This window comes from Zeugodacus cucurbitae, chromosome 4 (assembly GCF_028554725.1).
Source record: "Zeugodacus cucurbitae isolate PBARC_wt_2022May chromosome 4, idZeuCucr1.2, whole genome shotgun sequence".
NCBI lineage: Eukaryota > Metazoa > Arthropoda > Insecta > Diptera > Tephritidae > Zeugodacus > Zeugodacus cucurbitae.
Genome location: NC_071669.1, coordinates 30,323,691 through 30,395,779, shown reverse-complemented (window position 1 = coordinate 30,395,779; position 72,089 = coordinate 30,323,691). Strand labels below are relative to the sequence as shown.

Below are 72,089 nucleotides of genomic sequence, written 5' to 3'. Positions count from 1 at the left end.
TTTGTAAAAAAATCTCAGTGCAGCTTCTTTCTACCATTTCTTATGTAAATTTCGGACGCTTCTCGTTAGTGAGTTAACGCACTTTTAGTCATTTTCAACCTAACCTTCGTATGGGAGGTGGGTGTGGTTATTATCCGATTTCTTTTATTTGGACTGTATAAGGAAACGGCTAAAAGAAACGACTGCAGAAAGTTTGGTTTATATAGCTTTATTGGTTTGCAAGATATATACAAAAAACCTATTTGGGGGCGGGGTCACGCCCACTTTTCCAAAAAAATTACATTCAAATGTGCCCCTCCCTAATGCGATCCTATGTTCCAGATTTAATTTTCATAACTATATGTATGGCTTAGTTATTGCTCTTTATGTGTTTTTGGTTATCTCTTCACCCTGATCACTTTGGTAATAATCTTATATCTAACTCGTTTAGTTTTAGGACTTACAAACAACCGTTATGTGGATAAAACTATAATACTCTCTTAGCAACTTTTTTGCGAAAGTACAAAAAGTAAGCTTCATATGAAAATATATTCTAACAAATGATTTTTGTTATAGGTTTGATATTATCAACTAACTCATCTGTCTCCAGTGGCATAATCCTTGTTCTGCTTCTCGATTTGGTTTCGCAGTTTTGTGTTTGCATGTACGCACCAGATGTGCGTTACAGCTCGATTTGTCTTCCAAAAACCATATGTATGTGATTGGCGTTGCAACCGTTTAGCCGGTTATAGCCGAATCGACGATAGTGCGCCATCTCTCTCTCTCCTTCGCAGTTCGGCGCCAGTTGGAGATCCCAAGTGTAACCAGGTCGCTCTCCACCTGGTCTCTCCAACGGAGTGGAGGCCTTCCCCTTCCTCGGCTTCCTCCGGCGGGTACTGCATCGAACACTTTCAGGGCTGGAGTATTTTCGTCCATTCGGACAACATGACCTAGCCAGCGTAGCCGCTGTCTTTTTATTCGCTGAACTATGTCAATGTCGTCGTATAACTCGTACAGCTCATCGTTCCATCGTCTGCGGTATTCGCCGTTGCCAATGTTCTTAGGACCATAAATCTTGCGCAAAATTTTCCTCTCGAAAACTCCTAGTGTCGTCTCATCTGATGTTGACATCGTCCAAGCTTCTGCACCGTAGATCAGGACGGGAATGATAAGCGACTTGTAGAGCTTGATTTTGGTTCGTCGAGAGAGGACTTTACTGTTCAATTGCCTACTCAGTCCAAAGTAGCACCTGTTGGCAAGAGTTATTCTGCGCTGGATTTCGAGGCTGACATTGTTCGTGTTGTTGATGCTGGTTCCCAGGTATACGAAATTATCTACGACCTCGAAGTTATGACTGTCAACAGTGACGTGGGAGCCAAGACGCGAATGCGCCGACTGTTTGCTTGATGACACGAGATATTTCGTCTTGTCCTTATTCACCTCCAGACCCATTCGCTTCGCCTCCTTATCCATGCGGGAAAAAGCAGAACAAACGGCACGGTTGTTGCTTCCGATGATATCAATATCGTCGGCGTACGCCAGGAGCTGTACACTCTTGTAGAAGATTGTACTTTCTCGGTTTAGTTCTGCAGTTCTTATAATTTTTTCCAGCATCAGGTTAAAGAAGTCGCACGATAGTGAGTCACCTTGTCTGAAACCTCGTTTGGTATCGAACGGCTCGGAGAGGTCCTTCCCAATCATGACTGAGCTTTTGGTGTTGCTCAACGTCAACTTACACAGCCGTATTAGTTTTGCGGGGATACCAAATTCAGACATCGCGGCAAAAAGGCAGCTCCTTTTCGTGCTGTCGAAAGCTGCTTTAAAATCGACAAAAAGGTGGTGTGTGTCGATCCTCTTTTCACGGGTCTTCTCCAAGATTTGGCGCATGGTGAATATCTGGTCAGTTGTTGATTTTCCAGGTCTAAAGCCACACTGATAAGGTCCAATCAGTTTGTTGACGGTGGGCTTTAGTCTTTCACACAGTACGCTCGATAGAACCTTGTATGCGATATTTAGGAGGCTGATCCCACTGTATTTGGCGCAGATTGTGGGATCTCCCTTTTTATGGATTGGGCAGAGCACACTGAGATTCCAATCGTCAGGCATGCTTTCTTCCGACCATATTCTGCAAAGAAGCTGATGCATGCACCTTATCAGTTCTTCGCCGCCGTATTTGAATAGTTCTGCCGGTAATCTATCGGCCCCCGCTGCTTTGTTGTTCTTCAAGCGGGTAATTGCTATTCGAATTTCTTCATGATCGGGTAATGGAACATCTGTTCCATCGTCATCGATTGGGGGATCGGGTTCGCCATCTCCTGGTGTTGTACTCTCACTGCCATTCAGCAGGTCGGAGAAGTGTTCCCTCCATAATCCCAGTATGCCCTGGACATCGGTTACCAGATTACCACCTTGGTCTCTACATGAGGATGCTCCGGTCTTGAAACCTTCGTTAAGTCGCTTCATTTTTTCATAAAATTTTCGAGCATTCCCTCTGTCTGCCAGCTTCTCAAGCTCTTCGAACTCACGCATTTCGGCCTCTTTCTTTTTTTGTCTGCAGATGCGTCTCCGGGGTGAACGCCAGGACTCTGCGACGGAGTCTCTCTCCCACCACAAATCCAACACCAAATTTGCGCTCCTTTATATGGCCGCTGTAGTAGATGTCACAAGGACCCACCTTCTTCCGTCCTTGTCCCGTCCATCGCACTTCTTGGATGACGGTGATGTCAGCCTTGAGTCGTATGAGGACATCAACCAGCTGGGCAGAGGCATCTTCCCAATTAAGGGTCCGGACATTCCACGTGCATGCCCTTATATCATTATCCTTAAAACGTTTGCAGGGGTCGTCATCAAAAGGGGGGTGTCTCATCCGAGGCTTTCGTAGATTTTTCATTGGGGGGTGTTTTTATGTGGTGGGTCCCAAACCCAACGCACAACCGCATAAGCGGGCTTCGCCTTCTCACTTTAGCTCGCCTTCAAACGGATGTCTGTTGGCTACCCAGAGGATACTTGGTCTAAAACCGGAAGTCATGAGCTGCTTGGACCATGTGGAGAAGAATCGTTTCTGGCCTCTCCCAAGTGAATGACAAACAAAAACCATATGCTGCAATTATATTCCTATAAAATACATCGCAGCACCCAGTCAAACATAGTATCGATCTGTAAAAAGAAACTTTACAATAAATATAAAATAATATCAGTAACAAATTATTAATACGCACTTACATCCAATATTAAAAATATTGTTTTCAAATGAATGGCGGTCATGGCGGCGATTTTAGTACTGTTAGTTGTAGTACGTGCATCTCTCTCTCTTACACATACAAAAATTAGGGTTAATGAAGTTTGCTACTCTAACAACCGAAATTGCCATTTAACTACAAAAAGTTAGCATTATGTATGTGTTGGTAAGAACTGAAAAACTTTGCATGTGTAGTGGTGTATGAGTTAGCTCCGTCTGGTAGGTTAGTTAGGGCACGATTGTGGATCGGACATATAGTTTTTGAAATATTTATATTTAAAAGTTATATTTTTTTCTATAAGTTACATTTGGTTATTCGATATGTTTAACACAAATTTTTCAATTCTAATATTGAAAATTACATTTTAACATTCAATTAAATTCAAATTTTAAATTTATTTACAGTTTTTAAGCTAAAATTCTTCTTCTTCTTGACTGGCGTAGAATTCGCTTGCGCGGTTATAGCCGAGTCCACAACCTTTTCTCTTTTGGCAGTTTGGCGCCAATTGGTAATACCAAGTGAAGACAGGTCCTTCTCTACCTGGTCCTTCCATCGGAGTGGAGGTCTCCCTCTTCCTCGGCTTCCACCAGCGGGTACTGCATCAAAAACTTTCAGAGCTGGGGTACTTTCGTCCATTCGATCAACATGACCCAGCCAGCGTAGCCGCTGTCTTTTTATTCACTGGACTATGTCTATGTCGTCGACTTTTTGTTCGTCGAGAGAGGACTTTACTTTTCAATTGCCTACTCAGTCCATAGTAGCACCTGTTGGCAAAAGTGATTCTGCGTTGGATTTCAAGGCTGACATTATTATCTGTGTTAATGCTAGTTCCTAGGTATACGAAATTATCTACAACTTCAAAGTTATGACTGTCAAAAGTATAAACGTGCGCGCATAATTGGAATTATGTGTACATGTAAAAAACTGAAAGAAAAACTCATGGCCTTGTAAAATCTTCGTTGTCACGGACAACGAATGACCGCACATTATGAATTTTTTGTTTTCATGTCAAATAGTTGTAGCGGTTTAGCAGAAAAGGCCCAGGCACTCAACTCATATCTTCGATAAATTGTTATGCTTCGTTTCGCACAAACATCATTTGTATTACTTTCAAGAATAGCACAAGATCTTGGTATACTATTTACATATTGTGTAGAAATAAAATTGAAAGCTTCATTTCACTCATAACTTGAAAAGCAATTGATTTGAATGACAATTGATTCGAAAGACACTATAGCGTATGTACATACATACATACATATGCATGTAATTAACGCTACCGTCACACGGGAAAGAGCTTGCTTTCAAGTTGATCACACGAATTAATTAATATTCAATTAATTTAACAGAGATGCCGTCGTCAAGAAAGCCGCTTCCATTTATCGCCAAAATGGATTCACAAGTCTTTATTTTGAAACCATTCTGATACGTCGAAAGATGTTTCATAAAATTCATAAATTTTTTGTGTACAATTTCATAATTCAATATTTCTATAATTCACTTATTTCAATTTTATTCGTCATTAATTTTAAAATAATAATACTTGTGATTTCATCATTGGAGAACTCTGCACTCAGCTGATCATTTCTTGATCATCAACTTGAAACAATTCTTGCTTGCAAAAATTGAAAGCAAGATGGCTTTCAAGTTCGGAAAGTGGGAGTGTGGTAGTAAAAAAGTGTGAAGGTGTGGCAACTTGAAAGCAATTTCTTGAACGTGTAACGTCCGGGTAAAAGCAATAGATTTTGTATAATGCTTGAATTATTATATTATTATCCATATTATTATGCCGAAGCATTTTAATAGTTACATATTCACCCGCGAATTCTTCCGTGAAATGCCAGGGAGCGGTACTAGCAGTTTCAATGAAAGTTTTTATGCCATTCTTAAAGCTCCAGTTACCGATGCTTGACTTGACTCAGCTTCGAAAAATTTGGCTTGGAAAACTTAGATGCAGTTATACTTCACACAACTTCAACTTCAGCTGTTATTATTATAGTTTCTGGGTAGAGTTGCCAGATGTGCATATTTAGCTTTAAAATTAAGTTTTTTAAATTAAAATATCACCAAGATTGAAGATTTTAAAACTAGTATACAAAAAAATCTTCACTATTAGGAAATCTGTGAACACGTGAAGATTTTATGTTTGAAAGAAAACTCTTTAATAAATATATGAATATAGCTTTGAGCAGAATACCACAAAAGAAACGTGCACACGTAGTTCAGTTTTTCGATATTTGGAATTGTTACAATATGTAATAAATTGGAGCCAGCCAAGCGTATATATGATAGGTGAATAAATAATTTATTCAAATTGTATTTGAACATTTACAATAAATTCGCAAAATATTTTTTTTCTGAGCAGATCACCACAAATTCTTGCAGAGATTCGCAATAGTTATGTTTTTGTTGTAAAAATTACCCTCATATCGTACCTATTTGATTTTATTGGTTTATTGCACTTAAATTTAAACAAGTATTTGCGTTATAAATAAAATAAACGATTATTTTATTAAACACATTAAAAAATAATTGTTGTGAAAAAGGTATTTTCCTCTGAATTATCTTATTTTTTCTTTATTTGAAGATTTATAAATATTAAAGATTAGAATTTTAACATATTTAATTTTAACCGAAAACATTCAGGCAATACTGGAATAGTGTCATAATGAGAATGAAAAGAGAAGCAGTGAGAGAGGGAGGGCAGTTCAAATGTCAACGTAACTTAGAGTTCTAAATTCAACAGACTTTCAAGTCAAGTCATGCGTTCGGTAATCAAATACATGCAAGGCCCATTAAACGGATATTTTATGTGACAGTTATCAAGTCTCTCTAGGTCAAGTCAAGTATCGGTAACTGGAGCTTAAGGGCGAATTGACAAAAGTACCCGAAACTATTGTGTACGTGTGATCGTTCATCCCTTTCTTGCACATTACATTCATAATTTAACAATTTATATACACCTCTTGCACAATTCGGGCAATGATACAATCACGGATGAAAGACCCAAAACTGCGAACCAAAAGTACATCTGCACTTTCAGTAGTGTTCTTGGTACTAATACGGGTGAAAGACCCAAAACTGCGAACCAAAACCCCAGGCGCACTTTCAGTACTGCGATCCACAAAATATACCCGTTATTTTCGGTTAGTTCTACCAAAATTACAAATGAGAATTTAATAACAAAATCATTAATTATATTTCATATTTATTGTAAAGATCATGCCATTTAGGTGTTTATTATTATATTTACTTTATACATGTATTATCGTACTACACTATATACATATGTAAAACGTATTGAATAGTTGAACAATTTTTGCTATCTGACAAAGGCTGGAGGAAGAGTGGCAAATGTCAAATACCCCGAGCAGCCTGGAAGTGTAAGCTGCGCACATTATGTGAGGACTCTTTTGGACTCTTTAGATTCATTCAATTTCTGGGAGGAGGGTTTCTATAAAATATAAAGAAAAATTTGAATTTTAACAACATAAAAGTTGGTAATAATTACCTTATGTGTCAGGAATTCTAAATCTAGCAGTGTTCTAGTCTTAACATCCATACTCTTGCTGTTGTGTTTCCACTGAACTAATTTCGTTGAATCCATGTCCTTTTAAAGCGATACAACAACGTTATGATTCCTCAATACATTTTGAAAATTAATCAAAAAAGTCCTCCTAATTAAACATACAAGAAGTTTTTAATTTTCTATTATCACAATCACTTAAATTTACCCTTAAATTTCTGTGTTTTAGCTGCTAATGGCACGGCCAACTGAGTCCAAAAATACTGCATTTGCTTTGCCCTCTAGCTCATTGGCAAAACCCAGTTGACACACGCCGTGGTAATAAACGGTTTCAAAAGCACCTAAACCATGTCGTTCCAATTTTCCTGCTTGTGTTGACCAAAAGGTTTAATTGCACGTAAAAAAGTGACATTAAACTTAATATCTGGTGTGTAAATGATTTGTGTTCCATGTAGCAGCGTTTGCATCCATAGTTCTGGATTTGCTTGCAGCACATATTCCATCGCTTCGAAAGTTCTACGCTGCTACCATAAGTGACACCAATAAGTTTGCGTACCTTTAACGCGCCATATGAGCTTTGAAATATCTGTATGGAAAATTAATTTGAATTTAAGGCAAGATAATATTATTATATTCAACAATTATTTACGTATTCAATGGTTTCGCCATTGATGTTGGCCATTGTTGGCGTAGCTTCTATTGCGTGCTTCGAATTTACAGTGCAATGAAGTATTACTGTCCTCTTCAATTCTATATTTGGGCTTTAGAAAACGTTTATTTTACGTTTTACTTATTTAAAAATGCGTGTTACGTATTCAATGGTTTCGCCATTGATGTTGGCCATTGTTGGCGTAGCTTCTATTGCGTGCTTCGAATTTACAGTGCAATGAAGTATTACTGTCCTCTTCAATTCTATATTTGGGCTTTAGAAAACTTTTATTTTACGTTTTACTTATTTAAAAATGCGTGTTTCAATAATTTAAACTTTAATTAGGCTGCAGATCACTGATTTAAATAAAACACGCAAAATAATAATTCACAAGCAGCCATGATATAGCTCAAAACAAAACTTGATCAAACACGAGAGCTTTGGTTGTTTCTTTCTATCATTCAGAGTGCTGTACGAGAGAAGAGTTGAGGTAAATGTTTATGCACATTTTGCCCTTTATTGCATATGTGTGTATGTCTTACCTTTTTTTGCAACAAATTTAATTTTTATTAAAGTTTTTATTCAATAAATTCAATACGAAAATACTACGATTTATCTTCGCCCGCCATTTTCAATTTCAAATTTGTGTATAACATTTTTTATTATTTTGACAGTACCTTCAAGACGAGTAGAGTTACTTATATTATGGAATATTGGTTACCGGTAAATAAATCTTGTATTATTATTTTGGTCTCTTTTGTTCTAGCAGCAGGAAGAAAGTTACCATTTCTCCTCTTTTACGGCATGTCGGTGTGATTATCTTGCTCGCTCTCTCTCATTAATTTTGGTGCCAATGCTGCATATGTCTTTCTGCTCTAATATTATATAATAGAGCCCCCTGTAGTATTTTTTTTTAATCAATCATCTATCAGTGGAGACTGTTCGATTTATCATTATCAGGGTAACCCTTAATCACAGGTATTGGTCATTTATTCGGTCACCGTTTCGTTACTTAAATTTGGTTCATTGGTCTCCATTGGTCTTCATTCTATAGGTCACCTACTTTCCCGTTTAAAAATGAAAAATTGAAATTGTTTTATTTTTATTTTTATTTATTTATTATAATTGTATGATGTATTTACATTTATAAATTAGTATTGTATAATATTTTAAATTTTTAATATTCATTATAGATTAATTTTTAAATATTAGCATTTCAGTACAAAGTGAACTTTTTACAAACGTTTTTGCAGCTATTTATACATTGATTTTTTATACATTTATATTTATATATTGACAAAATTTACATATTTTAAAAATAAAGTTAGTATTAATTATTAATTTTTTACTTTTTACATATTTTTATATATAAATTTAGTATTAATTATTACTTTTTTATTTTTTGTAGTTGTTGTTATACAATTCAAATAAAATTCCATTACTATTACGAATGTTATTAGTATTCGAACATTCATTTGTATAATTTAATAATATTTTACATCTAAATTATGAATTAGCAAATTAATAAATTAATACTAAACGCGAACGATTTCCTTATAACTATCCTGTAAGGATCCAACGAAACTAATGAACCAATATTGTTTGATGTCAATTCCACACAATCCTATCCCATATGTACATCATAAAAAGGTTCAGCTCGTCGGAAAGAGGTTGTGCAACTGCTAATCTAAATGTCTGATGGGATTTGTTGTTTTATTGTTTACAATGCCTGAAAAATATTTGAAATAGAAATTGTTATTAACGATTAGAAAATATGAATATATTTGTATTCGTAGTACAAACCTAAGAAAAGTTGTAGCTATTGTAATCCTCCATTTGTGCAAAGTATTTGTGTTTATGGTCTGAGTAGACAATTGCAAAGTAAAGTCCTCTCTCGACGAACAAAAATCAAACTCTATAAGTCGCTCATTATTCCCGTCCTGATGTATGGCTTCGAAGCGTGGACGATGACAACATCCGATGAGACGACACTAGGAGTTTACGAGAGAAAGGTTTTGTGAAAGATTTATGGTCCCTTAAACATTGGCAACGGCGAATACCGAAGAAGATGAAATGATGAGCTGTATGTGTTGTTCGGCGACATATGCATAGTCCAGCGAATAAAAAGACAGCGGCTACGCGGGCTTGGTCATGTTGTTCGAATGGACGAAAGTGCCTCAGCTCTGAAAGTTTTCGATGCGGTACCCACTGGTGGAAGCCGAGGAAGAGGGAGACCTCCACTCCGATGGAAGTATATATATATATATATATATATATATATATATATAGACAGAGCTTAATGCTTGTCATAACTAAACAAAAAATAAACAACTTTTTAACATCAAAATAAAAATTATTCTAAATAAATATTTTGGACACAATGCAACAGATGCATTCTTGTACGTACATACATATGTACATATGTACATCTTAATACGCACTAACTCAACATGCACATATACGCATTTATATTTACCATGTTATTTTCCATTGTTTTCTGCGTTGTTGTTGTTATATACTCGTATTACACCAATTCTAAATCCATAATCCTGAAATTATTTAAAATTACTAATTTGTATTAGGAGGATGGAGTCATATGTAGAAGTTCACGTAAGTGAGGAAAGTTTCTGACTGCCATTCACTTGGGAGTGGCCAGGAACGATTCTTTTACATGTGGCTCAAGCAGCTCACAACTTCCGGTCTTAGACCAAGTATCCTCTGGGTAGCCAACAGACATCCGTCTGGAAGCGAGCTAAAGTGAGAAGGCGAATCCCGCTTATGCGGTTGTGCGTAGGGCTTGGGACCCACCACATAAAAGCGAATAACCAGTGAATAAGAAACACAGGCCTCGGATGAGAAACCCCCCTTTTGATGACGACCACGGCAAACGTATAAAGGACTATGATTTAAGGGCATGCACCCGGAATGTCCGGACCCTTAATTGGGAAGGTGCCTCTGCCCAGCTGGTTGTTGTCCTCGTAAGAGTAAAGGCTGACATCACCGAAATCCAAGAAATGCGATGGACGGGACAAGGACGGAAGAAGGTGGGTCCTTGTGACATCTACTACAGCGGCCATATAAAGGAGCGCAAATTCGGTGTGGGATTCGTGGTGGGAGAGAGACTCCGTCGTCGAGTCCTGGCATTCACTCCGGTGGATGAACGTCTAGCCACAATCCGCATCAAAGCGAGGTTCTTCCACATATCGCTGATCTGCGCCCACGCCCCGACGGAAGAGAAGGACGAAGTGATCAAAGATACCTTCTATGAGCACCTAGAACGTACCTATGAGCGCTGCCCCCGCCACGATGTCAAAATCGTGCTTGGCGATTTCAACGCTAGGGTGGGTAAAGAAGGTGTCTTTGGCACAACAGTCGGAAAATTCAGCGTCCATGACGAAACATCGCCAAACGGCCTGAGGCTGATCGACTTCGCCGGGGCCCGAAATATGGTCGTCTGTAATACTAGATTCCAGCATAAGAAAATCCATCAAGCTACTTGGCTGTCCCCGGATAGAATCACTCGCAACCAGATCGATCATGTTGTGATAGATGGACGACATGTCTCCAGTGTTTTTGATGTGCGTACGCTTCGTGGTCCCAACATCGACTCGGACCACTATCTTGTAGCAGCTAAGATACGCACCCGCCTCTGTGTTCGACATCGAGAAGCTGCAATCACAACCGACAGCCGAACGATTTTCTACTCGACTTGCACTCCTGCTCTCTGACAGCACTCATCAGCATCTCGGTATAAGGGAGCTGTGGGACGGCATATCAAACTCCTTACGCAACCGAAACCATTGGCTTTCCGAAAAGCCAAAAAAACAGCTGGTATGATGAGGATCGTCGTCTCGCAGTGGAGAGGAAACAGACTGCCTACCTCGCAATGTTGCGATCGACCGCAACACGAGCGGGATGGGAAAGATACCGAGAGCTGAAGAGGGAAGCGAGACGCATTTGCAGAAAAAGAAAGAAAGAGGAAGAAATGCGTGCGTATGAAGAGCTTGACAATCTGGCCGACAAGGGTAATGCTCGAAAATTTTACGAAAAGATCCGGCGACTAACTGAAGGTTTCAAGACCGGAGCACACTCCTTTAGGACTCCCAGCGGTGATCTAGTGGTTGATGACCAGAGTATACTGTGTTTGTGGAGGGAACACTTCTCCAGCCTGCTGAATGGCAGTGAAAGTACAACACCAGGAGATGGCGAACCCGATTCCCCAATCGACGACGATGGAACAGATGTTCCATTGCCCGACCGTGAAGAAATTAGAATAGCAATTACCCGCTTGAAGAACAACAAGGCGGCGGGGGCCGATGGATTGCCGGCCGAGCTATTCAAATACGGCGGCGAAGAGCTGATAAGGTGCATGCATCAGCTTCTTTGCGAAATATGGTCGGAAGAAAGCATGCCCGACGATTGGAATCTCAGTGTACTCTGCCCAATCCACAAAAAGGGAGACCCCACAATCTGCGCCAACTATCGTGGGATAAGCCTCCTTAACATCGCTTATAAGGTTCTATCGAGCGTACTGTGTGAAAGACTAAAGCCCACCGTCAACAAACTGATTGGACCTTATCAGTGTGGCTTTAGACCTGGAAAATCAACAACTGACCAGATATTCACCATGCGCCAAATCTTGGAGAAGACCCGTGAAAAAAGGATCGACACACACCATCTATTTGTCGACTTTAAAGCTGCTTTCGACAGCACGAAAAGGAGCTGCCTTTATGCCGCGATGTCTGAATTTGGTATCCCCGCAAAACTAATACGGCTGGGTAAGTTGACGTTGAGCAACACCAAAAGCTCCGTCAGGATCGGGAAGGACCTCTCCGAGCCGTTCGATACCAAATGAGGTTTCAGACAAGGTGACTCGCTATCGTGCGACTTCTTTAACTTGATGCTGGAGAAAATTATAAGAGCTGCAGAGCTAAATAGCGAAGGTACAATCTTCTACAAGAGTGTACAGCTACTGGCGTACGTCGATGATATCGATATCATTGGAAACAACACCCGCGCCGTTAGTTCTGCTTTTTCCCGCCTGGATAAGGAAGCGAAGCGAATGGGTCTGGTGGTGAACGAGGACAAGACGAAATATCTCCTGTCATCAAACAAACAGTCAGCGCATTCGCGTCTTGGCTCCCACGTCACTGTTGACAGTCATAACTTTGAAGTTGTAGATAATTTCGTATACCTAGGAACCAACATTAACACCGATAATAATGTCAGCCTGGAAATCCAACGCAGAATCACTCTTGCCAACAGGTGCTACTATGGACTGAGTAGGCAATTGAAAAGTAAAGTCCTCTCTCGACGAACAAAAACTAAACTCTACAAGTCCCTCATCATTCCCGTCCTACTTTATGGTGCAGAAGCGTGGACGGTGTCAACATCCGATGAGACGGCACTAGGAGTTTTCGAGAGAAAGGTTTTGCGGAAGATTTACGGTCCCTTAAACATTGGCAACGGCGAATACCGCAGAAGATGGAATGATGAGCTGTATGTGTTGTTCGACGACATAGACATAGTCCAGCGAATAAAAAGACAGCGGCTACGCTGGCTGGGTCATGTTGTTCGAATGGATGAAAGTGCCCCAGCTCTGAAAGTTTTCGATGCAGTACCCGCTGGTGGAAGCCGAGGAAGAGGGAGACCTCCACTCCGGTGGAAGGACCAGGTGGAGAAGGACCTGTCTTCACTTGGTATTACCAATTGGCGCCAAACCGCCAAAAGGAGAGATGCGTGGCGCACTGTTGTGGACTCGGCTATAACCGCGTTAGCGGTTTCTACGCCAGTTAAGAAGAAGAAGAATTTGTATTATGTATTAAAAATATATGAAACATACCTCCACCAATTTCACCGTCACCTACTTGCTCCTCCTTTGCAGTGCACACACACACTACAATGAAATGAAATTTTAATTATAAAAACAAATAACAAAAGTAACATAAATAATGCATTTATAAGATGGATAAATATCCAAAAACACTTAATATAATAAAAGAAATATTTAAAACGCACTTATATCCATTCACTTAAAATTGTATTTTGAAATGAACAGCGGCCATGGCGGTGATTTTTGAACGGTTCATTGTATCTCTCTCTTACACATACAAAAATTAGGGTTAATGAAGTTTGCTACTCTAACTACCGAGATTGCCACTTAACTACAAAATGTTAGCAATGTGTATGTATTGGTAAAAGCTGAAACAATTTGCATGTGTAGTGGTGTATGAGTTAGCTCCGTCTTGTAGGGTAATTTGCCCTTTGAGCCGTTCACAATAGTAAAATGGTTCTAAAACGAGTAAAACAAAACTTGGTAGCACTCAGCAAGCGGCGATAGAATTTTTAATGAGATATTCGCATACTCTCCTGCACGAATTCAACTAGATAACTTTGTTGTTGCTTTCACATGTAAAATTTTTGACAGGCAAGCAGCGCCCAAAGATAGCGAGCAGAGAAATGACCAATCGATGGCAGCTAATACTAAACTAAATTGTAATTTTTATTAATTAAATAAACATACATTGCCTTCTTCGTAGAGGTATTACATTTTTTTCAGCAAAGACAGAACGTCAACAACCGATCAAATGAATGAATCGCATCTTTTTTATTGTTCTATGAGTTAAATCGCTCATCACTCGAAAGGTGAAGGATATAGATATAAGACAAATCCCTCATGTGTCAAAATAGAAGTACGAACTTCATTTCTAATCAACTCTTCTTCGCACTTCGTGTTGAGTGAATATTGATCGCTTGCCAAACCGAATCAAGCATAGCATCGGTAATTGTACCGAATCACACTGTGTGCAAAGAAAAGTGAATCAGCTTGTGCAGGCCTTTAATTCATATGCTTTGAAACGATTGTTGTTTTTGTAATGTTTGTGGTTTTTACTGTGTAAGCAATTGTGAGAATATCTATGTAAGTTTCTCTGCAAGACGGATAGAGTTACTTATATTATGGTCCAGTGGTTACCAATAAAAAAAAACTTTTTTTTTATTTTCGTCTTGTTCTGTCTTTCTGTCTTGTTCTAGCAACACGTCGGTGTGATAATCTTGCTCTCTCCATCTCATTGATTTTGGTGCAAATGTTACATATGTATTTCTGCTCTAATTTTTCTATTATTTGGGAAAGCCACGCGTCACTCTGTAGTTAGCAGAGCCATCTGAAGTCGTTTGTTTGCTTCATCATTTCCATGGTCATAAAGTATGACCATTATGGTATTTTACATTATTAATAATTCTTATAGAATAATTTTTAAATATTATCATTTCAGTGCAAACTAAACTTTAATTTTTACATACATTTTTGTGGCTATCATTTATACATTGACAAAATTTATATATTTTACATATAAAGTTAGTATTAATTATTAAATTTTGCAATTTACAATTTCTCAAAAGTTTTAATATTTTAATATTTTATTATGTTATGCAATACAAATTAAAATTCGCTACTATTTCGACTGTTACTAATATTCGTACAATTATTTGTCTATAGACGCTAATTAAACAATAATTTACGTTTAAATTAAGAAATTTATTGCTATTACGGACGTTTAAAATTTATCAATTAACAATCGTAATATCTAAAATGATAAATTGTAAGTTCAGCTCAATAAGTCTTGCTTAGTCAAATCAAAAGCAAGATGAACAACTTCCGCTTCTCAATGTTGTTTTTTGAGTTCTGTTAACATGTTAACTATCCCTTGTGCAGATCCAAGGGCGTCATAGGAGATACTGTGGTTAGCACGTCGAAATCAAGTAGTGAAACTGCTACTCCAAAAGACCGATTTAATTTGTTGTACATCATCCTATGCCTGAAAAGTATGTGTAGTTGGTTAGAAATAATTACATTATTTTCGTAATTCCAATAATACATTTTGTTGTAGCATATTTTGTGTTGTATTTCTAGATGCACGATTTTGGTTATTTCTTGACACAATGGCCAAAGAAATATTAGTGCTTCTCCATCATACGGTGTATTTGAGTTCGAATTTGTATTGTACGATTTAAAGGCAATTGCCGTTGTATAAGTTGATGAGCTGCTGGTAGGATTCTTCCTACATGGGAGTAATACTTTATCTCCACTTTGTTGTTGCGAATTCTGTTGATTGTTATCACCATAAGCATGCATTACGTTGCCATTATTAGGCGTGTTTTATTTGACCAGCAAATTAAGCTATTAGCATATTTTGTAAGGAACACTTAGCCAACATAATTATGTTGCTTATGTTGTCATCGCTTTTTTCATTCACAATAGTTAGGTTTTTTCCAAAAAAAAAGTAGTTGGCAATAGCGAGAAACCCCATTTTGATAGATAAAAATGTAAACAAACCAAAATTTGAAATTCTATCGATTTGCAAAATGGCAATAAAAATTTTATCCATATTTATCTTGACCATCCCATATCTAATAATGCTTGTAGATTCCTTAAAAAGTCAGAACATTATAGAAAAGCAGTAAACGACCGAGTTTTTTTAAATAAATTATATATCAGCTGAGAGTTCGGGTTCGCATTGCCAACATAATTCATTTTTAAGCGAAATATGAAATAAACTAAATGCGTTTTATTTGTCATGATTTAGCTATTAGCTTGTGGTGGTCAAATAAAACACGCCTATTATCATTGCAATGTTGATATACACATATTAAAGCAATCTAAACTGTTTTATTATATAAAAATGGTAAATTTGCAAAATGGTAATATGCAATGTGTCTAAATCTTTTTGCTGAGTTGCTCTCACTTTTGATCGCCTTCTTGCAGTGTCAGTACCACATACTTAGTCAACATAATTATGTTGGTTTGTCATAAGCTACCCTGCAAGACAAGTACCGGAGAATTCTTCGGTGAATAGCCACGGAGCGGTACTAGCACTTTCAATGAAAGTTTCTATGCCATTCTTAAGGGCGAATTGACAAAAGTACCCGAAACTATTGTGTACGTGTGATCGTTCATCCCTTTCTTGGACATTACATTGATGATTTAGCAATTTATATATACCTCTTGCACAATTCTGTGAATGATCTTGGTACAATCAAGGATGAAAGACCCAAACCAGCGAACGAAAACTCCACGTGTACTTTCAGTACTGCGACCCACAGAACCCCAGAAACTATAGCCGCTATTTTCGGTTAGTTCTACCAAAATTTTTTCGGTTAGTTCTAAAAAATCCAAATGAGAATTTAATAACAAAATCATTAACTATATTTCATATTTATTGAAAATATCATGCCATTTAGGTGTTTATTATTATATTTACTTTCTACATATATTGTCGTACTACACTATATATTAGGGCGGGTCGATTTAAAAATCGCTCATTGCTCTGTGAAAATCGTATTTTAGGGATCAAAATAAGAAACTTTGCCGAAGGAACCATACCTCTAAAACGAATTTTGATGTCCCCCAATTTGGGTCGAACTTTTGGGTAGGGGCAAATTTTGAAAAATCCCACTTTGACCCATTTAGAGTGCTCCAATCGAGTCCAAATGTATGACCGACCCCCACTAACTTTGGACGGCCGATCCACCCCTGGGGGGTTCCCCATACAATCATTTCAAAAAATCACAATTTTTGGCCTTTACATGAAAAATCAGCTAAATGGCTTGTTTTTTCTTTATTTATTTATTTATAATAATATCTATTTTTCTCTTAAGAAATTTATTTAGTCAGAACATATGTAAATGAAAAAATTAATTTAGTGAGTTATAGAAAAGAAACTAAAAAAAATATTGTTTGAAGTCTTTTTTACTTTCAAGTCTGGGCAATTTCGCACGGCTCTCTAATGTCGTCGCCATAACAGCCTCTACATTTTCCGGTATAACCCGTTTGGAAACGGTAGCTAGCAATTTATCTATCGTTAAAGTATCATCTTTTCTGCCATCGAATGAAAACGCTAACAAATTGCTATCATCTAACCGTTTGCGAAGCACTTCTTGTCTGCATTTCTCTTTTTCTCTGCGAACTTTCGATTTATCCTTGATGAGAGGTTTCCCATGCTTATCTTTAATTTTAAAATCTTGCAAAAGAGCGGTTCCCAATGCTGATGGTACTCTGTCAGGCACACCAAATCTGTCACATACCAAAGCAAAGTTAAAACAATCGTATCTCTCTGTGTATTGTGAACTTGTGCTTCTATCCATATCTTCTTGAACAGGTGGCGGTGCGTATGTTAAATCATCGGGATCTTGGTATGTTGGCATTGATGACATAGTCGTTGCTCCTTGCTCTTCAGTTTCCATCATAAATGCATTCATTGTTAGTCTTCTCTGATTATGTCGATCGTGCATGAGCTCTTTGAGGCGTTCGGGAACCCAGCCGCATGCACATGGAGCTGCCTTCAAATCACATTTACATGTTCCAATGTAAAAAATTGTTTGCAGAGATTTTACATACTCTGTAAATTGTTGGGTGTTGTTTCTTCTCTTGATACTTGTCAAGCAATTTATTCAATTTATTACATACACTTTTTTTCAGCATTATTTCCATACCAAGTTTTTCCTAAATTCCAATCATCTTATCTTGTACTTGAATAGTGAATGATTTATGGGAAAACTTTTTTTGTTCTGTTTTAGCATGTTCGCTTAAGTAAAAATAATATCTCAAGATATCCAGATGGGTTGGTAAATTAAGGTCAGTCAAATCAGTAGACACACCAAAACCAGTAACATCTTGCTTGGGTATATGACCTCTTTGGGTTTTCGATAGTTGTTGATGCTGTTGCTTCATCTTGCGGTGTAGAGGATGATGGATTCATTGTAAACTTTTTGATTTGGAATGGTCACTTCACTTATTTTTTTTTTTTTGAAATACCTTAGTGGTTATTGCTTTAGTTCTCCTCACTTTCAGAGGTAATAAGAATGAAATGGTAAATTCAATTCTATTTCAAAATTTGCCCCTACCCAAAAGTTCGACCCAAATTGGGGGACATCAGAATTCGTTTCAGAGGTTTGGTTCCTTCGGCAAAGTTTCTTATTTTGATCCCTAGAATATGATTTTCATAGAGCAGTGGGCAATTTTTTTGCCTCCCCACAAATCGACCCGGCCTAATATATATATATATATATATATATATATACTACAAAACGCCAGAAACTATAGCCGCTATTTTCGGTTAGTTCTACCAAAATACCAAATGAGAATTTAATAACAAAATCATTAACTATATATATATATATATATATATATATATATAGTGTAGTACGACAATATATGTAGAAAGTAAATATAATAATAAACACCTAAATGGCATGATATTTTCAATACATATGAAATATAGTTAATGATTTTGTTATTAAATTCTCATTTGGGATTTTGGTAGAACTAACCGAAAATAGCGGCTATAGTTTCTGGGGTTTTGTGGGTCGCAGGACTGAAAGTTTACGTGGAGTTTTCGTTCGCTGGTTTGGGTCTTTCATCCGTGATTGTACCAAGATCATTCACAGAATTGTGCAAGAAGTATACAGTTGATCTCCTTTTTACACGGTTTTTTTTTGCACGGTTTTGTTTTACACGAGTAATTTACTGTCCCAGTTAACCGTGCAAAAAGGAGATCAACTGTATATAAATTGCTAAATGATCAATGTAATGTCCAAGAAAGGGATGAACGATCACACGTACACAATAGTTTCGGGTACTTTTGTCAATTCGCCCTTAAGAATGGCATAGAAACTTTCATATATATATTGAATAGTTGAACAATTTTTGGACAAAGGCTACCCGGTGTGGCCTGGAAGTGTAAGCTGTGCGCAGTATGTGAGGCCTTTTTGGTTTCTTTTGGAATTTTTGTAGGATCTGTTCTTTCATTTATTTCACTAGTACTAGATTCATCCAATTTCTGTGAGGACGGTTTCTATAAAATATAAAGTAAATATTTAATTTTCATAACATAAATGATGATAATAATTATCTTATATTTCAAGAATTCTAAATCTAGCACGGCATGATGTTCTAGTTTTAACATCCGTGCTCTTGCTGTAGTATTCACATTGTACTAATTTCTGTGAATAGATGTCCTCGTAAAGCGATACAACAACGTTATGATTCCTCAATACAAGGTGAAAATTAATCAAAAAAGTCCTCCTAATTAAATATACAAGAAGTTTTTAAATTTGTATGATCACAAACATTCATTTAAATTTACCCTCTGATTTCTTTGTTTCAGCTGCTGGTATGGCCAACAGAGGTGCCGGTAAATCCAAAAATACTGCATCTGCTTCGCCCTCTAGCTCATTGGCAAAACCCAGTTAACACACGTCGCGATGATAAACGATTACAAAATCACCTAAAAAATATCGTTCCAATTCTTCCCGTGCTTGTGTTGATCAAAAGGTTTAATTGCACATAAAAAAGTGACATTAAACCTAATATCTGGTGTGTAAATGATTTGTGTTCCATGTAGCAGCGTTTGCATCCATAATTCTGGATTTGCTTGCAGCACATATTCCATCGCTTTGAAAGTTCTAAGTTGTACGCTGCTACCATAAGTGACACCAATAAGTTTGCGTACCCTTAACGCGCCGTATGAGGTTTGAAATATCTCTATGGAAAATTAATTAGAATTTAAGGCAAGATAATATTATTATATTCAACAATTATTTACGTATTCAAAGGTTTCGGTTTTGTTGACCATTGTTGGCGTAGCTTCTATTGCGTACTTCGAATTGACAGTGCAATGAAACATTACTGTATAACCCTCTTCAATTCCATATTTTGGCTTTAGAAAACTTTTATTTAACGTTTTTAAAATGCATGCTTCAATAATTTAAATATTAATTAGGCTGCAGATCACTGATTTAAATAAAACACGCAAAATAATACTTCACAATCAGCCACGATATACGTAGCTAAAAAAAAATTGTTCAAACAAGAGAACTTTGGTTGTTTCTTTCTATTATTCAGTGTGCTGTACGAGAGAAAAGTTGAGGTAAATGTTTATGCACATTTTGCCCTTTGTTGCATATGTGGGTATGTAGTGGTGTTATTAAAATCTTTTTGAATGTGTTGGAGTTTCAGTACCCATGACTTGCTGGGTATCATAGCCAGTGTTCTCATTTACTACTCTGTAGCAGCAAAATTTCTAGAATTGTTGCTATGCTATCGCTACCGCTCTCACTTTGTCGAGAGCCACAGCAATGCCTAGCATAACAATGTAAAAGTATGTGCTCTACTCTGTTCCGAGTTTTGTTAGGTAAAAAACTATAGCTGGAGCGGGTTCAAAAAATTAAATTCTGCGCTATGCTCTGGCGTAGCGGTAGAAAAAAATCGAGAGCGGTAGCACAGCAGAGCTAATGAAAATTTTCATGTGGTACAGCTCTCGCATGTGTTTGTTGTTTTTTTTCTTTTTCTTCAGAAATCTTTTCGAAGTATTGCACAGAGCTGTGTAATATACAGTAGTTTTCCGAAATAACGAATAATCGTTTAACGAAAACCGCTTATAACGAAAAACCAAATTTGTTACATTGAGTACCTTAAATATCGAACATCGGAAATTTGTAAGTACTCGGTTTAACAAACCATATGAAGAAGACATATGAAGAAAGAGAAAAAAATCAAATAACATCGAACCAGAATTAAACATATAACTTGAGAAAATTCAAAAGAAATGTGCAAATTGAAAATATGTTGAGTTTTATAAAAATGCTTAAAATTATTGAAAAAACATACCTCTCTACTCGAAATAACGAAAAATTCGATGTAACGAATAGGCCTGACAATTAATGTGTTCGTTATTTCGGGAAACTACTGTACTTCAATGTATATTGCACAGGTCTGTGCAATTCTTCGAAAATATTTCTTAAGAAAAAGAAAAAAACAACAAACACATGCGAGAGCTGTAGCACTTGAAAATTTTCATTAGCTCTGCTGTGCTACCGCTCTCAATTTTTGCTACCGCTACGCCAGAGTACATACTTTTACCCCGAACGCGTTGTGGTCTTTCGCAACGTTGCGAGGTAGGCAGTCTGTTTCTCTCCACTGCGGAACGACAACTCTCATCGTACCAACTGTTTTTTGGCGTTGCCGGAGACCAATTGTTTCGGCTGCAGCGGTATGCAATGAGTTTGAGATGCCGTTCCACAGCTCCCTTATATCGAGATGCTGATGAGTGCTCTCAGAGAGCAGGAGTGCAAGACGAGTAGAAAATCGCTCGGCTGTCGGTTGTGATTGCAGCTTTTCGACGTCGAACCTTCCTTTTGTTTGTTGACGGGCGTTCTTTGCTGCACAGAGGCGAGTGCGTAGATAATGGTCCGAGTCAATATTTGGTCTTCGCAGCGTACGCACGTTTAAAACACGATTTTGATTGCGCGTGTTTCGATCAGAGGACAGCTATGTTGCTTGATGAATTTTTTGTGCTGGAATCTGGTACTACAGACAACCATATTTCGGACACCAGCGCAGTCGATCAGCCCCAGGCCGTTTGGCGATGTTTCGTCATGGAGGCTGAATTTTCCGACTGTTGTGTCAAAGACACCTTCTTTACCCACCCTGACGTTAAAATCACCAAGCACGATTTTGACATCGTGGCGGGGGCAGCGCTCATAGAAAGCATCTTTGGTCACATCCTTCTCTTCCGTTGGGGCGTGGGCGCAAATAAGCGATATGTTGAAGAACCTCGCTTTGATGCGGATTGTGGCAAGACGTTCATCCACCGGGGTGAATGCCATGACTCGGCGACGGAGTCTCTCTCCCACCACAAATCCAACACCATATTTGCGCTCCTTTATATGGCCGCTGTAGTAGATGTCACAAGGACCCACCTTCTTCCGTCGTTGTCCCGTCCATCGCACTTCTTGGATGCCCTCAAATCATGTTCTTTAAAACGTTTGCAAGGGTCGTCATCAAAAGGAGGGTTTCTCTTCCGAGGTTCTGATTGTTTTGTTTTTTTATTGGAGAGGTTTTTTTTATGTGGTGGGTCCCAAACCCTACGCACAACCGCAGAAGCCGGTTTCGCCTCCAAACGAATGTCTGTTGGCTACCCAGGGGATACTTGGTCTAAAACCGGAAGTCATGAGCTGCTTGAATTATATGTAAAAGAGTCGTTCCTGCCCACTCCCAAGTGAATGGCAATCAGAAACTTTCCTCACTTGCGTGAACTTCTACATATGACCCCATCCCCCTAGTTTCAATACGTAAACAAATAAATGAAGCTGTATGAATAAGTAAGAAAAAAGAAGACACAGCGATTAATGTAGGAACTTTGAAATGTATTATTTTTTTTTTGCCATTCCCAGAATAATTGTTGTTTGCTCCTTCTAACAGCAATATGTATGTACCAGAGAACTGCAAAACTCACTTTTTCCTTGAATCAGCTCATACGGAAAAGTTTCTATTCAATTCCAATCACTGAGCGAAACACAGCGTTGAGTAAAAATCAGCTCATGTTGCCGCACCGCTCATTCGCGTACAATGTGAGCCTTCTGTCCGAAATGCTTTGCTCACGTTTGCTCACTTCACGAAGTGTTTAGCTCACTTTCGCTCAATTCACGAAATATTTAGCTCACTTTCGCTCAGTGATTGAAATTGAATAGAAACTTTTGCGTATGAGCTGATTCAAGGAAAAAGTGAGTTTTGCAGTTCCTGGTATGGACATTGTTTTTGTATGCTTTGTTCGCGATCAGCTTATGCGTCACATGCATTGTACTAAGAATTTGGTACACAACTTATAATTTAGTATGTATATGTTATCCCGTCGATATGCAACAAGAAAATATTTTAGAAAAAATACGTCCAAACGCCTACTCATCCCGTCGATATGGAGCAAGAAAATATTTTGGAAAAAATACGTACAAACGCCTACACATAAGGGAAGGAGCCATGTTTGGAATATATTATCTGATATTATTAAAGAGGATGGCACTATTTTGAATGGATTTATATACTGCCAATCCTGTAACAATATTTTAAAATATTTGCCAAAAAATTCTTCAAATTTAAACCGACATAAGTGCTGGAGACAATCGCTTAAGGAGACGACCCTGCTAAAAACTGTGACACCAGACGAAAAAAAAGCTGCTATGGACGCTTGTGTGGCCTGGGTTACTGAAGATTGCCAACCATTCTCAGCAATTAATGGAGTTGGTTTTAGAAAACTCGTAAAATTTTTGTGAAGTATTGGAGCAAAATATGGAGAAAATGCAGATTTAGAAGACATGCTCCCTGATGCAACAACGATATCGCGAGCTACTCAAAAGAAAGCTTATGAGAAAAAGGCTGAAATTAAAGAGGAAATAGCCAACATTGCTAATAGTGGTAGAGCAACCGTCACATTAGATATTAGAGGAGTCACTATGCACTACGAAAAAAATTCACAGTTGTACGATCTAATTTTGGGTTTAAAATCTATGGACTTCCAGCGATCTACAGCTGCAAATATTTATGCAAAATTGAGCACATTGTTATGTGAGTTCGGCATTAACAATATGGAAGAAATTAAGTTCGTGACAGACAGAGGTGCTAATATTTTGAAAGCTTTAGAGAATAACACAAGATTAAATTGCAGCAGCCATTTGCTTGCTAACGTTTTGGAACGTTCATTTAATGATTCCTTGGAGGCAACCGAGCTTGTTGAAAAGTGCAAAAAAATTGTTAAGTTTTTAAAAAAGCAAATTTACAAAATCTATTACAAACTACATTAAAAAATTATTGCCCGACACGCTGGAACTCAAACTTCTTAATGTTTAAGTCTATAGTAGACAATTGGTTTGACATCAACGAAATTTTGAAATAGAAGCAAGAAAGCCAACGATTGATGCTGATAGATATATCAACACTGCAACAAATTGTGGAACTATGCAGCAATTTGAAGTAATTTTCAAGAAACTACAACTTCGCAGTTCACCATCCTTAAGTTTCGTCGTGCCATCTATTAACAAAATGCGGCATCTATGCGAGCTTCAAATGGCAGATGTACCTGCTATAGCAGGGTTGAAGGCAAACATCATCAAAAACCTAAATACAATATGGGTTCCTAATATCGGTCTGTGGCATAAGGCAGCTTTTTTTTATATCCGCCTGCTTTACACATGCAACCAAATGATGTAAACGATCTTAAACAATTTTGTATTTCTCAAATGGACTGCTTGGACATCAATTTATCACCATCGTCTTCTCTTCCAGTTAGTCCGTGTACATATAAATCGGACACAACGTTACACTTTTCATTTGAGAGCATTGGTTCGGATGACTTACTGGATGCAACAAACCTCGCAGTACATAAGCGAAAAGATGCTTTCTTTTTCTTTCCGGAATTATTAAAAAAGTCAACAAATACGATAAAAACTCCTACAGAAGAAATCGAAAGCTACTGTAAGGAAAATGTGGAAATAACAGACGAATTCAATGTATTGCAATGGTGGAAAAATCATGAAAAATTGTATCCAAAACTTTCCAAATTGGCACTAAAACTTCACGCAATTCCAGCTAGTAGTGCATCAGCAGAACGCGAATTTTCTTTGGCTGGAAATGTAATTACAGAAAAAAGAAATCGGCTTGGCCCAAAATCTGTAGATAGCTTACTTTTTTTTTAAATCTTATTATAAAATTTTCCACAGTTAAATAAAATTAATATGTATATCTTATATATGTAAGTATAATAAGTATGAATTGAAATGTGAATATGTTATTTTTGTGAAATTATATGTGTTTGTTATGAAATTATATATTTTGATTTATTACTGTTTCATCTCTTTCACAGTCATTAGAGTTGCAGTAGCGCTGCTGGTTGCGCATTTATTCAAGCACAGTGAGTTTATTCATATTTGTTGAGTTTGCTCATACCCATTGACTTTGCTCATCCTTATTGAGTTTGGTCATCGTGTTTGCTCTTTTGTGTTTTTGTTTTCATTCAACACGATCATTGTTGAGCCGAATGAGCGAACGCCTGAGTAGAGCTGTTTTAACACGAGCGTGAATAAACTCAGAAAGCAAACGAATTTAACGCAATTGAGCTTAATTTAGCTCAATAGCGAAAATATTCACGAATGCCATTTTGAGTGCTTGAGCCGAATGGGCTGATAGTTCGGGTATTGTTTGTGCATGAACATTTTTGCGCTCAACGGAAGCCGTTCTCTGGTATGTACATATACATACATATAATACCAGAAAAGTCTATAACAATAACAACAGTGTAAATTCTCACTGTACGAATAGATAGATTTTCATGTAAAATTAGATCTTTTGCTTTACACGTTTTCTATTTTTTGGCACGATTTTTTTCTTAAATTGGTCCCAATAGTGAATTTTATATAAAAATATTTTTTTTGTACGTTTTTTTTGGCACTAGTAATTTACTGTCCCAGTTAACCATGCAAAAAGGAGATCAACTATATATATAAATATTCTTAATCGGACTTATAGATTTATAGATATTCTTGTTTAAATTTTCTCACATTTTTCACATCACATATTGAAAATTACACTATTAACATGCAATTTAATTCAAGTTCTAGATCTATTTAAGGTTTTTTAAGCAAAAATTACTAATTTTAAAAATCACTTATCACAGGCTGAAAAGGTTTCTGTGTTTACAATTGTGTTGAAACCGAGCGTTGCCATTTGTTGGAAACCATAGATGATGGATTTTTCAATGACCGCGTTTTATTTATTTGCATATCATAGCTTTTTGTCGTAGAACTTTCTTCTGCATCAAGTATGTATATAAAAATCTTTCCAGGTATATCTGATTTTTTTTTTCGCGTAGAACTCCCTTCACATTGGGGGCCTTCAATGGTCGAGCCAAACTCGGGGTGTCCGAAGTTTGTTTCGCGTAGAATTCCTTTCTGCATTGTCGGCGTTTGGCCGCGCTTTAAAAGAATAACCCTGGTCGAGCCAAAACCGGAATGTCCGAAGTTTTTTTTTCGCGTAGAACTAATTTCTGCACTGCCGGCCTTCGGTCGCGCTTTATAAAAAATAACCCTGGTGGAGCCAAAACCAAGTGTGTTCGAAGTTCTTTTGCATAGAACTCCTTTCTGCACTACCTTCCTTCGGCCGCGGTTTAAAAAAAAAAATAACCCTGGTCGAGTCAAAACCAGGTGTGTTCGAAATTTTTTTCGCGTAGAACTCCATTGTGCACTGGCGGCCAGGTCGAGCCAACGCAGGTGTTAGCAACATAAGGGACTGTCCTCTATATGACTTTCAAAAATTTATTTTGTTAAATAAAAGAAGAGGAATTTTCGCAAAAAGAGGAATTTATGGATGAATTTATATATGGTATCTACAATGTGGCAGCGCTCGTTTTCCGCATAATTGTAAACACATAAATCTTAGAGTGAAAAGTGATTTATAAAATAAGTAATTTTTGTTTAAAATTTAAAATGTAAAATTTGAATTTTATTGAATGTTAGTAATGTAATTTCAAATATTTGAAGTGAAAAAAGAGTGTAAAATGTGTTAGTGTGTGAAATTGCTTGTTGAAAATTTTGATTTTTTGATCTTTAAAGCGGAATATCTTGAAAACTACACGTCTGCGGTACCTATAACCCCATATATTTTTTAATCGGGAGGACCTCCTCTTTCCAACAGTGCCCTCAGATCGCGGGGCCATAATAATCGGAATTGTGCCGAGTTAGGGTTCGCATTGCCAACACAATTCATTTTTAAGCGAAGGTATGAAATATGCTAAATTTGTTTAATTTGTCTTTGAATTAGCTATTTGCTTGTGGTGGTCAAATGAAACACGCCTAATATTAAATTGTTTGAACTTAGACTAAGTATTTTAGTCGATTATGATATCGATATTTCTAGTAAGTTCAAATATTTATATTTTGTTAGACCAAAATTTATAATTTGTCTTTATTAAGAGTGTCAAATTTGGTCTGCGGTTAAATCATAATGGCGTCTGTTTTATTAAGTAAATTAGATGTTGGTTATCTGGAGAAGTGTAGTGGGGATAGCGGTATTAATTACGGTATTATAATAGGACAAGTAAGGTTCATATATTTTTAGATATGTATTGTGCGGTTGATGATGTGGCATGTGCAATAAATTTATTAAAAATCTGGCTATAAAGTAAAGATATTTATAAAAATAACGTTGACTCAAACAGTGCTCACAATAGTTTCATCTTATTAGAGTAAGATGATGATTTCATTCCCAATACAAACGGTTATTAAATATGTACGCTTATTGGTGAACAAGTTTGAAGTTTAATATACGTATTGTTGGAAAGAGGATGCTCTCAACTTTAAAAATGTAGGGTCGGCTTTAGTATACTATCACAGGATTTCGGTCAGAAATAAAGAGATGTACAACTCTCATCTCACTGGAAGTGAGAGCGCAATATCAAACGTCAAAACCACCTAAACTTTGATAGTTTGTCGAGATGAGGAGGTTTTGACGTTTAGCAATTGGAAAAGAGGGACGGCCAGATTGAAATGTTGCCAAAAAATAATGCGACGGAGACATTTATAACCGCCGTGCAAGATCACTTATTAGAACTTAAAACAATAAATATAAAAGGAAACGCGAAATTTTAAGGTATTTGAAAAAATGTTTTGTGATCTGCAGCAGCGAGATTTTAGTTTTCCATGGAAAAAAATATTATTTGCCAGTTGATACGTATTGATTTACTTTATTTACCACTGGAAGTTTGAAAACCGGTTGGTTTAATATACCATAATATCGCTAACCGAGATTTAAATAATTATTATTTATATTAATCGTTAAGTGTAAAATAATTATTAGCCGTATTAAATGTTGGGTATTTTAATTTAAATGCCCAAAAATTTGTATTTTGTCTGATCTGGTAATAATGCAAAATGTTATAAAAAACGCAAATTTTGAGGCGCTCTCACACTGGAATAAGTTGGACATCCCTTTATCCCTGATTACGGTAATAAAATGGGCATTGTTGGAAAGAGGAGACTCATTGTTTCTGTATATTTATATTATATTAATTATTACGATATTAACTTTACATAAGCATTTTAATTTTTATTCAATTCTATCAATTCACACAAAAACAAATGGGTAGCATTCTGACAAAAAATAAACGTTGCCATATTCATATTTAAAAACTTAATGAAAAGAGAATATTTTAACCCAAATACAAATACCGCAATCTTGTAATGGGTACTGAAAAATATTTCAGTATTTCTTTTTGTTTGATAAGAACCGGTATTGGCTCGACCAAACTTATTTTTTTGAAGCGCGGCCGAAGACCGCCAATGTAAAAAATAATTCTCGTTGTTATTTATACTTCTTTGATAATCCCCGATGTTGGGTCGACCAAATTTGTTTTTGAACCGCGACCAAAAGCCGGGCACGATTCCGATTACTTTGGCGGTCGGGGTTTGACAACCGGTATAAATGGGGTATCGGGTGAAAGAAGAGGCTCTCCAGAGCAGGAATATACAGTATGTCAAGAAACAGTTTACACATTGAAAATAAATTCACTTTCCGTAGCAAAAACTTTACACACTTCGATTATTTTACTTGTTTAGCACGTGTTATACAGTTAACCGTTCTTCACCGTTACCTATTCTTCGCAAAGGCATTTACAATGAATTTGTGAATTAGTTGGTGATTAATTTTAGATTTTTTCATATCTAAAGTACCCAATATTGTCTTTTTAATATTCCCTTCAAAGGGTTTAGTTTGAAGAGGTCCAACTATTGCCCCATAATCCCCAATGGGGTAAAAACGTTTGAGATCTAACAGCAATGTTTTCTTCAACCCTCTAAATAGTGTATAATGGCTAAAATTGATCGGAAAATATGGAAATACAAGAACCAAAGTCGGAAAAACGCCCTAAATTATAAATAAGTGGACATGTACAGTGCTTAATGTCTCGAAAACTTGACCAAATTCCAAAAATTTCGATCAGTGTTCTTACGAAAGAGTTCTAGGAAGAGAGCAACATTCAGATTTCTCATGAAACTGCGCGACAAAACATGCTAAAAAATGGTGGAGCCAAAACCAGGTGTGTTCGAAGTTTTTTCGCGTAAAACTCTTTTCTGGTCAAGCCAATACAAGTGTTAGCAAAATTAGGGACTGTCCTCGATATGATTTTTAACATTTATTTTGTTAAATAAAAGAAGACCAATTTTGGCAAAAAAAGAGGAATTTATGGATGAATATATATATACAATGTGGCAGCGCTCGTTTTCCGCATAATTGAAAACACATAAATCTTAGAGTGAAAAGTGATTTTTAAAATAAGTAATTTTTGTTTAAAAAACTTTAAACAAATGTAAAATTTGAATTTTATTGAATGTTAGTAACGTAATTTCAAATATTTGAAGTGAAAAAAGAGCGTAAAATGTGTTAAAGTGTGTGAAATTGCGAAAATTAGGCGTCTGCTGTACCTATAACCCTATATATTTTTTAATCGGGAGGACGTCCTCTTTCCAACGGTGCCCTCAGATCGCGGCGCCATAGTAATCGGAATTGTGCCAACAGCCGCCAATTCAGATAGTAATTCTACACGAAAGAACTTGGGACACTAATTTGGTGTATAATCACTCCTTTTTTTATTTATTTGTTTCAAAATACCTTTTTATGGTACCATTTAGTTTTTGTCAATATGGAACTCGATTGTTATTGTGCATATAAAGAAAATTGTGCAAAAAGTTGAATGTTTATTTATAGCAAATTTTGGTATAATTTTTACAGTCGCAACAAAAGTCCCACTCACGACAAATCAGTTTGAACACGGTTGAGCACCCCTACAAACCGATTTGACAAACTTTATTTCCATTGTGTGCTTCGCGGAGTGAACACGTCTGATTATAACCCGGATGATGAATTGCGCAGCTAGTAATACACCAGTGCATGAAGCGAAAAAAGCCAATTGCAAAAAAAAAAAAATAAATAAATAATAAAAATAAAAAAATAATGAAGAAAGAATGGATGAAAGAGTGGTTATGTGAGAAATATAACACATGTAAAACTATTAAATTCAGTGGAGCTGACTGCTCCTGACGATTTTAAAAAATTCCTCAGGATGGATTCCAAAACGTATATGGATCTCCTTAATTTTTTTTTTGCTCACCCTTGCCATTTTTTTATCCGCTGATGTTTACTCTGCTAAAATTTCAACCAACTGACCAAATGTTTGCAAACCACGCCACTCACGACTAACGAATCCACAAATCGGTTGTTAGTTTTTGAAATTTGTCGCAAACCTTCAATCCGCCCACTCACGACAAAAACCACCTCAAACTCAAACAGATTTGTCAAACAAATTTGTCGTGAGTGGGCCGCTTTAGCAAACCTTTGAAAATATAAAGTTCTCCTGAAAAAAAAAAATAGGTTATAGATACTTCAGAAGACTAGTTTTGGTAATATTTGGCTTTAAAGATAAAAAAATTAAAAATTTCAACATGCTATTTCACGCACTTTTTTCACTTTAAATATTTTAAATTACACACATTTTTTCACTTTTCACTCTAATATTTCACAAGATTTATGCATTTACAATTATGCGGAAACGAGCGCTGTCATATTGTAAATACCTTATATGTTTTTTTTTGCAAAATTTCCTATTTTTTGACAAAATTCGGACATTCCTGGTTTTAACTCGACAAGGGTTACTTTTTAAAGCGCGTCCGAAGGTCTCCAATACAGAAAGGAGATCTACGTGAAAAAGCTTCAAACACCCTGGAAAGATTTTTTATATACATATTTGATGCAGGAAAAAGTTCTACGACAAAGAACTATGAAAGAAAACGCGGTAATGCAAAATCCTTCACATATGCTTTCTAAGATGTGGAAACGCTCGGTTTCCACGTACTTGTAAACACAGAAACCTTTTCAGCTATTAGTGTGCTAAAGTACACCCGACTACAGGGGCAGGCCACGCCCAATTAAAAAAATTGCATCCAGATATGCCTCTTCCAAGTGCGATCTTTTATACCAAATTTTAATAGCTTTATTTATGGCTTAGTTATGACACTTAATAGGTTTTCGGTTTTCGCCATTTTGTGGGCGTGGCAATAGTCTGCCCATTTTTAATAGCAAACCTCCAACGGTTCCAAGAAACATGTGTACAAAGTTTCGTCAAAATATTTTAATTTTGCTCAAGTTATCCGTTGCGCGGACTGACGGACGAACAGACAGACATCCGGATTTCTACTCTACTCGTCACCCTGATCAGTTTGGTACCGTTAGGTGAACAAAACTAGTATACACCCTTAGCGACTTGTTGCGAGAGTATAAAAACATCAGAAACACTAAATCTTACAGAAAAAATGGCAAAGTTGCACTTAGATAAAAAAAAATATATATGGGCGTGTCGTCGCCCTTTTTGGGTCAAAAACCATATCTCAAAAACTGCTCGACCGATTTCATTGAAATTCGGTATATAATACTTTATAGGAAATGACACGTATGGAAAATGGGCGAAACCGGTTCAAAGCCACGCATATATCCCATCTAACTATAACTCCATCTGCTTCCTTTACTTTATAATATATACCTCAGGAAAATTGATATTTTTACACCGTTATTTTTCTCAATTTTTATTCCACCATTGCATATTTTATTCATGTTTGATTTTTTTTGTTAGATGTTAGTAAGTAGTAGTTAAAGAAACAAAAACATATACCATGCCAGAAGAAAAAGTAACCAAATTAATAAAGTTTCAGTTTATACCATAGAAAATAGCTATTTGTGCAAAATTAAGATTTCTAGTTAAGTATTAACTTTTAAAAAGGTAAACAATTTGCATGGAACGTTTTCGATTTATTAATATGAAATTGGACCCCCGTTCTTGTTTTTCAAAAGTTTTACCCAATTTGTCATAGAATCGGCCAACTTTTACGGTACTGAAACTTTTATCATCGTCCATTCCTCCTCAATAGCTTGTTTTAGCTGCTAGACTTAATGACGGACACAGAAGTTCACTAAATATCAAATTTTGAAACTCCACTGCTTAGAATTTGTATTTTTTTTTTAAATAATGCATACGTTTTAATGGCTTTCTTATAAGAACGGTTTAGACACTTTCGATTTATATTTAAGATTTAAGTCTTCTTTCAAAATGTGTTGTAGACGTTCTCTTGGCACTTATAGGTTCAACGGGAGTAGAATATATCACCAAGGTACTAAATTTGTCACTAACCACTCTTAAAATATCCGATATCTGGAAAATCGGAGGAGTGGTTCCACTACTGAAACCTTGGAAACCCGCCAACCAAGGGGAGTCTTATCGACCGATAACTCTCCTTTCCCCAGTAGTGAAGACATTTGAGGCCTTGCTGCTCCCGACAATTTTAATTTCTACATCTCTAAACTCCCTCTACCACCAGAGGGAATTTCAGTTACCTCCTAAGCAGATGATTGTACGATAATGACGTCTTGCACTGGCATCGATGACATATGCTCGAAAGAGAACATCTACCTCCTCGAACTTTCTCGCTTCTTCTCTGCGGGGAGCCTGGCACTCGTACCCGCTAAATCCACGGCGACCCTCTTTACCAACTGGACGAAGGAGTACAGACTAAATCTTAATATTCACGTCGATGGCACACCAATACCGACAATACTATAATCCCAAGATTTTGGGTGTCACATTTGACAATCCTTCACTCCACACGCGACCGCGATAATCACTAAAGTACAGAGCCGCAACAAAATCCTCAAGTCGCTAGTCGGTAGCACTTGAAAAAGGATAAAGAAACGTTGCTGGCCACTTACAAGGGTATCGGCCCGTCCGGTCGTAAATTACGCAGCACCGGTATGGTCGCCTGGATGCAGCGGCAGAGGAAGATACAGACGTGTCAAAACACCGCACTCCGGACAGCTACAGGATGCCTCCTGATGTCACCTAAAGCACATTTGCCCAATGAGGCCACTATGCTGCATATTAATGAGCATAATGAACTGCTTACCAACTAGTTTCTAATAGGGTGTTTTCATAGAAATCACCCATGTAGTCACTTGCTGGAAGCAGAACCGGCCCCAGGTGCATTAAGAGGTCACTCCTACAATTCATCGACGAACTTGAACAATACACCGACCAGACTGCGGACGCAGACAGTTTTAGATACGCTCTAAGGCCCCGGATATGGAACAGGAGAACTCAGTGCCTAAGGGTAATTTTTCACCGAAAATATCCTTAAAGCTATCAGATATTTTAATTTAATTCATAGGAAATTTCTTCAATCGTGCGTCTCTGCTCCAAAAATTATTAAAATCGGGTTATAACTTCCCCTAGCTCCCATATACCTAATTATAGGTTTTTCAAAATTAGAAAAATCCGCGTATATCGGTTACTATGTGAGTTATCTTAGTAAAATTAAGTGAGCGTATAGTCTTGGATATAGTGTACCGTGGTGGTGAAAATTAGTGGAATCAGCTCACCTCAGCCCTCATATACTATATATGATGATTTTCGTTATTCTTTTGGACCTTATGCCGAACCTCCCCTTACCAACGATACCCCGAAATCGTATTATGGTATTCTAAAGTTTCCCCAGAATATATATATGTACATACATGCAGCTATTTATCGGTGGAGGTCATCCTGATTAAGGTATAGACGCCTAATTTTAGAGATATTTGTCAAAAATTGTAACAAGCTATTTAACACACTTTACGTACGTTTTTAATGACATTAAGTATCCTTGGTATCTTAGTTCAGTTCTAAGATTATTTTACGAATAACTAGTATGTTGTCGTCTGGGCATATTGTATACGTTTCAACATCTTTTCCATATGCATAGAATATGTTCATGCATTTTCGGACCTTGATTTATCTTGTTTAAAAAAAGTAATTTGAGTTTTTTTTACAACTATAGAATATAAAACCTGAAAGCTTCTTAGTAGTTCATCTCGCAAAAAATTGTGAAGAAGACATGGAAATTTTGCTAAAAGGCAACGAAAATGAACTATCGCAAGGACCTACTTGTATAGCCGAAATAAGCTCGCAAGCTTTGGCTACACAGTGGATTAGCGCCAGCAAAATGTGTCCAGGATCATTCAATGTACAAGGTACGTCTAAAAATAAGCATATGTGTAGTCATAAAATTAAAATTTTAGTATAGACATAGTGCTTTTATTTAAGCATAAACATTCGACAATTTTTAAATAGCCGAGTTGAGTATCTTTGATAAACCCTATTTTAAGAAACACTTTTTGGAGGAATCATATTTTTGTTCGAAGTAAGGAGTTTTTGCAACCAACGAAGAAGCAATTTTGCGTAACTAATGGCATGCTGACCAATTGATTTATGTGCTGTTAAACAACATTTCTTTGTCTTTATAGCAAATGATGCCGCTAGTGATTCGAGAATAAGTACTAGATTTGAATTTGTTTTTGAGTTCTAGTCTGTACTCATCTATAGCATTATGTTAAATAAAAACAACAATGGAAAGAATAATGATGATTCTGTCAAATATCAGGAAAATGCTTTTGTTTTATCCATATCGATTTTGGATTTACTATGAAAAAGAATCGCTATAATTACAGTTGAACTTCCATAACTCGAAGTTTTCCATAAATCGAACTCCTGAATTTGCAATAGAAGTCAAATTTCATACGAATTTCCTTCTGTAACTCGGAAGTCTCTCTAACTCGAAGTTTTTTGTGGATTATGGTGATATAGAAATAATTTAGTCTCTGAAAAAATTGTTCAGATCGGTTCACTATAGCATATAGCTGCCATACCGAACGATCGGAATCAATGGCTTGTATGGAAAACATCCGCATTTTACTACATATCTTCACGAAATTTGGTGTGAGTTATTTTTCATAAAAATAATTTAATCTCCGAAAAAATTGTTCAGATCGGTTCACTATAGCATATTTTTTTACTTACTTTTTCTTACGTCTTTAGATTTTCTTAAACACATAGTTACTAAATGAAATGCACCTGTGAAGGGTATATTAACTTCGGTACAGCCGAAACTAAAACTTCTTGTATATATCCTTATCTTAGTAATAGAACTCAGCAAGCGATACATACCCACTAGAGTCAGATACTGTTCTTGTTATTTATTAATGATTTGTCTTCTGTAATTAAATACTTAACACTTTTAGCCAGAATAACTGCACTCAAAATGGTATACAATATTTTAAATGGGCGTAGTTTCGCCCACTTATCTTCGAAATTACTCGACCAATTTCAATGAAATTTAGTTCATAATATCTTCCTAGCTTCGCAATGATATGTTGTAAAAATAGTTCAAATCTGTTCACAACCACGCCGACTTTCCATACCAGAACTTTGAAGTCGATCAGAATCTTTTACTTTACAATATATACAGTAAGCAGTAGAGCAGAAGAAGAAGAAATTCAGGGGGTTATTTTTCCTCTAATAATATGTCTCCTTGCCAAAAATGGATGAAATCGGGTTATAACTTCACCTATATCCCATATACCTAAAATTAGGGTTTCCAACTTTCAATGGACTTTATACCATATATATGCCGAATATGTGAGTGAAATTGTTTGTTATATTAATAAAATTAAATAAATAAATGGCGAGAGTATAAAATGTTCGGTGGCACCAGAACTTAGCTCTTTCTTACTTGTTTATAATAATTATTTTTAATTTTTTGGTTTGATATACGAGTTATTTTAGTAGTTTTAAATTATAGTCATTTCAAATGAAAACTTTATAATTAACAAATTTCATAAATGGTATACATTGAAAATGTTAATGTTTTTTCTTCATTGAAATAAATACATGGGTTTGTGGGTAGGAAACATTTAAAGTAATATTAAATCTGACATTTTTTGACCAATTCTGCGGAGGAAATATTTACTTTTAAAATTTTTACGACATTTTCTTGTATATACAGACATAGAGTATGTGCAATAAACATCTTGTGCTGCTGCACTCATTGCTTGTTAGGTAGGCAGGTAAGGCAGTCATTTACATTGGCCTTAAACGATGTGCATTGTCGAGAGAAATACTTCTGCTTATTTTTGTCTGTTCTGGTTTTTATCAAACAAATAGCATGAAATAGGTTGCATATTGCTTTGGAAGGTGTGGAGAAATGATTCAATCAGACCTTAGATAATTTTACGAAATAGTGAACAAGTATCAGGAAGATGAAGGAGATGCTTGTCTTTGTGTAAATACTTTTGACTACTGCGAGTTTTCAGTTCATTTGCGTATTTCTCCGCCATAGTTCTAGCAATTCTAGCAAAACTGACTTCATTCGCTCAGGAATAGATCAAGGTTTACAATAACATAGCATTTTGTTACTCTGCGACAACAACAACAAAAAGCGAAAGATTTTTGTGTGAAACTTGTAAAAAAACGTCCGATGTGTAAATAATTGTGACTACATCTGTATGTATAGACACACTCGTAGAGTTATGAAAAAAAAAAAATATTTGTCTATAACCATGTTCTTAATACTTGTATGTTATTCTTTAACAGGCAATTGTTTTAAATATATTTATTTTATATATCCTGATTTTAAAGGCGTTTTTGTTACCAGTGAGAAGCAGAACTTGGATGATGAAAATACATATCTTGCTGCAAAAAAAATGTTGCATAATTTGCAAACGTAAGGAAGCCTTCTACTGTAAAGATAATTGGTAATATATTAAATATTTTCATTACAGTATACTTATTCAGAGTAATGTTTTCTGTGCTTCAATTGATGAAGATAATTTAACTTTGATATTTCTGGCATACTCAGCAGCGAACAAGAAAGCAATTTGTCAAGGTTATACACATGATATTATGTAAGTATAATAGCAATGTAATATTTTTATACTCTCATAACATTTTATATTGAGATTATAATAGTTTTGTTCACATAACGATGGTTTGTAAGACCTAAACCTAAATTAGTTATATTATGTGCCCACAGACACTAAACCCCGAGGTTTAGGCTGTTGAGACGTTTAACTCACTAAACCGCTGGATTTAAAAAGATTTCGGCATACAAAATTGACACTTCATAATCACTTCACCGAAGTGACTTGAAGCTGCACTACTCTAAATCCCCCTGTGCGACTCTGATTTTGCGCCATCTGTTGGTCGCATTTGTTTAATCAGAGCTGCTTTTCACTACAAACTGTCAAAAAAATGTCACATCTTAGGTCAACAGTTGCGAAGAGTGTTTATTTACAGCTAGTAGGTGCTGGCTGCTGCTTGCTTTCAGAAGAAGAAGAGTACCAACCGTATTATATTTTTAAAATTTATCAATATAATATTGAATAAATTACTTTAGAAGATATTTTAAACTAAAGCCAATGAATGACAATAAAATATTAATTAATTTTTATAATAAATCATAATTTGTATTTTCATAGTTTCACAGCAGAAACTTAGCTAGCTAACAGTACAGAAACACTCTTACGTATATGAGTCAAAAACAGCTGATTTATAAATCTCCAACGGTAGTGAGAACAGGGTAGTTTTGTGAAGCGTTTAAATGTAATCTAATCACTTCAAATTTTCTGTCGGAACATGATATTAGATATAGAGTTATCTAATCGATTAGGGTGACGCGAAGAGTTGATATCCGGAAACCTACTAAAATGTCAGAAACACTGAATTTCATCGAAAATATGGTGCAGAATGGTTGCACTTAGATTGGTTCCCACTTCCAAACCACGTTTACTCAGCATATGAGTTTAACAAATTTCTTTAGACCCCTTTCACACGGGCAATTTTTGTCGCAATTCTTAGTTTTATAGGAGAGGGGGCGACGAGGAGAGGAGAATCGTGCCGAGTCTGCTGTGTTCAGGCAACACGCTTTGTGTTTCTTATTCGTAACAGTTCGCTGCTACATAACAGTGTTGCATTTGCACACATTTTAAAATTAATGTTTACAATATATTTGAAAATTTGAATTTAATCATTTCATTTTGTATGTAATTTGCAAATACATATAGAAATATGCATAATATAATTAAAATGTGCTAGAAAATTGAGAATAACGATAAAAATTACTTAATGAAATATATTTTTTTGCTTGGAAACGATGCGTACAAGAAGTTGAGAAAATTATATGAAAGAGAATGACAGAAAAACACGAACAGAGTTGTCGAACAAGAATTGCTCGTGTGAACGCAAGGGGCGACAGCAAAAGAGAATCGCCCGAGAATTAGCAACAAAAGTTGCCCGTGTGAAAGTGGACTTAAGAAGGTAACGGTAGATTCGAAATCTAAACAAAAGTGAAATGGGGAGTCCTCGTTTAATTACCTTAGGAATTTTGATCTCGAAATTCTACAACTTATTAAACTTATGTTCGTTGTCTAATCTTAAAATTTTAGTTTTATATTGTATGGTGGTATACATACATACATATATAATATAAACCACAGTACATACAGTAGAAAACCTTATTCGTGGGGAATTCTCCGTGGTAAGATAGCCGCCATCTTGGAAAAACACAGTGCTGTATATATTGAGTACTTCACTTTTGTTTCAGTTTGTCGAGAGAGGACTTTACGTTTCAGTTGCCTACTCAGCAAAGTAGCCCTTGTTGGCAAGAGTGATTCTGCTTTGGATTTCATGGCCAACATCATTACTGGTGTTAATGCTGGTTCCACGATAGAGGAAATTATGCAACATCAAAGTAATGACTGTCTGATACCTCTTTTGGTATTGAACGATTCTACTACTACTACTTCTCATTATTTTCTTCGCTTCTTTTTGCGGTCATCTATAATCATTTTGTAAAAAAGTGAGCATTGACTAGGGAGGAACCACCTACCATTAGTTAATTAAATACTGCTATGAATTCACTTAAATACTAAACATTTGATTTTGTTGCTTGCAGTGGTTTCGTTTTGTTTTACCATATTTTTGGATCAGAGAATCACATTTTAGAACTTATATTAGTGTAATGTTTTGTTTCTTTATAATTCTTATTTCTTGAATTGCCCATTTTAAAATAAAAGTAACTGATAAAGTTCGAATAGTGTTTTAAGGGAAAGCTTCCCTTATACTTTGCCAAGAGTCATAATTGTCGAACAACTTTTTTAGAATAACTTTTGAGATATAGCATTTTAAGTAACGCGTGTGCTATTTTTTAGAAAAGACTTACAGCCAGTTTCACGAAACAAATTTAAGTGAAAAATAGAATAACGATAAAAATTACTTAATGAAATATATTTTTTTGCTTGGAAACGATGCGTACAAGAAGTTGAGAAAATTATATGAAAGAGAATGACAGAAAAACACGAACAGAGTTGTCGAACAAGAATTGCTCGTGTGAACGCAAGGGGCGACAGCAAAAGAGAATCGCCCGAGAATTAGCAACAAAAGTTGCCCGTGTGAAAGTGGACTTAAGAAGGTAACGGTAGATTCGAAATCTAAACAAAAGTGAAATGGGGAGTCCTCGTTTAATTACCTTAGGAATTTTGATCTCGAAATTCTACAACTTATTAAACTTATGTTCGTTGTCTAATCTTAAAATTTTAGTTTTATATTGTATGGTGGTATACATACATACATATATAATATAAACCACAGTACATACAGTAGAAAACCTTATTCGTGGGGAATTCTCCGTGGTAAGATAGCCGCCATCTTGGAAAAACACAGTGCTGTATATATTGAGTACTGCATTTTAGTAAAACTTTAGTCATAAAATAGCAAATATTATATATATTGCTGTCTTATATAAAGCGAAATTATTTATTTATGCTATATTTCACTTATAGAAGATTTTAGCATCAATGTGTGCCATATTATATACCAAAAATTTATTTAATGTAGATGAGATATTTTATAAGTGGTGAGAATATAATACAGCTCTCATACAAGTACTTCTTTGTGGTGTGGTAAGTTATTTTTGGCCACATTAATTTAAACTTTACTGGCATAAAAATAAAAAGAATCCATTTTTGCCAGTTTTTACTTAAATTATTTACAAATACTTATATTTAAAAAGCTTTGAAGTACACAAAAGCTTTATGAGTTTGAAACGATCCTTATTAATCATTTTTAAAACAAAATATTTCATGATGCTATTGAATAGGTATTTCAAACCATCGGGTCCAAGGTAACAAGAATCAAAATCGTAATTTAATACTAATTCAAGTGTTTTTTTATGAAATTTATAAAAGGCTCAAGAGCTTTTACTAAGTTTGACGAATCATACTCTTTTTATTTTGTAAAAGTATTGGCGTCTTTAAAGATTTACCCTTTCTCGAATAGTGTTAAAGACAAACAAACAAATGAATTTCTCTTAAGGAAATCGTTTTCAATTATATCAATTTACATACAATGTCTAATAGATTGCGTACTATCTATGGGAGACATTGCCAAAGCTTGAAAAATTTGCCAAGAACTATCTTGAACCAGACATACATACTATTTAAAGGATATTTAGTGAAAATTATTCAAATTTTTTCATAGTAATATTAAATCTTAAAAATTGAAGTGTCACCTACCCAGGGATGTATTTATTTTAATAATATATTTAAAAATTAGTTGAATCGCGTTATACACTTGTAGATAAAATATAACTAACTTATCAATAAATAACATTTAATACCACCATAAAATTTAATAAATATGCGAAATAATTTAAAATAATTCCAAAATAATTATTTGAGTACTGTTCATCGGACTTTAAAATTTTTGTGAAGATTAAATGCTAGCACAATACCCTAATTAGCACAATTGTAGCAAAAAAAGCGTTGCACACGACCCAAGTACGCCTCGGTGGTGTGTAAAATAATGATAAATAATATAAACAAACCAGAGGTTTTATACTGTATATACTGAGATATAAACGTTGTACAATATTACAACATTTAAAATTTATGAAAAAAAAGTTAAGCATTGTGATATTAATTTCTTGATTTAATGAACCAAAATCATGCTATAATATATTTCACTACTACTTCTTCTTCTTAACGGCGTAGACAACACTTACGCGGTTATAAATGATAAATATATGGTGTGTAAAATAATGATAAATAATGTAAACAAACCAGAGGTTTTATACTGTATATACTGAGATATAAACGTTGTAAAATATTACAACATTTAAAATTTATGAAAAATAATTAAGCATTGTGATATTAATTTCTTGATTTAATGAACCAAAATCATGCTATAATATATTTCCCTACTACTTCTTCTTCTTAACGGCGTAGACAACACTTACGCGGTTATAGCTGAGTTAACAACAGCGCCCATTCGTTTTTCCTTCTTGCTGTTTGGCGCCAATTGGTGATACCAAATGCAGTCAGGTCCTTCTCCACCTGGTCTTTTCAACGGAGTGGTGGTCTTCCTTTTACTCTGCTTTCACCAGCGAGTACTGCGTCGAACACTTTTAAAGCTGGAGCGCTTTCATTCTATCGGACAACATCACCTTGCCAGCGGAACTTTTTTTTTATTCCCTGAATTACGGCAATGTCGTCGACTAACTCATACAGCTCTTCGTTCCATAGTCTGCGGTATTTGCCGTTGACAATGTTTAAGGAAACATAAATCTTCTGCAAAACCTTTCTCTCGAAAACTCTTATTGTCGTCTCTTCGGATTTTGACATCGTTCTGCACCATGCATCATAACGGGAATAATGGGCGACTTTTGTTTCAGTTTGTCGAGAGAGGACTTTACGTTTCAGTTGCCTACTCAGCAAAGTAGCCCTTGTTGGCAAGAGTGATTCTGCTTTGGATTTCATGGCCAACATCATTACTGGTGTTAATGCTGGTTCCACGATAGAGGAAATTATGCAACATCAAAGTAATGACTGTCTGATACCTCTTTTGGTATTGAACGATTCTACTACTACTACTTCTCATTATTTTCTTCGCTTCTTTTTGCGGTCATCTATAATCATTTTGTAAAAAAGTGAGCATTGACTAGGGAGGAACCACCTACCATTAGTTAATTAAATACTGCTATGAATTCACTTAAATACTAAACATTTGATTTTGTTGCTTGCAGTGGTTTCGTTTTGTTTTACCATATTTTTGGATCAGAGAATCACATTTTAGAACTTATATTAGTGTAATGTTTTGTTTCTTTATAATTCTTATTTCTTGAATTGCCCATTTTAAAATAAAAGTAACTGATAAAGTTCGAATAGTGTTTTAAGGGAAAGCTTCCCTTATACTTTGCCAAGAGTCATAATTGTCGAACAACTTTTTTAGAATAACTTTTGAGATATAGCATTTTAAGTAACGCGTGTGCTATTTTTTAGAAAAGACTTACAGCCAGTTTCACGAAACAAATTTAAGTGAAAAATAATTAATTTCAGTTTCTCCATTTGACTTAATTTTAATTTAAATGGTCACGCTTTGCCATTTAAATGCTGTCATATGTAACCATGGTTACGCTTTTCTATCAGCTGAATTCCCATTTGTTTATCATTTTGACAAAGAAATACAATTTATTTGTTTACTTAAATCAGCTGTTATTCTTACTAACATCCCTGCCTTATAATTTTTTGGATGCCAAATGTCAATAATGGTGAAACCTAATGGAAACTTAAGTGCAAAGTTAAATTAAAATTAAAATTAAATGGAACTTAATTTTCAATTAAAAAATTTTGTGAAACCGGCTATTAAGGTATCACGTTTAAATATCGTATTCTTTAATTTTCTTTGTTGAATAATAAAATAGAATTGTTGATTTTATACTAATAGTTATTTTTCTTTGTTTTTACAGGGGAGGCTCATTTGCAACCATGAACTGTCATTTCATAGATAAACCTATGGGCTGGCATACATTTGAATGCTGCTATGAATTGGATGAAATATTTCCAATATTTGATGATTCGCAGAGAATTAATATAGAGAATCAATTTCAACGTGCTTTGTTAGCAATGAAACGAAGTTTATCCGAAAGTGAAATGTTTATAGAAAACATTTGGGTGGATGAATCTTTACCTCTAGATGGATTTGTGGCAAGCAATCGAAAGAAAGTCGTTAATGAACATTATAAAGCAACTATATTTTTACCAGTGAAATGTCATCAATATAATGAACACTCGGTCAAAGTACGAAAATTTAATGGCACGATTCGGCTTTCTGGAATTATATTTTCTAAAATTTGGTGTAGTAATAGGAACACGTTAGGTGATGTTAAGCGATTTGTACAGACTGATATTTTACGTTCATTAGCAGCAAGAATTCAAGTTTACTGTGATGGATTAACCGATCCTCATGTTACCAACGACTCTGTATTTATAAGCGAACCTCCACGACGTGTTTTTTTCAACTTATTTGCGGATGGAACAGTCAATCCAATTCAATTTTCAGAATATATATTTCGAGGAGAAGCTCCAACCGTGGCAGTGGCTCAAGCTAAACAAGTTCTCGATTTGGACATTAGTTTAGAAAATATAATTGCAGACTTAGAGGGATTACCCGATGATGAAATATTTAGTGATGTGTCCTTATCGAATTTACAAAAAAATTCTGCACAACCTATAGTTAATACAGCGAAATACTTAACTCGTTCCATGTACATACTAAGTATAACCATATCTCTTTTAGTGCTTTTATGTTCTATTTGGCTGCATTATTTCTTTGCTTAATTACCAGTATACCTAATGAGAAACTTTAATGTAACTATACCTTCCATCTATATAAAGTAATTTTCATTTAAAAACATGTTCATTGTATTATGTCTTGTAAATAAAAGAATCATTGTGTTTTTTATAGATTTGAAAAACGATTAATAAAAAACGAGATATAAAGGTAAGTAACAAAAAATGGTCAGAATACAATGTGTTTTTTAGTGCGATTCGAAATAGATAAATAAAAATATTAAAAAAATCAAACAAAACATGAATTTTATTTGCTCAAACAATAATACTACCGAAATGAAAAACTATAAACAAGTAAATAAGAGCCACGTCTGGGTGTATTATTCGCGGTAACCATATATCGATTAAATCATATATGAGCCCATATACATATCGCTCATTTACCTGAGTAGTGTCATAACTCAAACAACAGGATTTATTTTAATAATATATTTAAAAATTAGTTGAATCGCGTTATACACTTGTAGATAAAATATAACTAACTTATCAATAAATAACATTTAATACCACCATAAAATTTAATAAATATGCGAAATAATTTAAAATAATTCCAAAATTAATGAAACAATTTATTTAATTTTATAATTATTTGAGTACTGTTCATCGGACTTTAAAATTTTTGTGAAGATTAAATGCTAGCACAACACCCTAATTAGCACAATTGTAGCAAAAAAAGCGTTGCACACGACCCAAGTACGACTCGGTGGTGTGTAAAATAATGATAAATAATTTAAACAAACCAGAGGTTTTATACTGTATATACTGAGATATAAACGTTGTAAAATATTACAACATTTAAAATTTATGAAAAATAATTAAGCATTGTGATATTAATTTCTTGATTTAATAAACCAAATATAATCATGCTATAATATATTTCCCTACTACTTCTTCTTCTTAACGGCGTAGACAACACTTACGCGGTTATAGCTGAGTTAACAACAGCGCCCATTCGTTTTTCCTTCTTGCTGTTTGGCGCCAATTGGTGATACCAAATGCAGTCAGGTCCTTCTCCACCTGGTCTTTTCAACGGAGTGGTGGTCTTCCTTTTACTCTGCTTTCACCAGCGAGTACTGCGTCGAACACTTTTAAAGCTGGAGCGCTTTCATTCTATCGGACAACATCACCTTGCCAGCGGAACTTTTTTTTATTCCCTGAATTACGGCAATGTCGTCGACTAACTCATACAGCTCTTCGTTCCATAGTCTGCGGTATCTGCCGATGACAATGTTTAAGGAAACATAAATCTTCTGCAAAACCTTTCTTTCGAAAACTCTTAGTGTCGTCTCTTCGGATTTTGACATCGTTCTGCACCATGCATCATAACGGGAATAATGGGCGACTTTTGTTTCAGTATGTCGAGAGAGGACTTTACGTTTCAGTTGCCTATTCAGCAAAGTAGCCCTTGTTGGCAAGAGTGATTCTGCTTTGGATTTCAAGGCCAACATTATCATTGGTGTTAATGCTGGTTCCACGATAGAGGAAATAATGCAACATCAAAGTAATGACTGTCTGATACCTCTTTTGGTATTGAACGATTCTACTACTACTACTTCTCATTATTTTCTTCGCTTCTTTTTGCGGTCATCTATAATCATTTTGTAAAAAAGTGAGCATTGACTAGGGAGGAACGACTTACCATTAGTTAATTCAATACTGCTATGAATTCACTTAAATACTAAACATTTGATGTTGTTGCTTGCAGTGGTTTCCTTTTGCTTTACCATATTTTTGGATCAGATAATCACATTTTAGAACTTATTTTAGTGTAATGTTTTGTTTCTTTATAATTCTTATTTCTTGAATTGCCCATTTTAAAATAAAAGTAACTGATAAAGTTCGAATAGTGTTTTAAGGGAAAGCTTCCCTTATACTTTGCCAAGAGTCATAATTGTCGAACAACTTTTTTGGAATAACTTTTGAGATATAGCATTTTAAGTACCGCGTGTGCTATTTTTTAGAAAAGACTTACAGCCAGTTTCACGAAACAAATTTAAGTGAAAAATAATTAATTTCAGTTTCTCCATTTGACTTAATTTTAATTTAAATGGTCACGCTTTGCCATTTAAATACTGTCATATGTAACCATGGTTACGCTTTTCTATCAGCTGAATTCCCATTTGTTTATCATTTTGACAAAGAAATACAATTTATTTGTTTACTTAAATCAGCTGTTATTCTTACTAACATCCCTGCCTTATAATTTTTTGGATGCCAAATGTCAATAATGGTGAAACGCAGGAAACTTAAGTGCAAAGTTAAATTAAAATTAAAATTAAATGGAACTTAATTTTCAATTAAAAAATTTTGTGAAACCGGCTATTAAGGTATCACGTTTAAATATCGTATTCTTTAATTTTCTTTGTTGAATAATAAAATAGAATTGTTGATTTTATACTAATAGTTATTTTTCTTTGTTTTTACAGGGGAGGCTCATTTGCAACCATGAACTGTCATTTCATAGATAAACCTATGGGCTGGCATACATTTGAATGCTGCTATGAATTGGATGAAATATTTCCAATATTTGATGATTCGCAGAGAATTAATATAGAGAATCAATTTCAACGTGCTTTGTTAGCAATGAAACGAAGTTTATCCGAAAGTGAAATGTTTATAGAAAACATTTGGGTGGATGAATCTTTACCTCTAGATGGATTTGTGGCAAGCAATCGAAAGAAAGTCGTTAATGAACATTATAAAGCAACTATATTTTTACCAGTGAAATGTCATCAATATAATGAACACTCGGTCAAAGTACGAAAATTTAATGGCACGATTCGGCTTTCTGGAATTATATTTTCTAAAATTTGGTGTAGTAATAGGAACACGTTAGGTGATGTTAAGCGATTTGTACAGACTGATATTTTACGTTCATTAGCAGCAAGAATTCAAGTTTACTGTGATGGATTAACCGATTCTCATGTTACCAACGACTCTGTATTTATAAGCGAACCTCCACGACGTGTTTTTTTCAACTTATTTGCGGATGGAACAGTCAATCCAATTCAATTTTCAGAATATATATTTCGAGGAGAAGCTCCAACCGTGGCAGTGGCTCAAGCTAAACAAGTTCTCGATTTGGACATTAGTTTAGAAAATATAATTGCAGACTTAGAGGGATTACCCGATGATGAAATATTTAGTGATGTGTCCTTATCGAATTTACAAAAAAATTCTGCACAACCTATAGTTAATACAGCGAAATACTTAACTCGTTCCATGTGCATACTAAGTATAACCATATCTCTTTTAGTGCTTTTATGTTCTATTTGGCTGCATTATTTCTTTGCTTAATTACCAGTATACCTAATGAGAAACTTTAATGTAACTATACCTTCCATCTATATAAAGTAATTTTCATTTAAAAACATGTTCATTGTATTATGTCTTGTAAATAAAAGAATCGTTGTGTTTTTTATAGATTTGAAAAACGATTAATAAAAAACGAGATATTAAGGTAAGTAACAAAAAATGGTCAGAATACAATGTGTTTTTTAGTGCGATTCGAAATAGATAAATAAAAATATTAAAAAAATCAAACAAAACATGAATTTTATTTGCTCAAACAATAATACTACCGAAATGAAAAACTATAAACAAGTAAATAAGAGCCACGTCTGGGTGTATTATTCGCGGTAACCATATATCGATTAAATCATATATGAGCCCATATACATATCGCTCATTTACCTGAGTAGTGGTCATAACTCAAACAACAGGATTTTTGGGTTGAGTATGCAGATATGTGGGCAATTTAATCGTCCATATTGTATAAAAATTTCATTCAGATGCGTAGGAAAATAAACCATGATATAAGAATGTGCCGTTCTTAAACTTGTTATGTTGCATTAGTTTTTAACCACAATAACGATACTACTCAGTTGGGGCAGAATTAGTTATAATTTTTTTACGAAATAACGACATATTTTGTGTTACAACACATATTGTCATAGAGTGAATTTGTTTTTCTTTTCAGAAAGAACGACTCATTTTGTATTACAACGATATAGGAGAAAAATTAATTATATTTTTTATATTGCTTTTTTTCAGCAAAAGCGACTCGTTTGACTTATGATAGCGAAATTGATTAATAATTTTTAAAAATAACGACATAATTCAAAGTGGGTCGCATTTATGCCCAAGAAAAGGCATTGGTACACTCTATTTGGTCCATTTATGCTCAACATTGTATTTAATATATTACAGGCCACTAGATTTGTCAATAAACATTGGCATTGATGGAATTTTTCTAAATGCCATCAATGCTCTCTTTTTTGCTAAATAAGAGACAATTGAAAACTTTAAATCTCTCTCCTGAAAAATCGACTTTTTTGAGTTGTGACACTATTCAAGTAAATGAGCGATATGTACAGAGCAGAGAACGGTATCGGCTGAATGAAAAACATTCGTACGCGCTCAACAGCCGAATAATCACACTGTTCGGATCAGCCGATCAAACTTGCATGCTTGCATTGCATCGTGTTCAATATAATGATTTCGGGCGCTTGCTCATTCGATTCAACAATCATTGTTTTGAACAAGAACAACACTGAACTCGCAAATATCAACTCGTATGATTTTACTCATACGCGCAGCAAGCGGCACTTTTTCTGCACAGATGTAATGTGAGTCATAGCGAAAGGAAGATTTTGACTAAAAAGAACAACAACAAAAACAAGCTACAACAAACTGCATAGAAATTGTTACGGTACATGCAGTCGTAACGAACACATCGTGTCGTCTTGTTGCTAATCGTTTACTCATAATCGGTCAACTCAAATTGAACCGAATGATGCTTTCATCAACACATGCTCATTTTATTGAACGCTGACTTTTGTTCACTGAGTTGAATTCAGTGAAAAATTTTGAACCGAGGAATCAAAATCCTCGGAATGATGTGTACGGCAAAATGAGTTGATTTTTACTCATCACTCTGTTTTTTCAGTGAGTTGAATTAAAAAGTTCGCGTATGAGTAAACCAAGAAAATAGTGATTTTTGCAGTTCTCTGGCACAGAGGTAGTCAAATTATTTACACATCGAACTTTTTTTAACAAATTTCACAGAAAAAGCTTTTGCTTGTTGTTGTTGTGCTGGCAGTGCCACAAAATATTATGTTGTTATAAACCTTGACCCGTTCGGTTTGGTGAGAATAGCTGGACATATGACAGAGAAATGGGCAAAAGAACTGATGACTCGCAGTAGTCAAAAGTATTTACACCCCGCGATTTAGCCTTCATTCTTGGATTTGGTTGAAACAAGAGTGATTGGCTTCTTTTCTTCTTTGCAGTTATAACATTCTATTGCAGAAAACTAAGCAATTATCGATTATAACTAGATCGGATATTGTTACTAAGTTTAAAACTGGTGTTTCGGCTTCGGAGTTAGGAAAAAATTATAGAATTTAAAGGAATACTGTTTATAATGTTATTAAAAAGAAGGAGACGAAATATTGCAAGGATAATTTAAAGAGAACTGGCCAGAAACCTGTGATAACTCAAAGATAATGTGAAAGATTAGAAAGAACTGTCATACAAAATCTTACAATTAGTCCTCTTAATATTGTTGCATCATCGAATCAGCATATTGCATGAACATTTAATGATGCTACACTGTTCAGGACATTAAAAATAGTTAAAGTGATCAATATTTCCGAAACCAAAAAAACGATATGTCTCTCATTTGCCTTAAATTGCATCCTAAAGTCTGTCGTAGGCAGATATAGATAAATATTAGTTCCAGGTTTTCTTTAGTAAACGCTTTATGCATTTACCACGTGAGAAGAAGAATAATCCAGTTTAGGTACTAAACAGAGTCGGAGGTGACATTATGATTTTTTGGGGAAGTTTTCCTTACATAAGTTTTGGAGATTTGGTACAAAATTAGGGATGCATTCACAAATATTGGCAGGTTTTTACTACAAGGCAATGCTCCATATCATGAAGCATCTTTACAAAAGTTTTAAATGAAGCAAATCAAGTTGACCTCCGCACAGCCCTGACCAAAACGTTGGTTCAAATTTTAAGCCTATTAATCGGCTAGTAGGCAAAGTATTGGCCGATGCCGATTGTTTCATGAACAAATTTATTTATTAAACTAGTATAGTACCAAAACAAAAAAAAAATAACATCACAAAATAAGTAAAAAATCAGTCCATTTGTAAATATGAAGATGTTTATTAATTCAATTAATATTCAAAACTTAACAACTTATTTTTATTATATGTATGTATATATGTAGATAGAAAAAATAAGTTATTCGCCTTTCTTCAAAACAAGTTGCTACGTCAGCAATTTTCCTTTAAGGACAGAAAGAAAGTTTTTTGCACCAAACCTATTATTACCTGTTCCTGTCTATGGCGAATGATGTTGATAATGAAAATTTTTCTCAATAGAAGAATAGACTCCCAGTTTTTTGCCAATAGCAACAATGGTTTCTATAAGAGTGACATTATGAAATTATATTCAAAATCTCAACAAGTTGTTGAACAAAACTGTGCATATTTGAAATAAATCGGATCATTCTAAGGAATATAATCAGGGGTGTTGTGAAATCCAAGAGAGATTTGCTGAATATCAGAATGGCAAACAAATTCTGATTTTCAATGGTGTCACAGAATCTGATTGGATTTTCATTTTTTCGAATATAAGCAAAATCAATATTCGAATCAGCTGTGCCATATTTATTTATGCGGCAAAATTAACAAGACAATTTTTTTGGAATTTTAATCACATAATTACTTCAAAATATTCATTAAACTTGAAAAAATCGAATTAAAATGAGACATTATTTCAGCTTTTATATTTTTGTCAATGAAATTCGTTTTATACGCAAGCGAAGTAAAAACTGATATTTACATTTATGTTAAAATTTATATACAGTGGAACTTCCATAACTCGAACCTTCTATAAGTCGAAGATCTCCATAACTCGAACACTTGAATTGGTCAATAGCGTTCAGAAGCCAAATTTCATAAAAAATTTCCTTCCCTAACTCGAAGTTCTCCATAACTCGAACTCTTGAAGTGGCAATAGAAGTCAAATTTCATACAAATTTCCTTCCATAAATCGAACTTTTCGACCAGGACATTATATAAAATTTAAAATTTTACTATCAGGGAACAATTTTAAAAGAGTCTTTCTATATCATATGGGGGCAAACAAAGAATCTGATTTTATACTTATAGATTTCCCAAATATTTAATGATACAATATCGTTAAGCAATTTATAAGATTCGATTTACTTCATTAGGTATGTATATTAATATACAGATGTTGCAGTTCTTTTTTAGATGCTGAAATGTGCACATGTGTTTCATCCATATATCCGATTACACCAGAAAATTTTTATTGCCTATTATTTATTATTTTATTAGTATTTTGCTCTTCTACAATTATGTTAAATTTTAAATGTTTTGGTCATATCTTCTGTTGGTCACTTCTGTAAGAATTACTAACGATATTTTATTTAGGCTGTGAAATTCCGAAGTCATTCCCTTGGCATTTCTGATAGCTACCTTCAGCAAAGGAACGAAGCGCTACGCAAGTCTTCAGAATTGCAGGGACAGCAGTTGATCGGTTGATAGATTTAAAATGCTGCCAAAATGTATGAAAATGCTTTGTTTGATACCCCGAATATCTTTCAAATCTATATCAAAGAAAAATATGAATTATAGTCAACATAACAAATAACCACATTTTAATTTTTAGAGTATTCACAAGTGAAAGATCTAAAAGGATTGGAAAGATTTGTAATTAGCCGTCGAATTAATCGATATTTAAGCTTTCCTCCTGACTTATGGAAAATAATCCATAACTAGGCACAAGACCGATTTCTCTGGCGCCACGAACAGAGGGTACCGTTGGAAACAGAAAATTTATAGGGTTATAGGTACCTCTTAGTTTTCGAGATATTTGGCTTTAAAGTTCACAATTACTATTATGAGGAAAACGAGCTCTACCCCATTGTACATTGTACAAATTTGCTAAAATTCCCCTTTTGCCAAATTCCCTCTTCTTTTATTTGACAAAGTAAATTTAAGAAAAATTATATTGAGGATAATCCATTCTGTTGCTAACGCCTGTGTTGGTTCAACCAAGGTGAAATTTATAAAGCCGAAGAAAACGCTGTCGTTGCAAAAAAATAGTAGGTTCGAAGTATTTGAGAAAAGGCTTGGTAAGTACCTCGAGGCACTTAAGCGGGATTCATTTAACTACCTTTCCCGCTAAGTGTGTCAAAAGTCTTGCATGATAAGAAGGGACACTTAAGCGGGGATTACTGTATTAGTGTGCTATGTGATTTTTAAAATAAGTAATTTTAGCAAGAAATTCGACGGACGGGACAAGTACGGAAGAAGGTGGGTCCTTGTGACATCTACTCGTACTCTAGCCACAATCCGCATCAAAGCGACGTTCTTCAACATATCGCTGTTTGCGCCCGCGCCCCGACGGAAGAGAAAGACGAAGTGATCAAAGATACCTTCTATGAGCGCCTAGAACGTACCTATGAGCGCTGCCCCCGCCTCGATGTCAAAATCGTGCTTGGTGATTTCAACGCTAGGGTGGGTAAAGAAGGTGTCTTTGGCACAACAGTCGGAAAATTCAGCCTCCATGACGAAACATCGCCAAACGGTCTGAGGCTGATCGACTTCACCTGGGCCCGAAATACGGTCGTCTGCAGTACTAGATTCCAGCATAAAAAAATCCATCAAGCTACTTGGCTGTCCCCGGATCGAATCACTCGCAACCAGGTTCGACATCGAGAAGCTGCAATCACAACCGACAGCCGAACGATTTTCTACTCGACTTGCACTCCTGCTCTCTGAGAGCACTCATCTGCATCTCGGTATAAGGGAGCTGTGGGACGGCATATCAAACTCCTTACGTACAGTTGCAATCGAAACTATTGGTTTTCGGAAAAAGTCAAATTACCAGCTGGTATGATGAGGATTGTCGTCTCGCAGTGGAGAGAAAACAGACTGAGTACTTCGCAATCGACCGCAACACGAGCGGGATGGGAAAGATACCGAGAGCTGAAGAGGGAAGCGAGACGCATTTGCAGACAAAAAAAGAAAGAGGCCGATATGAGTGAGTATGAAGAGCTTGACAGGCTGGCCGACAGGGGTAATGCTCGAAAATTTTACGAAAAGATCCGGCGACTAACTGAAGGTTTCAAGACCGGAGCACACTCCTGTAGAACCCCCAGAGGTGATCTAGTTATTGATGACCAGATTATACTGAGTTCGTGAAGGCAACACTTCTCCAGCCAGGGGGTGGCGAACCCGATTCCCCAATCGACGACGATGGAGCAGATGTTCCATTGCCCGACCGTGAAGAAATTCGAATAGCAATTACCCGCTTGAAGAACAATAAGGCGGCGGGGGCCGATGGATTACCGGCCGAGCTATTCAAATACGGTGACGAAGAGCTGATAAGGTGCTTGCATCAGCTTCTTTGCAGAATATGGTCGGAAGAAAGCATGCCTGACGATTGGAATCTCAGAAGTTGAATTTCCCTAACTCGAATCATCAGAATTCACAAAAAAAACTTCTAGTTAGACAGACTTCCAGATAGAGGAGTTAATTTCTATGAAATTTGACTTCTATTGTCAATTCAAGAGTTCGATTTATGGAGAACTTCGAATTATAGAAGTTCGAGTTTTGGCAGTTCAACTGTATAACGAACAATTTATTAAACCTATTTGTTAATTTACAGTGATGCTTCCTTTTTCTCCTTTAGGTGTCTTTTAATATTCTTTGCATTGAATGTCAACAAAAACTTGGTAGGTACCTCGAGGCACCTTCCCCGGTTTAGTGCCTCAAAAGTGTTACATCTGTAGCAGTGACATAATAAAGCAATTTTAATAATTCTTCTTCTTCTTGACTGGCGTAGACATCGCTTACGCGGTTATAGCCGAGTCCAAAACAGCGCGCCACGTATCCCTCCTTCTGGCAGTCTGGCGCCAATTGGTTATTCCAAGCGAAGCCAGGTCCCTCTCCACCTGGTCCTTCCGTCGGAGTGGAGGTCTCCCTCTTCCTTCGGGTACTGCATCGAATACTTTCAGAGCTGGAGCACTTTCATCCATTCGAACAACATGACCTAGCCAGCGTAGCCGCTGTTTTTTTATTCGCTGGACTATGTCTATGTCGTCGAACAACACACACAGCTCATCGTTCCATCGTCTGCGGTACTCGCCGTTGCCAATGTTTAAGGGACCATAAATCTTCCGCAAAACCTTTCTCTCCTCGAAAATCATCGGATGTTGACATCGTCCACGCTTCTGCACCGTAAAGTAGGACGGGAATGATGAGAGACTAGTAGAGTTTGGTTTTTGTTCGTTGAGAGAGGACCTTACTTTTTGCCTTACAATTGCCTACTTAGTTCATAGTAGCACCTGTTGGCAAGAGTGATTCTGCGTTGGATTTCCAGGCTGAAATTGTTATTGCTGTTAATGATGGTTCCCAGATAAACGAAATCATCTACAACTTCAAAGTTATGACTGTCAACAGTGACGTGGGAGCCAAGACGCGAGTGCGCTGACTATTTGTTTGACGACAGGAGATATTTCGTCTTGTCCTCGTTCACCACCAGACCCATTTGCTTCGCTTCCTTATCCAGGCGGGAAAAAGCAGAACTAACGGCGCGGGTGTTGTTTCCAGGTCTAAAGCCACACTGATAAGGTCCAATCAGTTTGTTGACGGTGGGCTTTAGTCTTTCACACAGTACGCTCGATAGAACCTTGTATGCGATATTTAGGAGGCTGATCCCACGGTAATTGGCGCAGATTGTGGGATCTCCCTTTTTATGGATTGGGCAGAGCACACTGAGATTCCAATCGTCAGGCATGCTTTCTTCCGACCATATTCTGCAAAGAAGCTGATGCATGCACCTTATCAGTTCTTCGCCGCCGTATTTGAATAATTCTGCCGGTAATCTATCGGCCCCCGCTGCTTTGTTGTTCTTCAAGCGGGTAATTGCTATTCGGATTTCTTCATGGTCGGGTAATGGAACATCTGTTCCATCGTCATCGATTGGGGGATCGGGTTCGCCATCTCCTGGTGTTGTACTATCACTGCCATTCAGCAGGTCGGAGAAGTGTTCCCTCCATAATCCCAGTATGCCCTGGACATCGGTTACCAGATTACCACCTTGGTCCCTACATGAGGATGCTCCGGTCTTGAAACCTTCGTTAAGTCGCTTCATTTTTTCATAAAATTTTCGAGCATTACCTCTGTCTGCCAGCTTCTCAAGCTCTTCGTACTCACGCATTTCGGCCTCTTTCTTTTTTTGTCTGCAGATGCGTCTCGCTTCCCTCTTCAGCTCTCGGTATCTATCCCATCCCGCACGTGTTGTGGTCGTTTCAACGTTGCGAGGTAGGCAGTCTGTTTTCTCTCCGCTGCGAGACGGCACTCCTCATCGTACCAGCTTGTTTTTTGTCGTTGCCGAAAACCAATTGTTTCGGCTGCAGCGGTACGCAGTGAGTTTGAGATGCCGTTCCACAGTTCCCTTATACCGAGATGCTGATGAGTGCTCTCAGAGAGCAGGAGTGCAAGTCGAGTAGAGTATTTCGTGGCTGTCTGTTGCGATTGCAGCTTTTCGACGTCGAACCTTCCTTGTGTTTGTTGACGGGCGTTCTTTGCTGCGCAGAGGCGGGTGCGTATCTTCGCTGCGACCAGATAGTGGTCCGAGTCTATATTTGGTCCTCGGAGCGTACGCACGTCTAAAACACAGGAGACATGTCTTCCGTCTATCACAACGTGATCGATTTGGTTCCGCGTGTTTCGATCAGGAGACAGCCAAGTAGCTTGATGTATTTTCTTATGCTGGAATCTGGTACTACAGACGACCATATTTCGGGCCCCAGCGAAGTCGATCAGCCTCAGGCCGTTTGGCGATGTTTCGTCATGGAGGCTGAATTTTCCGACTGTTGTGCCAAAGACACCTTCTTTACCCACCCTGGCGTTAAAATCGCCAAGCACGACTTTTACATCGTGGCGGGGGCAGCGCTCATAGGTGCGTTCTAGGCGCTCATAGAAAGCATCTTTGGTCACATCGTCCTTTTCTTCCGTTGGGGCGTGGGCGCAAATCAGCGATATGTTGAAGAACCTCGCTTTGATGCGGATTGTGGCTAGACGTTCATCCACCGGGGTGAATGCCAGGACTCTGCGACGGAGTCTCTCTCCCACCACAAATCCAACACCAAATTTGCGCTCCTTTATATGGCCGCTGTAGTAGATGTCACAAGAACCCACCTTCTTCCGTCCTTGTCCCGTCCATCGCACTTCTTGGATGGCGGTGATGTCAGCCTTGAGTCGTATGAGGACATCAACCAGCTGGGCAGAGGCACCTTCCCAATTAAGGGTCCGGACATTCCAGGTGCATGCCCTTAATTCGTAGTTATAATCTGATGATTATAATAATTATTGCTACTATATTTCGGCTGGTATGAAGAGAATTGACATTCGCCAACTATTACGTTCATAGGAACAGATAGAGCTGTGAAAACATTATCGGTGAATTCTAGTTAGCTTTGTTAATTCTAGGAGAGTTAGCATAGGTCGATTGGTTATGCAATTTATCAGGCCACCGCTAGGCCTAGTGATGCCTGGCGAGCTTTTGAAGGTGCTCATAATTCAGGTGGAGCTTCGTCAATCATTGTAAAAAATGTCAAATCGCCTACATGTTATGCCAGCTTCTTCCCTCTACGATCATTTGACAAGCTACAATGCAAAAGAACGTGGCACCCGTTAAAGTCTTTAAGTAAGTACTAATATTCGGGCGATATCTAGTTGGGCAATAAGAAACTGATGTGATGCATGTATTAAATATTTCGATCTCGACATCGCCTTACCATATAGATATACCCTGATATTCTATAGTAGTATCCCTGCGGTCGATGTTTCCATCGATAAGACGATATTGTACGGTCAGAAGATCTGAGTGGATCACTTTTGCTGCAGAGTGCATTGGGGTTAAATTGGGTCGAGTATGTATTGATGTAACTCTCTTTGGATGAAGACTCTTGGTACATACGCAGCAGAAAAATCCCTCATACCTCGGGTTGGCCTCAATGCCAGCTCGGAGTAGGAGGATGAAGAGCAACCCTGCTGTAAGGAGTTGCTCCAATGACGTACAACTAAATTTAAACCTTACCGATCCAAACAGGGTTAGATCGTCGAAATATCCCTTGGCCGGAAAAAACCCGTGTAAATTCCGGTAATGGAGGATCGACTGTTGTGCGATTGATTTGAAATTGTGTATTATTCAGCAGTAGAGCGGCTGAAATTTGGATATCCTAGTAGGGGAAAAGGGACAATTCAATAGATTTTAAATTAACACAACAAAAGCAATGGGGATTCTGACTTTTGTCGTTCAGAAGAATTTTAGTTTTTTTCGGAACCATTCATGTTTACTCCCACATTAATGTAACTCGCTGCTTAGTATGATTGCCACCATTTCATTTCTCGTTCTTAAATGTCAAAGTTTTGTCTGTTAACACATTGTCTGCCATGTCGCACGGACCAATAAATCCAGATAAAGATCCCCTTTTTTGATGATGACCCCTGGAATGTGCGGACCCTCTATAGCGAAGGTGCCTCTACCCAGTTGGAAGATGTCCTGGAGAAATATAAGGCTGACATCACTGCCATTCAGGAAATGCGATGGACGGGACATGGTTGTAATAAACGACAATCATGTGACATCTACTACAGCTGTTATGCAACGGAGCACATATTTGGTGTCGGTTTATGGTGCGGTGAAGGCTTCGCCTACTAGTCTTCAGATTCACACATGTGAACGGGCGAATCACCACGATCTGCATAAAGGCTAAATTTAAAAACATCAGAATGAGAAAGACGAAGAGACCAAAGATGAGGCATTCGCCGTTGCCAATGTTCTGATGACCATAATTCTTGCACAAAATTTTCCTCTCGAAAAGTCCTAGTGTCGTCTCATCTGATGTTGACATCGTCCAACCTTCTGCACCATAAAGCAGGACAGGAATGATAAGCGACTTGTAGATTTTGATTTTGGTTCGTCGAGAGAGGACTTTACTTTTCAATTGCCTACTCAGTCCAAAGTAGCACCTGTTGGCAAGAGTGATTCTGCGCTGGATTTCGAGCCAGACATTGTTGGTGTTGTTGATACTGGTTCCCAGGTATACGAAATTATCTACAACTTCGAAGTTATAACTGTCAACAGTGACGTGGGAGCCAAGACGCGAATGCGCTGACTGTTTGCTTGATGACAGGAGATATTTCGTCTTGTCAGTGTCACTCTTCTGAATATCGGGTATAGTTTTGCGGGGATACCAAATTCAGACATCGCGGCATAAAGGCAGCTCCTTTTCGTGCTGCAGCTTTAAAATCGACAAAAAGGTAGTGCGTGTCGATCCTCTTTTCACGGGTCTTCTCCAAGATTTAGCGCATGTTGAATATTTGGCCAGTTGTTGATTTTCCAGGTCTAAAGGCACACTGATAAGGTCCAATCAGTTTATTGACGGTGGGCTTTAGTCTTACGCTCGATAGGACCTTATAGGCAATATTTAGAAGGCTTATCCCACGGTAATTGGCACTGATTGTGGAATCTCCCTTTTTATGGATTGGACAGAGCACACTGAGATTCCGCTCAAAGGTGCGATCTAGGCGCTCATAGAAAGTATCTTTGGTCACATTGTCCTTCTCTACCGTCGGGGCTTAGGCGCAAATCATCCACCGGGGTGAATGCTAGGACTCGACGACGGAGTCTTTCTCCCACCACAAATCCAACACCAAATTTGCGCTCCTTTATGTGGCCGCTGTAGTAGATGTCACAAGGAGCCACCTTCTTCCGTCATTGTCCCGTCCATCGCATTTCTTGGATGGCGGTGATGTTAGCCTGTACTCTTACGAGGACATCAACCAGGCTGTGCAGAGACACCTTCCCTATTAAGGGTCCGGACATTCCAGGTGTATGCCCTTAATTCGTAGTCCTTTATACGTTTGCAGTCATACGTTTCGTCATCAAAATTGGGGTCTCTCATTCGAGGCTGTTGTTCTTGTTCGTTGATAATTCCTTTTTATGTGGTGGGTCCCAAACAAAACGGATGTTTGTTAGCTACCCTGAGAATACTTTTTCTAAAACCGGAAGTCGTCGAGCTGCTTGAACCATGTGAAGAAGAATCGTTTCAGGCCACTCCCAAGTGAGTGACAATCAAAAACTTTACTCACTTACGTGAACTTCTACACATGATCCCATCCTCCATAGCAATTGCTCTGCTTAAAAACAATAAAGTCGCAGGATCCGATGGCCTACCGGCCGAGCTATTCTAAAACGGCGACAAGGATTTGATAATGCGCATACCTCAACTCCTCTACCAAACATGTCAGTATCTGAAGCCCATTGTCAACAAACTAGGACCTTATCAGTGTGACTTCCGACCTGGTTAATCAACCATTTACCAGTTATTGACCATATGCCAGCTCCTGGAAAAGACTCAAGAAAACCAAATCGACACGCACCATATTTTTGTTGATTGCAAAGCTGCGTTCGATAGAACAAAAAGAGATCGCCTCATTGCCGCAATGTCAGATTTTGGGATACCCACTAAACTTATACGGCTATGTAAAATAACGTTAACTGCTACCACTAGCTCCGTCAAAATAGGGAAGGACCTCTCCGAGCCGTTCGATACCAAACGAGATTTCAGACAAGCGATTATCGAGCGATTTCTCTAACCTAATGCTTGAGAAGATAATTCGCTCTGCAGATCTTAATCGTACTGGCACAAGCCTTTTCAAGAGTCACCAGTTATTGGTCTATGCCGACGATATGGACAGCATTTTAGCATTTTAAAGCCTGGAAAAAAGACGCAAAGGAAATGGGTCTAGTAGTGACCGGGGGCAAAACGAAGTAGCTCCTGTCATTATGCAAAGGGTCTCATCGGTTAAGAAACCACGTCAAAGTTGATAATATCTACTTATATCTACTTCGAGGTAGTAAAAGACTTCGTTCCAGTATAAACTCAAGCAACGACGTAAGCCACAAAATCAATCGGAGGATCTCGGATCTTGCCAACAGGAGCTATCACGGGCTCAGTAGACAATTGAAAAGCATAGCCCTCTCTCGCAAAACCAAAGTAAACCTGATTTATGGCGCGGAAGTTGATAATATCTACTTATATCTACTTCGAGGTAGTAAAAGACTTCGTTCCAGTAAGCCACGAAATCAATCGGAGGATCTCGGATCTTGCCAACAGGAGCTATCACGGGCTCAGTAGACAATTGAAAAGCATAGCCCTCTCTCGCAAAACCAAAGTAAACCTGATTTATGGCGCGGAAGCATGGGCGATGAACCATAAAGATGAGCACTTTTTAGGAGCGTTCTAGAGAAAGGTCATCCGAAAGATTTATGACCAGCTACGCGTGGGCGTAGGTGAGTACGGGACTCGTTGGAATGACGAGCTGTATGAGCTCTTCGGCGATATGGACATAGTGCGTCGCATAAAAATACAGCGGTCGCACTAACTTGGACATTTCGCCCGAATGGATGAAAACACTCCAGCGCAAAAAATGTATGACACAGTACCCACTGTCGGCCGACGACAAAAAGTGTGACCGAAACTCAGGTGGAACAATGAAGTGGATGTGGACCTGACGAAGCTTGAAATCTCCAACTGGCGCCGTCGTGCGCAATGCAGATACGACTAGCGAAGGCTTATGGACATGGCCAAAACCGACTCACGCTTGTAGTGCCAATTGATGATGATGATACCCGTGGCAAGAAAACGTGCTACAGGGGTTACTCGACATTCAACTTTGTCAGAGATTTTAATAAAACAAAATAATTCTATAGAATAAAAAAACAAATATAAAGTAAAACATATAACAATAAAGACCGCGAGGTACATTTTCGTATGATTTGAACGATGTCACGTCGCACAATAATACTAAAATAAACGTATAAAAACCGAAATAAGCCGAAACAACAGGGAACAGTTCAAAATTAAATATTTTACCGATTTACACCAGTTTATAACAAAAAACCTGCACCCGTTGAAGGTTTTCGTCAAAACCGCTTGGCTCCAAACGTGTTAAGCATTTGAAACACAATCCCGTTTCGCCTGCATTAAAAATGACAGATTCTTTGAACTATTCCAAATGATGGGGCAATACAGTAATCCCAGCTTAAAGGCCCCCCTATTAACATGCTAGAGTTTTGAGACACTTAAGCGGGGAAGGCACTTAAATGAATCCCACTTAAGTGCCACGAGGCACTTACCAAGTTTTTCTCAAACATTTCGATCTAATTTTTTTTGTTTTAGATATTACAGGCATTTAAGCGGAGGCTCTAAAGCGGGGAATTTTATATGTAAATTGAGAGAAAAACAACGATGGCGCAAAATATGGTCACATAAGCGGGAGAGGCACTTAAACGGGGGGCACTTGAGCGGGGATCTGTTTGCCATCTTTGGCAGCCGTCGTCCCGAGTGTTCACCACATAACTTTTAATAGCTTACACTATGTGTGAAACGAAACATTAATATTATTTTTACATTACATTAGTTAAACGTTTCTGAATGTTTATTTCAGCGCACCGGTATATTGCATAAACTTCAGCCTGGAAAATGCTAGGAAAGCACCCGGTGGCACAGAGAGTGTAGTGCGAGGGCCTGTTATTCCCGCACCTATGCCATCAGACGTCTTGGAACCGTCAGTGTACCAATGCAGCGAGTTGCTTTTCAATAAAGCCTCAAAGGCCTGACTGTTCCAGTTGTATATTTTGCCTAGGGTGATCGTGAACCTCCTAGTAAAGTTTGTTTCTCGGATGGTATCATGTCTAGGAAGGAGTGCTAGAGGAAGTCTCTCGCCAATCTCCATCATGTTCCTGGATGATATTACTTTGCCTTTTCCATAACCGTCCGCCGTCATTTGCAGAATGGTCTGGTCGGTGCAGTGTTTGATCACAAAGTGCAGTGGGGTGAGGTTTAGGATAGCCTCCATCGCACTAGGGGATCATCCACCAGGAGACTCCAGAGCAGAGGGGACAGAAAAATGAAGATAACCCTAGCTATCCTCCAGGAGAGCGGAATGTAAGCTAATGCAAGCCTCGCTCTCATCAACCCCACCAGGTGAGTTAGTAAGGATTCTCCTCCATACTGTAGAAGGTCCGTGAAGATTCCGTCCGCTCCTGCCGTCTTGAGTTTCTTAAAAGATCCCAAAGACCATTTCACTGAGTCCACTGTGAATAGCGTTCCCGCGAGTGCCCAATCAGTGCGTTTAGGGTGGTATGGGCCTTTCTCCACAACCTGATTTTCCGGGATCCTGTCTTCTGCGCTTGTTGTATAAGATCCGTTAGGGAGTTTGATAGCTAATGTAGTACCGCTTTTTCCCTTATGTAATCTCGCAGCCTCTGGCGTCGAGGAGACGCTTTCACAAAAATTTCTGAAGCTGTCTATCTTTGCCTGTCTGATCTCCTTGTTATAGTTGGTCAGACTTGTCCTATACTCCAGCCAGCACCCTGTGCGTTTCGCTTTGTTGAAAAGCTTGCGCGCAGAGGTGTTTCGAGAGTTTGCTGTTCCACCATTTGCACGATTGTCTGCCAGTGGACTTACTAATAGGGTAGCTGTTATGGTAAGCGTCAATGACGTACTGGGTAATTGCAGTGACCCTGCTTTCCAGTGACCCTACAGATCTGTCCCTAACATGCTGGTCAACCCTTTCTAGATTTAGATTAAGCGTTGTCCTATAGGTATCCCAATTTGTTTTTCTTGGGTTACGTTTGGGTGGAATATTTCTGGTCTCGACTCCGAGTACAAACCTTATGATCCTATGATCTGACATGGATGGTTCCGAAGAGACCCTCCATTGAGAGATCTGATTGGTCGCAAGGTCGTTACTCAGAGTGACGTCCAAGACTTCCTCCCTGGCCATGGTAATGAAGGTGGGCCTGCACCCTACATTTTTCACGTTCATATTGATTCAGTTGAAGCATTCACATACATGCATACGGACGTGCTTTTTAATTTGCTCCGTGAAATCTGATTTTTTATTTTCGTTTTACAAACGTAAACATCAACATAAATAGCATCGGTTAAATTGTCAACAAACAATCAAATCAAAATACTGTGCACAAAAATTACCATAAAATTTCATTCCTTAAAAGCCTACTTCAGTTTTGTGGAGCCAACAAAAATAACTCCTGCCAACAAAAAATGCAACGGCGGTGATGAGTCATCGCTGCGATCAGCTGAATTGGAATCGAAGCAAAGGACGCAGTCGGCAGAAGCAGAAGTAAACAGCAATCGCGCAAAAACAAATGCGTTGATAGCGACAAGTATGCAGGTACCAATAAGCACCCGGTTAACGAAGGAAAACAAAAAAGAAGGTGAGAATGTACAATGCAAGAAAGGACCATCTATTCAGACTGGTATTGACCGCTACATAAACTTTCTTCTTTTTTCTTGACTGGCGTAGACACCGCTTACGCGGTTATAGCCGAGTCCAAAACAGCGCGCCACGCATCTCTCCTTCTGGCAGTTTGGCGCCAATTGGTTATTCCAAGCGAAGCCAGGTCCCTCTCCACCTGGTCCTTCCATCGGAGTGGAGGTCTCCCTCTTCCTCTGCTTCCACCAGCGGGTACTGCATCGAATACTTTCAGAGCTGGAGCACCTTCATCCATTCGAAGAACATGACCCTGCCAGCGTAGCCGCTGTTTTTTTATTCGCTGGACTATGTCTATGTCGTCGAATAACACATACAGCTCATCGTTCCATTGTCTGCGGTATTCGCCGTTGCCAATTCTTAAGGGACCATAAATCTTCCGCAAAACCTTTCTCTCGAAAACTCCTAGTGCCGTCTCATCGGATGTTGACATCGTCCACGCTTCTGCACCGTAAAGTAGGACGGGAATGATGAGAGACTTATAGAGTTTGGTTTTTGTTCGTCGAGAGAAGACTTTACTTTTCAATTGCCTACTTAGTCCATAGTAGCACCTGTTGACAAGAGTGATTCTTCGTTGGATTTTCAGGCTGACATTGTTATTGCTGTTAATGCTGGTTCCCAGGTAGACGAAATTAGCTACAACTTCAAAGTTATGACTGTCAACAGTGACGTGGGAGCCAAGACGCGAATGCGCTGACTGTTTGTTTGACGACAGGAGATATTTCCTCTTGTCCTCGTTCACCACCAGACCCATACGCTTCGCTTCCTTATCCAGTCTGGAAAAAGCAGAACTAACGTCGCGGGTGTTGTTTCCGATGATATCGATATCATCGGCGTACGCCAGTAGCTGTACACTCTTACAGAAGATTGTACCTTCTCTATTTAGCTCTGCAGCTCGTATTATTTTCACCAGCATCAGGTTAAAGAAATCACACGAGAGTGAGTCACCTTGTCTGAAACCTCGTTTGGTATCGATCGGCTCGGAGAGGTCCTTCCCGATCCTGACGGAGCTTTTGGTGTTGCTCAACGTCAGCTTACACAGCCGTATTAGTTTTGCGGGGATACCAAATTCAGACATCGCGGCATAAAGGCAGCTCCTTTTCGTGCTGTCGAAAGCAGCTTTAAAGTCGACGAAGAGATGGTGTGTGTCGATCCTATTTTCACGGGTCTTCTCCAAAATTGGAATATCTGGTCTGTTGCTGATTTTCCAGGTCTAAAGCCACACTGATAAGGTCCAATCAGTTTGTTGACGGTGGGCTGTAGTCTTTCACACAATACGCTCGACAGAACCTTATACGCGATGTTGAGGAGGCTTATCCCACGGTAATTGGCGCAGATTGTGGGATCTCCCTTTTTATGGATTGGGCAGAGTATACTGAGATTCCAATCGTCAGGCATGCTTTCTTCCGACCATATTCTGCAAAGAAGCTGATGCAAACACCTTATCAGCTCTTCGCCGCCGTATTTGAATAGCTCGGCCAGTAATCCATCGGCTCCCGCCGCCTTGTTGTTCTTCAAGCGGGTAATTGCTATTCGAATTTCTTCACGGTCGGGCAATGGAACATCTGCTCCATCGTCGTCGATTGGGGAATCGGGTTCGCCATCTCCTGGTGTTGTACTTTCACTGCCATTCAGCAGGCTGGAGAAGTGTTCCCTCCACAAACTCAGTATACTCTGGTCATCAATAATTAGATCATCTCTGGGGGTCCTACAGGAGTGTGCTCCGGTCTTGAAACCTTCAGTTAGTCGCCGGATCTTTTCGTAAAATTTTCGAGCATTATCCCTGTCTGCCAGCTTGTCAAGCTCTTCATACTCACTCATTTCGGCCTCTTTCTTTTTTTGTCTGCAAATGCGTCTCGCTTCCCTCTTCAGCTCTCGGTATCTTTCCCATTCCGCTCGTGTTGCGGTCGATCGCAACATTGCGAGGTAGGCAGTCTGTTTTCTCTCCACTGCGAGACGACAATCCTCATCATACCAGCTGTTTTTTTTGGCTTTTCCGAAAACCAATGGTTTCGGTTGCAGCTGTACGTAAGGAGTTTGATATGCCATCCCACAGCTCCCTTATACCGAGATCCTGATGAGTGCTCTCAGAGAGCAGGAGTGCAAGTCGAGTAGAAAATCGTTCGGCTGTCGGTTGTGATTGCAGCTTCTCGATGTCGAACCTTCCTTGTGTTTGTTGACGTGTGCGCTTTTCTACACAGAGGCGGGTGCGTATCTTAGCTGCTACAAGATAGTGGTCCGAGTCGATGTTGGGACCACGAAGCGTATGCACATCAAAAACACTGGATACATGTCGTCCATCTATCACAACATGATCGATCTGGTTGCGAGTGATTCTATCCGGGGACAGCCAAGTAGCTTGATGGATTTTCTTATGCTGGAATCTAGTATTACAGACGACCATATTTCGGGCCCCGGCGAAGTCGATCAGCCTCAGACCGTTTGGTGACGTTTCGTCATGGAGGCTGAATTTTCCGACTGTTGTGCCAAAGACATCTTCTTTACCCACCCTGGCGTTAAAATCGCCAAGCACGATTTTGACATAGTGGCGGGGGCAGCGCTCATAGGTACGTTCTAGGCGTTCATAGAAGGTATCCTTGATCACTTCGTCCTTCTCTTCCGTCGGGGCGTGGGCGCAAATCAGCGATATGTTGAAGAATATCGCTTTGATGCGGATTGTGGCTAGACGTTCATCAACCGGGGTGAATGCTAGGACTCGACGACGGAGTCTCTCTCCCACCACGAATCCCACACCGAATTTGCGCTTCTTTATATGGCCGCTGTAGTAGATGTCACAAGGACCCACCTTCTTCCGTCCATCGCATTTCAGACATTTTAATTGGCAATAGATTTGCCTTACTGAGCAAAGAACCTAACGACGATGCGAAGGGTACTACTGCAGCAGTGAATGCCAAACCTCCTCCAATCTTTTTGCGTGAGCGTAGCTCAAATGCGCTTGTCTCCAAATTGAGCAATTTAATAGGCACGAACAATTTTCATATAGTGCCTTTAAAAAAAGGTAACATAGATGAAACGAAAATACAAACGTACACTGGAAAAAGTGAAATTCTTATCAAATAATAACAAGAATTACTACTCGTACCAATTGAAGAGCTCTAAAGACCTAGTGGTAGTCATAAAAGGTATAGAGTCGTCGGTAGACTCTAACAACGTTAAAGAAGCTCTTGAAGAAGGTGGTTTTAGTATTACATCAGTAGTAAATATATTTAACAGAAATAAAGTACCTCAGCCAATGTTCAAAATTGAATTGATGCCAAATAATGAACAACTAAAAAAAATGAAACGCATCCAATTTATAAGTAAAAATATTTGCTCCATCGCAGAATCACCGTCGAGGAACCACATACATAAAAGAAATGGTCCGGTCCAATGCTCCATAGCATATTGCATAAGCATATTGCACTCTACGCAGTGTCTGTGTGGTGTCTGCATCCTACATCAAAATGTACTCTTAAAAAAGAGGATTTAATTAAAAAATGTAGTAATTGTGGTGGAAATCACACTGCAAACTATATGGGTTGCCCGGTATACAAAGGCTTAAAAACTAAATTGACTGTTGGAATTCAAACACGCCGTAATCAAATGATAAATATTTCTTCCAACGAAATTATTGAAAACCCTGTCCAAATTTCAAAACAATGTATTCTTAAAAATAATGCTGCACAAGGGAGCTATGCAAACGTGGTAAAAGGCAACACAACACAAATGCAATTCCCCCAAAACCTACCAAATGGAAGCTTTGAAACAATGATTTTAAACCTTACCCAATGTATCACATAATTTATGTCAACAATGCAAAATATGATTCAAGAGGTAATCAAAGCCCAAAACCAAATGTTGCAAACTTTTTAAAGTAAAAAATGAGCGTACTTAACATTTGCGTAGGGTGTTAACCAACATAAATTGGAGCTTATTAGATTTCTGAATGAAAATAATGTAGATGTAATGCTGTTATCAGAAACCCATCTCACGAATAAAAACAATTTCTTTATACCGGAGTATAGACTCTATGTTACAAATCACCCAGATGGAAAGGCACATGGTGGAACAGCAGTGTTAGTTAGAAAACGACTAAGCCACCACGCATTAGAATCTCATGCTACAGCGCAGTTACAAGCAACAACAATATCTATAAAAAATCGTTGCGGAGACTTAAGTCTGACAGCTACATACTGTCCACCTCGTTTTAAAATTACAGAGAGTGAATTTAAAGACTTTTTTGAAACGCTAGATTTCTAGCAGGTGGAGATTACAATGCAAAACATATGTATTGGGGCTCACGACTAATTAATCCAAAAGGACGATGATATAATATCCCCGGGTAAGCCGACGTATTGGCCTACTGATCGTAAAAAAATATCAGATTTAATTGATTTTGCAGTAATCAAAAATATAGATAAATCGCACATAACAGTAGATACATGTACTGACTTATCTTCTGATCACTCTCCTATACTAATAAAGTTATGTGAACAACCCATATTTGTTGAAAAGAAAGTGGGCCTAACATCTCACAAAACGAACTGACTAAAATACAAAAATTCCTGAGTAGCCACATTAATATTGAATACAAAATAAATACAGAAGGAGACATTGACGAAACTATAAGGGAACTCAATGATATAATTATTAACGCCGCGGTCTTTGCAACACCAAAGAAAAGCTATAAGCCACTTGGTCTCAGAAAAATCAGTAATAGAGAAATAGAACAGCTTGTAAATGAAAAAAGTCGTGCTAGACGAGAATGGCAGATAAATCGCTCCCCTTCCACTCAGCTTCAATTGAAATCTGCTGTACGCAAATTAAAAAAAAGTGCTTAAACGCGAGGAAGAACTCAACAATGAAATATATATAAAGAAGCTGTGTCCAAACTCAAGCAAGCAAAATTCACTTTGGAAAGCCCAAAAGTCCATGAAGCGACCAGTCGACTCCAACAATACGAGACTTTGGTGGAAATTGGGCTAGAAGTGACTAGGGAAAGGCTACTTGTTTTGCAAATCACCTAGAAAAGGTATTTCAACCAAATTGCCCAAAGAATAACTTTAAATTGTCAATCTTACCTAACACAGCAAATGAGTCGCCCGAGTCCTTTAAGTCTTCAACTGCTGAAATTATTGGCATCATAAAAGAACTTAATCCAAAAAAGTCGCCGGGACATGATAATATCACCCCAAAATTGCTAATTGAGTTACCAAATATTGCTGTAGAGGTGCCCTCTTTGCTCTTCAATGCAATTCTAAGTTTCGGATACTATCCAATTTCGTGGAAAAAGTCGCAGATTATCCTGTTAGATAAACCTGGGGAAGACTTGACACAGCCGTCTTCATACAGACCAATCAGTCTTCTACTCTGCCTTTCGAAAATATTTGAAAAGGTGCTACTATCAAAGATGTCTCCTTTCCTCCACGAAAATAATGTAATACCAACGCACCAATTCGGGTTTCGTGCAAAAACTTAGTACAATAGAACAAGTAAATAGAATAACTAACGAAATAAGAAAAGCATTTGAGCACAGAGAGTACTGTTCAGCTATATTTCTAGACGTAGCTCAGGCATTTGATAAGGTGTGGCATGAAGGGCTTTTATATAAGATTAAAAACATTCTACTTTTAGAATTGTATAAAATATTAGAGTTTTATTTAAAGAATAGACAATTTAGGGTTAAAGTGGGAGATTTCATATCTGATGAACGACAAATAAGGGCTGGTGTACCACAAGGCTAGTCAACTGGCGTATAAATGTGAATGAACAAAAGTGTAAGCACGTTACATTTTCGCTAAGACCAAAAATGTGCCCTGCAGTAAAAATGAACAATATTCTAGTGCCTCAAGCGTATGAAGTTACCTATCTTGGTATTCATCTAGATAGAAGGCTTATGTGGAGAAAACATATATCTAGTAAAATAACGTGCATGAAGATAACAGCTGCAAATTTCAATTGGCTTTTAAATAAAAAACTCTAAACTTAGCCTAGACAACAAAGTGCTTTTATACAATGCGGTCATAAAGCCGATTTGGATATATGGCATTCAACTGTGGGGTACGACCTGTGCAACTAATATTGATATAATACAAAGGTTCCAATCGAAAATGCTTAGATCAATCACGTGCTCACCATGGTACATTCGCAATGAAAATATCCATAAAGATCTTGGTATCCCTATGGTGAAGAAAGCAGTAAAGGACAGCATATTGAAATATATATTTAAACTCCGTGATCACCCAAACCCATTGGCAAATGCCTTAGTACATTCCTGCGATCAAACACGCCTAAAAGAAGGGATATGCCTGCGTACTAAAGAGCAACGTTTCACCAATACAGCTCAATCACTTGTTTGAGCTTGTCTAGTTTTTTAAATAGATTTTAGATTTTATAACTTATTGTTAGGCTTATAGTAAAAGCCAGATTCAATAAATAAAGAAATATTAAAAAAAAAATATTATTACTAATAATAAATTCTAAAAGAGACTCACCCCTTGGGTTGCAGTCTGAGCTGCCCCATTCCACATGGTGCGCATTGGCATCGCATCCTAGGATAAGTGGAAGCTTGTGTAACCTGAAGTAGTCCAGTAACTTCTCCACCGTTGAGGAGGGAACAACTATGGTATCTCATGGAAAGTAGGCTGACACAATTTGTACAGCCACCACAGTCCTGTGTTAGAAACTCTGAAATGCAAAAAAATCAATATATTTTTTCAGAACAATACAGGCTCTAGGTCTGTCACTGGATAAGTCCCAGATTACCATATTGTTATCTGTGTTTCGTCCTCTGACCTCCCCTCTGAAAACCCAGGGTTCCTCGGCTGAGATGATGCTCAGTTTGTCTTTAAAGAACCTGCTGGCGAGAACCGCCGATGCAGCCATTGCATGATGCAGGTTCACCTGAGCAACTTCTAAACTGGAGTCCATCATAGCCTCCGAGTCGCTGGCCTTGCTATCTGCAGCGACTAGCTCCTCCACCCCCTCCAAAAGCTCTTGAGTAGAGGGTGCCTCCACAACTGACTCTTCGGGAAGAGCTTCCGTGGTGTTCATGACAGCGGCAGTGGAAACCTGCACGGCGGGAATCAAGGGGGGCAGATTTGACACTTGTCTCCGCTCCACCTTGCACTTTGGCGCATTCATTTCCTTTACCTTCCGCGGGCTTTGGCCGCCAAGGGCGCATGTGGACAGCGCTAAACCTAAAGTTTAGACGGAAGCCCGACTTCCGGAGTATTTTGTAAGATACGTCGTCTATCCCGACGTAGAGTCTTATTCCGGAGTCTTCATTTTTGCTGTCTATGATTCGCCAAGCTGAGGTGTTAATGCCCTCATTTTGTGCCGTTATCAGCTCCATGGCGAATTCAAGAGGCTCATCAGCGTTTCTAGGAAGAAATACCTTCATACTGTGTATAGGCGGTATTTCCTCACCTCGTTTGGGACTGGACCGTCCCACCCTTCAAGCTTGGGAGCAATCTCCGTAAGCCGGGTAGCGGTCTCTTCGTCCCTACAGTCAACCAGTAGCATGCCTGATCGAAAATAGACGCCATTGAAGGATAGAGCGTGCCTCCATCCTTTGGCTACCCGTTTCATTATTTGGTTTTGGAGGACGGTGAGTTGGGCCGGGATCAGAGCTATCTCTGGGTAGTTTAGAGGCAGTACTGCAATGCGTACGCTCCTAAGAGTGTTCGCATACCTGCCCTGGCTATCTACTACCGTGGACGCTTCTTCGGACCTAGCTTGCCCGCTCGACTCCGGAACCGTGGCTGGCCTGCGCCGCTTAGAATTTGGTAATTCTTGTGGCGTTACCTGGCTTCTGTCATGTTTGCCAGCTACAGGCGATTTTCCCTTATCCAAGTGTCTAAAGTACCACTTTACAGTGGCCACACTCATTCCTACTCTACGGTGATCGTCTGGACCACCTGGACAGCCTGCCTCAGGTAGCGGAGGGTACTTACCACTCCTGTGCCTCCGCCTCCTGTTGGACTCATTTAGTTTGTCGGACCGTTTCTTCGCCGGCTCCTTGCCTTTATCTTCTGCGGTAGAGGGTACATTGCAGGGGTTCGTACTCGTTCGAACATCCTTTGCTTTTTTTCCCGCCTGGGATGCCAGGAGTAGTGGCTTGCCTACTCTGCCGATGCTCGTTGAGGGTACGCCGTCGTCTCTCGCGTACTCCTCGAACAGCGAACGCTCCTCTGCCGTAAGGGCATCAAAGAAGCGTGGTCTTCTCCCTGAGCTGGGAGTACCCTTGTCGCTGCTTGGGTTTGTTTGTTGTTTTTGTTTTTGTTTGTTTTTGCCATACTGTTTCTAACGACCATTTGGCTATCATAGAGCTAGCCTCCTGGTCTACGTTTACTGTGGGGAAGGGGTAGGTCCGCCACGCCAGAGCCCCATGACGTGGTGAGGCCACAGTTACTTCCCAATCTTGGTCATCGCAACTCCCACGGCTACCACCTGACTAGACACAAAGACCCCAACAAAATGATAAGAAGAATTTAATTTTCTGTTCACCAATATCAATGTAAAGAAAAATATGACGTTCTTTATGAAAAAAATGACTAATTCGTTTTGTGGTTAAAAATAATGCGACATAATAAGTGGGATAACGACACATTCCAATAAAAAAGGGACCCCACAATCTGCTCCAATTACCGTTTTATAAGTCTCCTCAATATCGCATATAAGGTCGTATCGAGCGTATTGTGTGAAAGATTACAGCCCACCGTCAACGAATTGATTGGACCTTATCAGTGTGGCTTTAGACCTGGGAAATTTACCATGGCTCAGATTTTCACCATTCGCCAAATCTTGGAAATCCCGAGAGAGAAGAATCGAAACTCACCACCTTTTCATCGATTTT

The 72,089-nt window shown here is 37.7% G+C and overlaps 3 protein-coding genes across 11 annotated transcripts; 2 read left to right on the top strand and 1 right to left on the bottom strand.

Annotated features, from left to right (window-relative positions):
• Positions 1-18,602: 18,602 nt before the first annotated feature.
• Positions 18,603-70,822, bottom strand: LOC114804726 (uncharacterized). The gene is made up of 4 exons (XM_054229202.1): positions 70,661-70,822; positions 69,727-70,628; positions 19,537-19,934; positions 18,603-19,475 (listed from the first exon to the last, which is right to left on the bottom strand). Exons 1-2 carry the CDS (start codon positions 70,820-70,822, stop codon positions 70,188-70,190), a joined length of 603 nt encoding a protein of 200 aa, XP_054085177.1. The 3' UTR covers positions 18,603-19,475; positions 19,537-19,934; positions 69,727-70,187.
• LOC105218412 (protein odr-4 homolog) lies at positions 27,035-43,925 on the top strand. Of its 9 annotated transcripts, none has more exons than XM_054228479.1 (5): positions 27,035-27,133; positions 34,130-34,322; positions 36,721-36,850; positions 36,909-37,031; positions 42,929-43,925. In XM_054228479.1, exons 1-5 carry the CDS (start codon positions 27,116-27,118, stop codon positions 43,797-43,799), a joined length of 1,335 nt encoding a protein of 444 aa, XP_054084454.1. In that variant the 5' UTR covers positions 27,035-27,115; the 3' UTR covers positions 43,800-43,925. The 9 variants fall into 9 exon arrangements, with proteins under 9 accessions (XP_054084454.1, XP_054084455.1, XP_054084452.1 ...); XM_054228480.1 differs by lacking the exon at positions 27,035-27,133 and adding an exon at positions 27,140-27,297 and having other exon boundaries at positions 36,766-36,850; XM_054228477.1 differs by lacking the exon at positions 27,035-27,133 and adding an exon at positions 27,140-27,297.
• On the top strand, positions 44,979-47,234 carry LOC128921457 (protein odr-4 homolog). Its single transcript, XM_054229203.1, has 2 exons — positions 44,979-45,022; positions 46,238-47,234. Exons 1-2 carry the CDS (start codon positions 44,979-44,981, stop codon positions 47,106-47,108), a joined length of 915 nt encoding a protein of 304 aa, XP_054085178.1. The 3' UTR covers positions 47,109-47,234.
• Positions 70,823-72,089: the final 1,267 nt, after the last annotated feature.

Excerpts from the sequence above, each read along its gene's own strand:
- LOC114804726 (XM_054229202.1), bottom strand. The coding sequence starts at position 70,822 with ATGAAACGGGTAGCCAAAGGATGGAGGCACGCTCTATCCTTCAATGGC. Across the intron at positions 70,629-70,660 it reads ACGGTCCAGTCCCAAACGAG|GTATTTCTTCCTAGAAACGC; the intron begins GTGAGGAAATAC and ends CACAGTATGAAG.
- LOC105218412 (XM_054228473.1), top strand. The coding sequence starts at position 27,222 with ATGGCGTCTGTTTTATTAAGTAAATTAGATGTTGGTTATCTGGAGAAG. Across the intron at positions 27,315-34,129 it reads ACGGTATTATAATAGGACAA|AATATAAAACCTGAAAGCTT; the intron begins GTAAGGTTCATA and ends TTACAACTATAG. Across the intron at positions 37,032-42,928 it reads GGTTATACACATGATATTAT|GGGAGGCTCATTTGCAACCA; the intron begins GTAAGTATAATA and ends TTGTTTTTACAG.
- LOC128921457 (XM_054229203.1), top strand. The coding sequence starts at position 44,979 with ATGTCGTCGACTAACTCATACAGCTCTTCGTTCCATAGTCTGCG. Across the intron at positions 45,023-46,237 it reads TCTTCGTTCCATAGTCTGCG|GGGAGGCTCATTTGCAACCA; the intron begins GTATCTGCCGAT and ends TTGTTTTTACAG.